A 72,089-nucleotide genomic window follows, 5' to 3' on the forward strand; every position below is an offset into this window, starting at 1 on the left:
ACAGAAAAGTAAGGAGCAAAAGTGGAAGGCAAAAAAAACAAGGGTGAAAAACAAATGGGATCAGAGTACAAAATAAAGTTAAGATGACTGACAAGGTTAAAAAGACAAGTCCAAAGGCATTGTATCTTAATGCTCGGAGCATTCGCAATAAGGTAGATGAATTAACAGCGCAAATGGGTATAAACGTTTATAATATAGTTGCAATTATGGAGACGTGGCTGCAAGGTGACCAAGGACGGGAACTGAACATCCAGGGTATTCAACATTTAGGGAGGACAGAAAAATCGGAAAGGAGGTGGGGTAGCATTGTTAGTAAAGGAGTAAATCAATGCAATAGTGAGGAAGGATATTGGCACGGAAAATCACCATGTGGAATCTGTTTGGGTGGAGACAGGAAACACTAAGGGGCAGAAAACGTTGGTGGGGGTTGTCTATAGGCCCCCAAACAGTAATGGAGATGTAAGGGAAGGCATTAAGCAGGAAATTAGAGACGCATATAATAAGGGTACAACTGTAATCATGGGTGACTTTAATCTACATATAGATTGGCCAAACCAAACTAGCTATAATACTGTGGAGGACAATTTCCTGGAGTGTGTGCAAGATGGTTTTTAGACCAATACATTGAGGAACCAATGAGCGAGCAGGCTATCCTAGATTGGGTATTGTGCAATGAGAATGGATTAATTAACAATCTTGTTGTTCGGGGTCCCTTGGGGAAGAGCGACCATAAAATGATAGAATTGTTCATTAGGATCGAGGGTGAAGAAGTTGAATCCAAAACATGGGTCCTGAATCTAAACAAAGGGAACTTCCACATATGAGGTGCGAGTTGGCAATGATGGATTGGGAAACCTTACTAAAAAGGTTGGCAGTGAATAAGCAATGGCTAATATTTAAGGAACGTATGCATGAATTAGAACAATTATTCATTCCTGTCTGGCGCAAAAATAAAAAAAGGAAAGGTGGCTCAACCATGGCTTACAAAAGAAATTATGGATTGTATTAGACCCAAAGACGAGACATATAAGATTTCCAGAATAAGCAGCAAGTCTGAGGATTGGGAGCAGTTCAGAATTCAGCAAAAGTGGACAAAAAGATTGGTTGAGAAGGGGAAAATGGAGTATGATAGTAAACTTGCAAGTAACATAAAAAACTGACTGTAAAAGCATCTATAAAAATGTGAAGAGAAAAAGATTAGCGAAGACTTATAGTCAGAAACGGGGGAAAGTATAATGGGGAACAAAGAAATGGCAGAAGAATTGAACACACATTTTTGTTCTGTCTTCACCAAAGAAAGCACAAATAATTTCCCAGAAATGTTAGGGAACCAAGAGTCTAGTGAGAGGAAGGAATTGAAGAAAATCAGTATGAGTTAAAAAACAAGGTGCAAGAGAAATTAATGGGGTTAAAGGCTGAAAATTCCCCAGGGCCCGATAATCTACATCCAAGAGCACTAAGGAAAGTGGCTCTGGAAATATTGGATGCATTGGTGGTCATATTCCAAAATTCTTTTGACTCTGGAGCAGTTCCTACAGATTGGAGGGTGGCAAATGTAACCCCACTATTTAAAAAAGAGGGAGAGAAAAAACAGAAAATTACAGACAGTTAACCTAACATTAGTGGTGGAGAAAATGCTACAGTCTTTTGTTAAAGGTGTGGTAACAGAACACTTGGAAAGCATTAACGGGATTAGACAAAGTCAGCATGGGTTTATGAAAGGGAAACCATGCTTAACTAATCTACTTGAGTTTTTTGAGGATGTAACTAGTAGAATAGATAAGGGAGAACCCAGTGGATGTGGTGTATTTGGATTTCAAAAAGGCTTTTGAGGAGATCCCACATAAGAGGCTGTTGGGCAAAATTAAAGTACATGGGATTGAGGGTAATATATTGGCATGGATTGAGAATTGGTTGACAGACCGGAAACAGAGAGTGGGAATAAATGGGTCTTTTTCCAGGTGGCAGGCAGTGATGTACCGCAGGGATCAGTGCTTGGGCCCCAGCTATTCACGATGTATATAAATGACTTGGATGAGGGAACCAAATGCAATATTTCCAAGTTTGCTGATGACACAAAACTGGGCGGGGCTGTGAAGAGGATGCAAGGAGGCTTCAGGGCGATTTAGACAAGTTGTGTGTGTGGGAAAACACATGGCAGATGCAGTGTAACGTGGATTAAGGTGAAGTTATACGCTTCGGTGTGAATAAACAGAAAGGCAGAGTATTATTTAAATGGTGATATATTAGGAAATGTGGATGTACAAAGGGATCTGGGTGTCCTTGTACACCAGTCAATGAAAGTAAATAGGCAAGGGCAGCGAGTAATTAGGAAAGCAAAGGGTATGTTAGCCTTCATTGCAAGAGAAATGTCTTGTTTCAGGGTGTGTGTGAGAGACATGTCCTTGGCAGAGATAACAGGCCTGTCCTGTGTTTGTCAGCTAGCAAGCTATGGAAGCTTTCTTCATAAGAGAGAGAGTGAGCTATTTCTGTAATGTTCCATAAATTTCTGAAGATCTGATAAGGTTATTAGACAGTGATTACTTACAGTCCGTTACTTGGATTGAACTTGTCTCCATTCCTGTGCCGAGGGGATTTCTGTATCCGGCGGGAGGGGTAACATTTGGGAACTCTCGATTCTCCACCAATTCCCATTCCCCTTCTTCCTGGTGGATAATGGAGGTGTCACTGTGAGTAATGTGCAAGTCAATAAGAATTGGCAGCAAGGATTAATCAGCACTTTCTAATTGGAGATGTTAATCAGTGGAACCTCTCAGATACTGAATTGTAGAGTTCGTACCAAAGATCAATTTAGGATCGAAGTAAAAGTTCAGAATCTTGTTGTAAAGTAATTTCTGTTGAGAGTTCCTGAATTATGGGGAAAGACCAGAGACAGCGGTTCATAAAGGGACACTGCAGCCCCGAGAACACAATCAGCTATAGATCCAGAATATTAAACTCCAGCCCAGTTTCAGGGATTATTAACATCAGCAGAAACAAACCCCAACTGTCAGAATGAACATGGTTCAGTCCTGGATGTGATTAACAGCAGCAATAACAGTAGAATCCAACCCCTGCAGTCGCTTGTGAACTCTCTTGTGTTTCAGCAGCTGGGATGACTGAGTGAATCCCTTCCCACACTCGGAGCAGGTGAACGGCCTCTCTCCAGTGTGAACTCGCTGGTGAGTCACCAGGTTGGAAAACTGAGTAAATCCCTTCCCACAATTGGAGCAGGTGAACGGCTTCTCTCCCGTGTGAAGTCGCTGGTGTCTCAACAGGTTGCAAAAAGACCCAAATCTCTTTCCACAGAAGTTACAACTGAACGGCCTCTGCTCAGTGTGAGTTTGCTGGTGCTGCCGCAGGTCAGAGGACCCAGTGAATCCCTTCCCACATACCGTGCAGGTGAACTGCCTTTCTCCAGAGTGAACCCGCTGGTGTGTCCGCAGTGCAGATGACTGAGTGAATTTCTTCCCACACTCAGGGCAACTGAATGGCCTCTCCCCAGTGTGAATTCGCTGGTGTGCATTGAGGTTGGATGAAGACCTGAATCTCTTTCCACAGGAAGTGCAGCTGAATGGCCTCTCCTCAGTGTGAACTCGCTGGTGCTTCAGCAGGTCAGAGGACCCAGTGAATCCTTTCCCACATACAGGGCAGGAGAACGGTCTCTTTCCCGTGTGAACTGGCTGGTGTCTCAGTAGGCTGGTTAACTGTGTGAATCGCTTCCCACACTCGGAACAGGTGAATGGTCTCTCTCCAGTGTGTAACCGCTGGTGTGTTAGAAGTTGGGATGATTGAGTGAATCCCTTCCCACACTCAGGGCAGGAGAACGGCCTCTCCCCAGTGTGACTGCGTCGGTGGGTTTCCAGATGGGAAGGACAATTGAATCCCTTCCCACAGTCCCCACATTTCCACGGTTTCTCCATGGTGTCGGTGTCCCTGTGTCTCTCCAAGTTGGGCGATCAATTGAAGACTCGTCCACACACAAAGAACATGTGTACAGTTTCTCCCCACTGTGAATGTGTGATTTTTTTTCAGGCTGTGTAACTGCTTAAAGCTCTTTCCACAGTCAGTTCACTGGAACACTCTCACTCGGGTGTGTGTGTGTCTCGGTGCTTTTCCAGTCACACTGATGTTTGAAATCTTTTCCCACAGACAGAATAGACAAATATTTCTCCTTCCACAGTCAAAGACGATGATTTTCAGGTCCTGAATCGAGTGACTTTATCAGATCTTGATGTGATGTTTGGTTTGAGTTTCCCGTCTGAAAATCCTCCCCTTCTAATTCTCTGCAAAAGGAGTTTACAAAAGTCGTCACTGTCAATGCAGGATAGAAATTCAGAACAGACAATTCATGGAACATTTATTCCTCTCTTGTTTCCCCAAAGCTACAAATCCCCGTCCCACACACTCTCTCTCCTCCCTGTGCTGAAATCCAAACAGAGATTTGGACAATTCTTTCTGTATCTTTTTAATAAATTCCTACAACTGGTGATAACAATAACATTCTCTTCAGCCATTACTCGTAACAAAATATTAATCTGAAACGCCCTGACCGACCATACAGAATAGCAGACGTTAACCTTGTGTCCAAAACTTACTGTGTGGAGATTTAATGAGTGATCGTGAAGGTGGTTTCTCCAAACCTCCCAGGGTTTCCTTCCTTCCTTCTCTCCCTCGCTAACTGAGTTAAACCCGGGATCAGTCTCATGGCCCATTCTGGTTCCTGCTTTTCTTCCTGATGAACAGTTAACTCCAATTAAACACTGAAATGACTGAAGACACTTTTAATTGGAAAAAATTCTGAGGGATAGGATTAATCTCCACTTGGAGAGGCAGCGATTAATCAGGGATAGTCAGCATGACTTTTGTCAGGGGGAGATCACGTCCAATAAATTTGATTGAATTTTTCGAGGTGTCTAGTTGTGTCGATGAGGCTAGTGTAGTTGATGTAGTCTACATGGACTTCAGTTAGGCTGTTGACAAGGTCCCACACGGGAAAATGGTCAAGAAGGTAAGAGCCCATGGGATCTAGGGCAATTTGGCAAATTGGATCCAAAATTGGCTCAGTGTCAGGAGGCAGAGGGTGATGGTCGAAGGTTGTTTTTGTGATTTGAAGCCTGTGATATGTGGTATGCTGCAGGGATCGGTGCTGGGACCCTTGCTGTTTGTAGTGTACATTAATGATTTAGACGTGAACATAGGAGTTTACAAATGACACGTAAATTGGTCGTGTCGTAACTAGTGAGGAGGAAAGCCTTAGATTACAGGATGATATAGATGGGCTGATAAGATGGGCAGAGAGGTGGCAAACGGAATTTAATCCTGAGAAGTGTGAGGTGATGCATTTTGGAACAGCAAGGGAATACACAATGAATGGTAGGACCCTAGGAAGTACAAAGGATCAGAGGGACCTTGGTGTACATGTCCATCAATCCCTAATTAGCAGCACAGGTAGATGAGGTGGTTAAGAAGGCAGATGGGATACTTGCCTTTATTAGCCAAGGCATAGAATATCAGAGCAGGGAGGTTATGTTGGAGCTGTATAAAACTCTAGTTAGGCCACAGCTGGAACACTGTGTGCAGTTCTGGTTGCCACACTATAGGAAGGATGTGATTGCACTGGAGAGGGTGCAGAGGAGATTCCCCAGGATGTTGCCTGAGCTGGAGTGTTTCAGCTCTGAAGAGAGACTGTATAGGCTGGGGTTGTTATTCTTAGGGTAGAGAAGGCTGAGGGGAGACCTAATTGAGGTATATAAAGTTATGAGAGGCATAGATCGGGTAGATAGGAAGAAACTTTTACCCTTAGCAGAGGTATCAATAACCAGGGGGCATAGATTTAAGGTAAGGGGCAGGAGGTTTAGAAGAGGTTTGAGGAGGGATTATTTCACCCAGAGGGTGGTTGGAATCTGGAACAAGCTGCCTGAGGGGGTGGTAGAAGCATGAAGCCTCACAACATTTAAGAAGTATTGAGATGAGCAATTGAAACGTCACAGTTTACAGGGTTACAGGCCAAGTGCTGGAAAATGGGATTAGAATAGATTGGTGCTTGGTGGCAGGCACGGACATGATGGGCCAAAGGGCCTGTTTCTGTGCTGTATAACACTATGACCATCTATGACTTTTCCGGTCCCTGCTCCAATCTCCATTTCCCTACATACCAACCCCATCCCTCTCCCTGGGAACAGTCTTGGATTAAGCCAGTCTCTTCACAACTTCGGTGTTACATTTCACCTCAAGGTAAGCTTCTGACCTCAAATCTGTGCCACCACTAAGATCACCTGTTCCAACCTCTGTAACATCACCCGACCTCACCCTGTCTGAGAGCATCTGCTGCTGAAACCCTCATCCCTGCTGTTGCCTCCACCAGACTCAAGCTACAATTCCAACACACTTTTTTTCATTCATTCATGGGAAGTGGGCTTTGCTGGCTGTGCCAGTATTTACTGCCCATCCTGTGTTGCCCTTGACAAGGTGGTGGTGAGCTGCCTTCTTGAACCGCTGCGGTCCATGTGGTGTTTGGATGGCTTCAGGTTTACGGAGGGAAGAATGTGGGAGCTGCACTGCGCGTATCTCCCACATTCTTCCCTCTGTAAACCTGAAGCCACCCAAACGTTTGCTGTCTGTGTCTTCACTCGTAGTGAGTCCCATTCCCCCAACTCCCCTCTGCTTCCTGACCTGCCTTGGCTCCCCGTCAAGAAACAACCTGTTTTTAAAATTCTCATCCTTGTTTTCAAATCCAATGAGGATAGTGCAGTTGATGTAGTCTACATGGACTACATCCCTCCCTATCAATGCAACATGCCCTCAGATATCTGCACTGCTCGAATTTTCTATTTTAATCACTTCACCATTATTGACCATGCCTTCAGTACCCTCATCCCCAAACTCTCAAAATCTCTCCCTTTGTCTACTGCACCTTCCTCCTTTAAGACACTTGAATATTGCTAAAAAAAGGAGACATTCTGTCACAGCTTTTAATCTTGTCCTCATCAGGACAAATGCAAGAACATCAAATTTCAAAGATTATCAGTCGGGCTCGTAATGTGACTCATTTACACTTGCGAGAAGCTACATATACTCACGCACAGTGAACTGTCCTCTACAGGCAGAAGGAACATGACCAGGGCCAGTGGCACAATGGATAATGCGTCTGCCTATGGATCCGAAGATTGTAGACTTGACTACTACCTGGCTTGAGGATGCTTTAAGGCGAGGGGATGGCGTTGTGGTATTTTCACTAGACATGTATTCTAGAGACCCAGGGTAATGCTCTGGAAACCCAGGTTCCAATCGCACCATGGCAGATGGCAGTGATGACCATGAAACCATTACCAATTATTATAAAAACCCATCTGGTTCACTCATGTCCTTTCAGGAAGGAAACCTGCCGTCCTTATCTGTCTGGTCTACATGTGACTCCAGACTCACAGCAATGTGGTTGACTCTTAAATGCCCTCTGCAGCTTGTCTCTCTTTTCAGTAATAATCAAGTTCTGTTGAAACAAGCGACTATTTAACACTGCTTCAAACTCCTTGGCGAAGCTTCTGCCCGAATATCTCCTTATGCCTCTGGGTGTCAAACTTTGTTTTATAATTTCCCTGTGAAGCTCACTGGGATGATGTATGATGTTAATAGAAGTTGTTGTTGTTTCTGACTGTTACCCTGATCTCCTGTTTTACAACAACCCATTGATTTCACACCAAACTCTATCTCTGATTTATTGTCCTTCCTGCGGGTCATTCATCCGGGCCTGCAGCCTCTGTAAAGATGGCGCCCACGCATGCTCCCTGTTGCACATTGCCCCCTATAAAGATGGTGACCGCACATGCGCTCTGCTGCTCCTTGCCCCCTATAAAGTTGGCGGCCGTTAACTCGGGCCTACTTCCGGAAAGTAGACCTCAGCTTCGTCCAGCTAAACGCGGGAACGATGGCTACTTATTGAGGGCTTAGGGCCGACACCGTGAGTTTATGAAGTCTCCCAACCCACCCGCCAGCCCCATCCATGTTCACGGTTTTACTTTCGGCTATAAATTCGCACTCGGTCTTTCTAAACCCACATTTTAACTCCGCTCGCGCGAGCTCTCTTACCGCCTGTTCCAATGGACTGCGCATGCTCCATCTCAGAATGACTGACGGCAGCTCCAGACTGAGGAAGAGGAGGGCGGGCCTGGAGTGCCGAGCGGGTGCCGCTGGTCCTCCAACCAATCGGAGTGAATGAGAGGGCGGAGCCGGCTGGGAGTGGAGCATGCGCGGTACCAGGCTGAAGGCGGTCAGCTTGAAAGTCCAGCGGGTGAGAAAGGGCCGAGTGCAGGAGAGGACTGGAGCCGGAGGGTGGACTGGGAGGATTCACAAACACCCGGTGTAGGACTCCAAACCCGGATTACAAACTCCCGGAGCCCAGTTTACACCGAGTGTTTGGAAACTCCTTTTACAGGGGGTTAGAAGGGGAGGATTTACACACAGCAAACTCCAACCCAGAGAAATGTTTGTCTCTTAATTTCTCTCCTGGACTGACAGGGATGGATTTTTAAATAATATTTTTACAGGATTTTCAATGGGAGGATTTGCAGACGGGAAATTCAAACCAAACGTCACATTAACATCTGACAGAGTCACTGGATTCGTCAGAACCTGAATCTTATCGGACTTTGACTGTGGAAGGAAAAAGGTTTGTCTGTTCTGTTTGTCAGAAAAGGTTTCAGGTATCGAAGTGACTGGAAAAGCACCGAGATATTCAAAATCCAGGTTAGACCGCACCTGAACCACTGTAATAAAAATAAAATGCTGGAAATACTCAGCAGGTCAGGCAGTATCGGTGGAGAGAAACAGAGTTAGCATTTCAGGTCAACATGACCATTGATCAGAACAGGAATACTGTATTCAATTCTGAGCAGCACACCTTAGGAAGGATAGACTCTATTGGACTTAGTGGGAGTGCAGCGCAGATTTACCTGAACTTGGACTCCAAAACATGGACTCCAAAATTTAAATTATGAGGAGACAGTAAACAAATGAGTCCGAGTAATTAGAGCACAGAAAGAAGCCATTCAGCTCATTGAGTCCAGCAAGCTCTCTAGAGCAATCCAGTCTGTCCCATTCCCCTCCTGTATCCCCAAGGCCCTGCAAGTTTATTTCCCTCGACATCCAATCTCCATTTTAAATCAGAGTTCATGTCTGCTTCAATCTGCCTCCTTGGTAGTGAGTTCTGGGTTATTATGACTCGGTGTGTAAAAAGTTCTTCCCTGCATTTGTCCTGTCTCTATAGTCCATAACCTTCAATCTAATCCTTGTACTATCAGCTAATGGTAGGACAGGCTCGAGGGGCAAAATGGCCAACTCCTCAAATCATAGAAACTTACAGCACACAAGGAGGCCATTCAACCCTTTGTGCTTGTGCTGTCTCTTTGAAAGAGCAGTTGTGTTTAGTCCCACACACCCACTTTCTATTGTTAACCCTGTGAGTTCCTCAATCTCAAATCCCTGTAAACTCCCTTTTAAAATTCCTGATAGAATCAGGTTCCAGCACCTTTCCAGATCGGATGTTCCAGATCCTGACAACTCTCTGTTGGTGCAGAAACTGCTGAACTCAATGTTGAGTCCGAAAGGTTGTAAAGTGCCGAATTGAAAGATGAGCTGCTGTTCCTCGAGCTCCCATTGAGCTTCATTGGAACAGTGCAAGAGGCCAAGGACAGAGAGGTCAGAGTGGGAGTGGGGCAGAGAATTAAAATGACAAGTGACCGGAAGCTCAGGGTCAAGCTCACAGACTGAACGGAGGTTGTTCCATAAAGTGATCACCCAATCTGTGTTTGGTCTTCCCAGATGTAGAGCCAATCACATCGTGAGCAGCGAATACAGTAACTAAACTGCAAGAAGTACAAATAAATCACTGTTTGGTTTCATTTTTCAAAACCTTGAGAACAGGCAGAAGAACGATACTTAATTTGAAGAATAAAGGTTACAAAGTAAAGCAAGTGAATTATCAGAACATTAAATTCTATCCCAGTTACAGGGATTATTAATATCAGCAGAAACAAACCCCAACTTTCAGAATGAACATGGTTCAGCCCTGAATGTGATTAACAGCAGCAATAACAGCAGAATCCAACCCCTGCTGTCACTTGTGAACTCGCTGGTTTCTCAGCAGTTGGATGATCAGTTAAATCCCTTCTCACACATGGAGCAGGTGAATGGCCTCTCCCCAGTGTGAACTCGCTGGTGTGTGTCCTGGAGATGATGGTTTTCCCATGCACCAGCTGCCCTTGTATTCAGGGTGCTGTGGGCTGTGAGTTGGGTTGATTCTGTCAACATTCTGGTTGTGTTGCAGATTTACATCGTCCATTTGCCATGCCCCATCTTTCTCTCCGACCACGCAGACCAGAGTCTTGTGTGGGCCCAGACCGGGTGGCAGGTTCCCTTCCCTGAAGGACATTAGTGAACCAGTTGGGTTTTTATAACAATCTGGCAGTTTTCTGTCACTTTTTACTCGTGCCGGCCCCACAAATTCCCAGATTCATTCAGCTCAATTTCACAACTTGCCTTTATGTTTTTGTGGTTCTCTTTCACTCCCTTTGGTCTGTTTTCAATCAATTTCACGGGGTATTAAAAGGGGAGGATTTGCAGTCGGGAAACTGAAGCCAAACATCACATCAGGATCTGAGAGCCGGTCAATATATCATAACCTGAATGTCATCGGATTTTGAATGTGGAAGGAAAAAGCACCGTTCACAATGTGGAGAAACCGTGTTGTGTGTGTGGACCAGGCTTCAGCCAATCATCTGGCCTGTCAAAACATAAATGCAGTAATAATTGAGAGAATCCATGGAAATGGGGGAAGGGGTCCTGTTACCAGCCTGATTTGGAAACTCCTTGGCGCAGTCACACTTTGGAGAGACCATTCACCTGCTCCGAGTGTGGAAAGCGTTTCTCTCATTTATCCAACCTGCTGAGACACCAGTGGGTTCACACAGGGGAGAGACCTTCTAAATGTCCAGACTGTTGGAAGCGCTTCAGTTCTGGTGCCTAACTGCCTTTTTTATATTATTCATTCATGGGATATGGGTGTCACTGGCTGGGCCAGCATTTATTGCCCATAATGGCAGATTTCCTTCCCTAAAGGGCATTAGTGAACCAGATGGACTTTTTTTTACAACAAGAAACAACAGTTACATCAGATATTTAATTCCAGATTTTAATTGAATTTAAATTTCACCATCTGCAATGGTGGAATTCGAATTCACTTCCCCAAAGCATCTGTTCTGCTGAAGGGTCATGAGGACTCGAAACGTCAACTGTACTCTTCTCCGCCGATGCTGCCAGACCTGCTGAGTTTTTCCAGGTAATTCTGTTTTTGTTTCCCCAAAGCGTTCCCCTGAGTTTCCGAAATACAAACCTAGTGACAATACCACTATGCTCTCGACCTCACCGAGAGTCATAGCCCTCTGTTTGAGAACCCCTGCTGTAAATTCGGGCCAAGGTTTTTGTTTGGAGTCTCCTCTCCGCAAATACTCTCCCTTCAATATCCTGCAAATGGAGTTTACAGAATTATTCACTGTCAGCACAGGATAGAAATTCAGAACAGATAATTCTCGTTGCTATGGAATATTTTTTTCCTCTATTGTTCCCCCAAAGCTGTGAATCTCCACCCAACACGCTCTCCATCTTCACTCTGCTGAAATCCAAACCCATCGCACCATCTCCACCATTTCCTTCCTCCACTCCCATTTTTCTCCCTCCCTCTACCCTGGCTGGGTTCAGTTCTCCAGCTCCTGTGATTCTTATTCAGGTCCTCAGACTGACCCCAGCTGCCGTCCGGTGGGACACAGGAGGGGACTTCCTGTTGGATCTTATTCAGACCGTAAAGCCACTCGACCAGTTCCTGACCCTGTGGTGGGCGGTCAGGGAGTGGCTTCCCCACAGTGTCTGAATCTCAGTGAGATTAACAAATTGGGCTGGAGAAAGACTCAGTTTGAGCGGTGAAACTGCTGGAGGAATGGAGAGCTGGGGATCACGATGAAAGCAACAAAGTTTTAAAAACAATAGCGCCCAAAATGGGGCTCAAAAAGATTAAAGGACACATGCTCTACCAACTAAGCAGGTCAGGTATTTAGAAATGCAATACCCATATCGCTTACCACAGTGAGATAACTGTCTGACTGCAATGGGAGGGAAAGGAATTGACCAACAGAAGCCCAAGGGCCCAATGCTTTCCACTCAATCGTCAGTAACATCATTCACAGCTTCTGCTTCTTAGCTGCAGCTCCTTCCAAGCATTTTGATCCATTTTCCTCAGGATCTTTTCCTGGGTTTAATATTTACCTGCTTTGTGACCTCATTTTGATATCGGATTCACTTCAACATCCAACACAATTTGAATTGCAAACCTGACAGACAAACAATGTAAAACAAGTAACTCGGTAACACAAATCCCATGGTGCTCATTTTCAGATTCACAACAGTCAGTTTTTCAATAAAATGGGGGAATTTTACAGTGAAAAGATTTAGAAAGTTGGTGTTTCTTCATTTGTGACTTACTCACACGGGTATCCTGTAAATGCGGCTCGGAGGTTGAGTGACTGGGATATAATCTACCTGTGTTTTCCTGAGCCTGTGCTCAGTGTATTGGGTGGTTTGGCCCGGGTTGGAGTGTCTTGTGTCCCAGGGATGGGCAGTAACCCGCTGATTGAAGCTGCAGTTGCCGCTTTCTGCTGGCAGCGGGTGATTGGAGAGTGTGGGGCCGGAATATTGCTGCTTTTCTGCTTTTCCTTGTCTCACTCACCGTGGAGCTGAGGAAGAGAGAATAATTGATGGGCTTGTTTAAATCTAATAATTTCATGGGTTTCTAATGGGTTAGATGAAGGTGCATAGTAGTTCCAAATCTATTCATATTATATTTGACAGAAAAGTTAATTTTTAAAAAGTGTTCAAGTGGGAACTCACTGGATAACTGCAGAGCTGGGGATATTTTCTTGCATCTCAAATACCCCTTGACAACAGAACTATGTGACAATGAATGCTGATGGGGGGGAAAACAGTGAAACGTACATCCCTACATGGTTTCGAACCATCAACCTTTCAGTCAATAGGCAAATGTGCTGGCCAATTGTTCCACATAAAGTGAGACAAGTTCCAACTGTAAGGTATCCCAACCAGGGTGTGAGTAAGTCAAATCTTCAAACTGACACTACCCAAATGTCAATCATTCTGTTAGATTTAATCTTCCAAAATAATCTTTGGGACATTCATTGTGGATACATGGAAACACTCTGATCTCACCCAATGCAGACACACCCATGTCACTGGGAGCCAGCTCTCCTACAACCGGTGCCATCTCCCTTCGAGCCTTTCAGCATCTTGTCTGTTTCCAAATATTCTGATTGCCCCGAAGCCAATATTAGGTTTGAATTCCTGATGTGCAGTAACGAGAATCCTTTCAATGTCTCAGATCAGTTATTATCACTGAGAACATCAGAGTCAGTGTTCCAGCGTCTTAAAGAAGGGAAAGGTGCCTTGACTGTCTCTGGTCAGTCGGACAGTTCACCCTTCATTCTCCTCGGATTCCATTCCTCAAAGGGAATTTTCTTTTTCATCTTGAGTTCCCTGACCACATCTGGCAGCATCCTTGGATTGAGAGGCATAATTAACAGTTCAGATGCAGTGCAGTTCTCATGAAAGGTTACAGACCTGAAATGAAAACTGTTCCTCTCTCCACAGAAGCTACCAGACCTGCTGAGAATTCCAGCATTTTCAGTTTTTCTTTCAAATAGCCAGCATCTGCAGTATTTTGCTTTTCTTTAACTGATTAGTGCTAAGAATGTGGAACCCATTACTAGAAGGTGTTGAGATCCATGTCTGAGCTGAAACTGTACAGGTAAACTCACACTGTTAACAGATCATTCACTAGCTGGAAATGGAAAGGGATTCCCTCTATCATCCCATTTACAGACACAGCAACACAGTCTCGCCGGTGCAAGCCCATTCAGATACTTCATGTGAGCAAAGGGGTTTATCTAGTTTTCCCACCTCTTAACAAGAGGGAAAAACATACTTGACCTCATCCTCACAAACCTGCCGGCCACAGATGCATCTGTCCACGTCAGTATCAGTGGGAGTGGCCACCGCACAGTCATTATGGAGATGAAGTCCTGCCTTCAGGACCCTCCATCGTGTTGTGTGGCACTACCACTGTACTAAACGGGATAGATTTCGAACAGATCTAGCAAATCAAGGCTGGACCTCTATGAGGCGTTGTGGGCCATCAGCAGCAGCAGAATTGTACTCGAACACAATCTGTAACCTCATGGTCCTGTATATCCCCCACTCGGCCATTAACATCAAGCCAGGGGACCAACCCTGGTACAATGAAAAGTGCCGGAGGGGATGCCAGGAGCAGAATCAGGCACACCTAAAAATGAGGTGTCAACCTGGTGAAGCTATAACACAGGATTACTTGTGCTCCAAACAGCATAAGTAGCAAGTGATAGATAGCAAAGCAATCCCACAACCAACGGATCAGATCTAAGCTCTGCAGTCCTGCCAAATCCAGTCGTAAATTGTGCTGGATAATTAAACAACTCACTGGAGGAGGAAGATCCACAAATATCCCCATCCTCAATGATGGAGGAGCCCAGCACATCAGTGCAAAAGATAAGGCTGAAGCATCTGCTACAATCTTCAGCCAGAAGTGCTGAGTGGATGATCTATCTCGGCCTCCTCCGGAGGACCCCAGCATCACAGATGCCAGTCTTCATCCAATTTGATTCACTCTACGTGATAGCAAGAAATGGCTGAAGGCACTGGTTACTGCAAAGGCTATGGGGCCTGACAATATTCCGGCAATAGTACTGAAGACTTGTGCTCCAGAAATTGCTGCACCCCTAGCCAAGCTGTTTCAGTACAGCTACAACACTGGCATCTACCCGGCTATGTGGAAAATTTCCCAGGTATGTCCTGTACACAAAAAGCAGGACAAATCCAACCTGGCTAATTACTGCCCCATCTGTCTACTCTTCATCATCAGTAATGTAATGGAAGGGGTCATCAGCAGTTCTATCAAGCGGCACTTGCTTAGCAATAGCCTGCTCACTGACGCCCAGTATGGATTCCAACAGGGCCACTCAGCTCCTGACTTCATTACAGCCTTGGATCAAACATGGACAAAAGAGCTGCACCCCCGAGATGAGGTGAGAGTGACTGCCCTTGACATCAAGGCCGCATTTGAGAGTCTGGCATTAAGGAGCCCTAGCAAAACTGGAGTCAATGGGAATCAGTGGAAAACTCTCTGCTGGTTAGAGTCATAACTAGCACGAAGGAAGGTGGTTGTGGTTGTTGGAGGTCAGTCATCTCAGCTCCAGGACATCACGAAGGGAGTCCCTCGGGGTAGTGTCCTCGGCCCAACCATCTTTAACTGCTTCATCAATGACCTTCCTTCCATCATATGGTCAGAAGTGGGGATGTTCACTGATGATGCACCATCACGACTCCTCAGATACTGCAGCAGTCCGTGGCCAAATGCAGCAAGACTTGGACAATATCCTGGCTTGGGCTGACAGGTGGCAAGTAACATACGTGCTACACAAGTGTCAGGCAATGGCCAACTCCAACAAGAGAGAATCCATCCAACGGCCCTTGATGTTCAATGGCATTACCATCACTGATCCTCCATTGTCAACATCCTGGGGTTACCTTTGACCAGAAACTGAACTGGACTAGCCATATAAATACTGTGGCTACAAGAGCAGGTCAGGGGCTAGGAATTGTGCGACGAGAAACGAATCTCCTCACTGCCCAAAGCCTGTCCACCATCTACAAGGCACAAGTCAGAAGTGTGATGGAATGATCGCCACTTGCCTGGATGAGTGCAGCTCCCACAACACTCAAGAAGCTTGACACTGTCCGGGACAAAGCAGCCCTCTTGATTGGCACCACATCCACAAACATTCACTCCCTCCACCATCGACGCATATTAGCAGCAGTGTGTACCATCTACAAGATGCACTGCAGGAATTCACCAAGGTGCCTTCAACAGCACCTTCCAAACCCACAACCACTACCATCTAGAAGGACAAGGGCAGCAGATAGATGGGAACACCAACACCTGGAAGTTCTCCTCCAAGTCATTCACCATCCTAACTTGGAAATTTATTGCTGTTCCTTCACTGTCGCTGGGTTCAAATCCTGGAACTCCCTTCCTAACAGCACTGTGGGTATACCTACACCACATGGACTGCAGCAGTTCAAGAAGGCAGCTCACCACCACCTTCTCAGGGGCAACCAGGGAAGGGCAATAAATGGTGGCCATGCCCTTGAAGCCCAAATCTCATGAATGAATAAAAAAAACTCCAACTTTAAAAGTTCAAAGGATTTAATCCACAACCAGAGCGCTGCCACTGCAAGACACGGTTTAAATGTGCCATGTATGGGAGGAAAAGAATCACAACCTCACCCCATCTGCTGAGACTCCATTGAGTTCAGATCTAACTGTAGGGGTTTGTTCTGCTGTTCATTACATCCTGGAGAAAATTATGTTGCATGCCAGAGCACTTCAGTCGCTGGATGAATTGATTCAATTGAACAATTTTAAATCATGACTGTAAGGTATCCATCGTGTTCTGATTATACGACAGAGTTGATTCCACATTTTCAACTTTCAATGGCGGAGGGCTCACCCAGCATTCTCTGCGGGACAGAATGTGCCCTATCCACACAGCAGCACCCCGCACATGCGCGTTGCGATGTGTTTCATGAGCATGCGCAGTGCTGGTCTGTGTCCGAGGCTGCTCAGAGCGGGTGAGAGAATGTCGAGCGGAGCAAACTAACAGAGTTAGTGGATGTGTGAGAAGGAATGGAGCCAGTGGAGTGGCTTCATAAAGACACAGTGCAGGCCGCAGACCCCAAATAACAAGGTACCGGTCTTGTGTTTACAGAGAAAGGGCCGAAAAAGTCTGGATTTCTCCCTTCGCCAGGCCCGGGGTAAGGGCCGCCATTTTTATAGGGGGCAATGTCCAGCAGGGCGCATGCGCGGTCATCCTGGTCCAGGTAGCAGGAGGAGAGAATGTTGTGCCTTTCTATCCTTGACTGACAGGTTGGATTTTGGAAATTCCTTTTACAGAGGGTGAGAAGAGGAGAATTTACACACAGTAGACTCAACCCAGGAGTAATGTTTGTCCGTCCCCAATTTCTATCCTGGACTGACAGTGATGGATTTTGTAAACTCCCTTCACAGGCTATCAGAAGATGAGGTTTTGCAGATGGGAAATTCAAACGAAAGATCACATCAGAGTCTGCAAGAATCACTCGATTCATCAGGACCTGGATATTATCGGTCTTTTCAGTGTAAGCATTGACACCACTCAGCGTGTAAAATTTGTTCCTCACGTTCCCCCCTGTGTATCTTGCCCAAAATCTTTAAACTTTGTCCCATCGTCCTTTTACGATCAGTTAATGGAAACAGTTTTTCTTTAACTACCTCACATAAACCTCAGCTCCCTCACATCCTTCATAATGTGTGGTGATCACTGGTTTGCACAGACCCAGATGTTCTGTGTCCGTGTCTGTGACATCATCACACATCAACAATTACACGGTGACATCATCACACATCGACAATTACACTGTGACATCATCACACATCGACAATTACACGGTGACATCACCCCGCTCCCTGGGTATTTCCTCAACTGGGAGATTTTTCTCTGACTCCAGTGCTTCTGATATCTTTCAGGCTGCAGGCTCCAGCAGGAGAGTTTAAAATTGAAAACTGTGAAATTGTTCTAGAGGTGACTTTTTTTCACCATTTAGCTACAACTTTGAACTTTTAGTTAATGTTCTGTCATCTGTGAAACGTTTCACGGCCCTGGGGCTGGTGTGACTCCTTTACTGTGGACCTGAATCCATGTCCCTCTATTGCCCTGTTTCACCTCTGCCCTCTCTGATCACCTCTCTGCCATTGTTTAACTTGTTCTGTCTCGAATAATGGATGTATTATAGCTCTGTTTAGGATTTTAATGTTACTTCTGCCAATTGTGTCTAAATGAGGTTTCCACCGCTTTCCATCCCCCGACCATGTGCTGCTGTCTTACCAGCTTTATTTTCCCACAGTATCTTTCCTGGTCAGGAATTGTTTTTCCTGCACTGTAGTCCATTTCTGCTCCACTTCTGAGCTTATATTGACCATCAGATTCGGCATCATTTTTATTCCGCGTAATTCATTCCGCACACCTTGAAACATTAACTCTGTTTCATTCTCCAAAGATACCAGCAAATATTGCCAATCCCCAGTTGCCTGTGGAGAAGATGATGTTTGACCTTCTTGAACCGCTGCAGTCCGTGTGGTGAAGGTGCTCCCACAATGCTGTTAGGTAATGAGTTACAGGTTATTCACCCAGTGATGATGAAGGAACAGTGGTATATGTTCCAAAACAACAACAACAATTTGTGTTTATATCACGCATTTAAGGTTATGCAGTTCTCCAAGACATTTCACAGAAATGTTAGAAAACCAGGTTTGACCCTGAGCCACATCAGGCTGGTGACCAAAAGATTGGTCAAAGAGGTCAGTTTTAAGGAGTATCCTAAAGGATGCTAATGAGGTGGAGAGGTTTAGGGAGGGAATTCCAGAGCTTGGGCCTTGGAAACTGACATGATGGTAATCAGTGACACAGTGATTAAAATCAGGAATTCTCAGGAAGTCGGAATTTGAGGAGCGCAGATATCTCTGGGAGAATTGTAAGGCTGGAAGAGGCTACAGAGATAGGAATGATCATTAGCTTGGAGGAAAACAAGGATGAGCATGTGAAAATCTAGGTGTTTCTTAAATCGGTGCCTTCAAATCATCTCTATAGTTTGTGGTAAAAGTAGGGAAAATCCCAAGATATTCTGTAAGTGTATCAATGGGAAGAGGGTAACCAGGGAAAGAGTAAGGCCTATTAGGGACCAAGTGGGCAATCTGTGAGTGAAGCCAGAGGATATCGGTAGAGTGTTGAATGAATACTTCGCATCCGTCTTCACCGAAAAGAATGAGGATGAAGGTATGGAAATTGGGGAGAGAGACTGCGAGGTTCTTGAGCAAGTTGATATAGGGAGTGATAAGGTGTTGGCAGGCTTAACAGTGGACAAATCTCCAGGTCTGGATGATTTGTGTCCCAGACTGTTGAGGGAGGTAAGGGAGGAGATTGCAGGGGCTCTGACCCAAATTTCTAATTCCTCTCTGGCCACGGGGGAGGTGCCAGAGGACTGGAGAACAGCTAATGTGATTCCGCTATTTAAGAAGGGTTGTAGAGATAAGCCAGGGAACTACAGACCAGTGAGTCTCAAGGCAATGGTAGGGAAACTATTGGAGAAAATTCTGAAGGGAGAGAATCTATCTCCACTTGGAGAGGCAAGGTTTGATCAGGGATAGTCAGCATGGCTTTGTCAGAGGGAGGTCATGCCAAACAAATTTGATTGAATTTTTTGAGGAGGTGACCAGGTGTGTAGATGAGGGTAATGCAGTTGATGTAGTTTGTATGGATTTAAGCAAAACCTTTGACAAGGTCGTACATGGGAGACTTATAAAGAAGGCAAATGCACACGGGATACCGGGTAATTTGATAAGGTGGATTCAAAATTGGCTTAGTTGTAGGAGACACAGGGTGATGACAGAAGGCTGCTTTAGTGACTGGAAGCCCGTGTCCAGTGGTGAACCACAGGGGTCTGTGCTGGGTCCCCTATTATTTATCATTTATATAAATGACATAGATGACTATGTGGGGGGTAGGATTAGTAAGTTTGGGAATGACACCAAGATTGGCCGGGTGGCTATCAGTGAGGTTGAGTGTCTTAGGCTACAGGAAGTTATAGATGGGATGGTTAAATGAGCAGAAAAGTGGCAGATGGAATTTAACCCTGAAAGGTGTGAGGTGATACGCTTTGGAAGGAGTAATTTGACAAGGAAGTATTCAACGAACAGCATGACACTAGGAAGTTCTGAGGAACAAAGGGACCTTGGAGCGTGTGTCCATAGATCTCTGAAGGAGGAGCAGGTTAGTGGGGTGGTGAAAAAGGCATATGGGACACGCGCCTTTATCAATTCGAGGCATAGATTACAAAAGCAGGGAGGTCATGTTGGAGTTGTATAGAACCTTGGTGAGGTCACAGCTGGAGTACTGTGTGCAGTTCTGGTCGCCACATTCTTGGAAGGATGTGATTACACTGGAGGCAGAGGGAGGAGGTTACTGAACAAGACACAGGATGTCAGTAAACAGAATTCGAGCACATGGGATTGGAGTAATATACTGCTATGGATTGAGAATTAGTGAACAGACAGAAAACAGAGAGTAGGAATAAATGGCTCATTCTCAGGATGGCAGGCTGTTACTTGTGGGGTACGGAGAAGAGATTCCCCAGGATGTTGCCTGGGAAGAAACATTTCAAATATGAAGAGAGGTTGGATAGATTTGGGTTGTTTTCGTTGGAGCAGAGAAGACTGAGGGGCGACCTGATCGAGGTGTACAAGATTATGAAGGGCATGGACAGGGTGGTTAGGGAGCAGCTGTTCCCCTTAGTTGAAGGTTCAGTCACAAGGGGGCATAAGTTCAAGATGAGGGGCAGGAGCTTTAGGGGGGATGTGAGGAAAAACTTTTTTACCCAGAGGGTGGTTACGGTCTGGAATGCGCTGCCTGGGAGGGTGGTGGAGGCAGGTTGCCTCACATCCTTTAAAAAGTACCTGAATGAGCTCTTGGCACGTCATAACATTCAAGGCTATGGGCCAAGTGCTGGTAAATGGGATTAGGTAGGTAGGTCAGGTGTTTCTCACGTGTCGGTGCAGACTCGATGGGCCGAAGGGCCTCTTCTGCACTGTGTGATTCTGTGAATGGCTGTGGGCCAAGCACTGAGCCTTGCCGTACCCCACAAGTAACAGCCTGCCATCCTGAGAATGAGCCGTTTATTCCTACTCTCTGTTTTCTGTCTGTTCACTAATTCTCAATCCATAGCAGTATATTACTCCAATCCCATGTGCTCGAATTCTGTTTACTGACACCCTGTGTCTTGTTCAGTAACCTCCTCCCTCTGCCTCTCCCACTCGTCTCTCTCTTTTTCTGGCCCTCTTGTCACATAGAATTCTCCAGCCCAGCGGGTTGTGGATGCTCCATCATTGAATATATTTCAGACTGAGATGGGGAGATTTTTGGTCTCTCAGGGAGTCGAGGGATATGGGGAGTGGGTCGGAAAGTGGAGTTGAAGCCCAAGATCAGCCACGATCGTATTGAATGGTGGAGCAGGCTCGACAGGGTGTTAGGACTTCTCTTGTTCCTATTTATTCAGTTCTTATAGAGGCCAGAGTCTTGTGTTGGCCCAGACCGGGTGGCAGGTTCCCTCCCCTGAAGGACATTAGTGAACCAGTTGGGTTTTTATGACAATCCAGCAGTTTTCACGGTCACTTTTTCCTCGTGCCGGCCCCACAAATTCCCAGATTCATTCAGCTCAATTTCACAACCTGCCTTGTGTTTTTGTGGGCTCTCTCTCACTCCCTTTTTCCTGTTTCAAATCAATTTCACAGGGTATTAGAAGGGGAGGATTTTCATTCAGGAAACTGAAACCAAACATCACATCAGGATCTGACGGAGTCGCCCAATTTATCAAAACCTGAATATCATCGGATTTTGAACATGGAGGGAAAAAGCACCGTTCACAGTGGGGAGAAACCGTACACGTGTTCTGTGTGTGGACGAGGCTTCAGCCGATCATCTGGCCTGTCGAGACACAAGCACAGTCACACTGGGGAGAGTCCATGGAAATGTGGGGAGTGTGGGAAGGGATTCAGAACCCCATCTGAGCTGGAAACTCATCGGCGCAGTCACACTGGGGAGAGGCCGTTCACCTGCTCCGTGTGTGGGAAGGGATTCACTCATTCATCCAAACTCCTGAAACACCAGCGAGTTCACACTGGGGAGAGACCTTTTAAATGCCCAGACTGTGGGAAGTGCTATAAAAGCTCCTGGGATCTGATGTCCCATCAGCGTGTTCACACTGATGAGAGGCCATTCAGCTGCTCTCAGTGTGGGATTGGATTCAGGTGGTCATCTCAACTCACTGCACACCAGCGCGCTCACACTGGGGAGAGGCCGTTCACCTGCCCTCAGTGTGGGGTAAGATTCAATGATTCCTCCACCCTGCTGACACACCAGCAAGTTCATGAGTAACGACAGTGATTGGATTTTGCTGTTAATCACATCCAGGACTGAACCGTGTGCATTGGGATCTGATTCTGCTGATGTTAATAAACTCCAGAACAGTTATAGGCTTTAATATTCTGGCTAAAAGTCAAATAAATCAGCTTTGACCGGCTTCAGCCCATCATCTGGCCTGTCGAGACACATGTGCAGTCACTCTGGGGAGAAACTGTTGAAATATAGGGAGTGTGCAAAAGGATTCAATTACCCATCCCAGCTGGAAATTCATCGACACAGACACACTGGGGTGAGACTATTCACCTGCTCTGAGTTTGGGAAGGGATTCACTCATTCATCTCTCCTGCTGAGACACCAGAGAGTTCACACTGGGGAGAGACCGTTCACCTGCATCCAGTGTGGAAAGTGCTCTAAACTTTCTGGGGAAATTATGTCCCACCAAGATTCCAACACTGAAGAGAGACCTTTTAAATGTCCAGGCTGCGGGAAGTGTTATAAATGTTCAGAGAACTGAGGAACCATCAACGCGTTCACACTAGGAGAGACCGTTCAATTGCTCTGAGTGTGAGAAGGGATTCACTCATCATCCCACCTGCTGAGACACCAGCAAGTTCACTCTGGGCAGAGACCGTTCACCTGCTCCGTGTGTGGAAAAGGATTCACTACCTCATCCCACCCACCGAGACTCCAGCGATTCACAAGTAACTACAGTGATTGGGTTTTGCTGTTAATCACATCCAGGCCTGAACCATATTCATTGGGGTCTGTTTCTGCTGATGTTAATAAACTCCAGCCCAGTTATAGGGGTTAATATGCTGGATAAAAGTTAAAAACATCAGTTTTACATGAAATATACTGTGTGTCAAATCTTTTTGATATCTCTTTGACAAGTAAGTTCCTTTTGAAGGTCTCTCCCTCAACCCTGTCTCCTCTATCCTCACCAACAACAAGTGTGAGGAACCCATGGAGTTTCTTTGTCACTAAGATTGAGACAATCCGATCAGCTGCCTCTGCTACTTCCCTCCCTTCCACTAACCCACCGGGACAAACTGTCTGTAAAGATCCCCCTTGTCTGAGCCCTGAACCCACATCTTTCTCCAGTTTCTCTCCCATCTCCCTCATGCCCTCTCAATGCTCATCTTGTTGATGAGGCCCAACTTCTGCTCCATTGACCCTATTCCCACTAAACTGCGGATCAGCCAACTTCTCCATGTAGCTGATATTGTTAATGGTTCTCTCTCTTTTGGTACTGACCCTCTCACCTTTAAATCCATCACCATCAACCATCCTGATAAAAACAATTTTGACTCCACTGTCTTTGCAAACTACCGCCCCATCTCCAACCTCCCCTTCCTCTCCAAAGTCCTTGTACTTGGTGTCCCCCAAGGATCTATCCTTGGCCCCTCCTATTTCTCATCTACATATTGTCACTTGGTGACATCATCCAAAAGCACCACATCAGTTTTCAGATATGTACTAACAACACCCAGTTGCATGTATAATCAGTGTCCTTTTATATTAATAATCAGGATCTAATGACACGAATAATCAGTGTCTGATTACATTCATAGTCAGTGTCCTATTACATTATTAATCAGTGACCTATTACATAAAGAATCAGCATCATATTACATTAATAATCAGTGTCTTATGACATTAATAATCAGAGTCCTTTTACATTAATAATCAGCATCTAATTACATTAATAACATGATTCCAACTGCATTAACAATTAGGCTGCCTATTGCAGCAATAATCAGGATGCGAATACATTAATAATCAGAATTATTTCAATGAACTATCAGATTCCTATTGAATCAATAATCAGGGTCCAATTACATTATAGTCATTTGCTAATTGTTTCAATAATCATGATCCGATAAGAATAATAATTAGGATGCTAGTATATTGATAATCAGAGTCCAAACACAATAATCTGTTAATAATCAGCCCCACCCCCCACACCCACCTCCTGCTCAACAATTCTCACACCCCTCAACAAATTTCAATCTGGGGTCACATGAAGCTGAGTCATTAAAATGGAGTCACACTGAGAAAAATTTTGGGAAGCAATGATTTAATCCAATCCCCTTCTCGACTTGAAATGCACAGGTCTCATTACTTATCTCATCATTCAATGTCATACCTCCCTGTTCTATCTCCCTGACAGAAGTTATTATTATTCGTGTTGATCAGGTCTCGTTGTGCGTTCTTGTTCTCAGTACTGGTGTCTGTTTCACTTCATTCTTCATCCTGAAACTGTCATAGATTCTGCCATGAACCTGTACAGTACACGGCCTGTTGTCTTGAAAGGAGTGGATGATATTGAGCAGCTTTGGTGGACAGTCAAGTTTTTCTAATGTCTTCTACAGTCCTGCCCTGCTGACGGAGTTGAATTCTTTAGTGAGATCCAGTAAAGTAAGGTAAAGAGGTTTATCCTGTTCCCTACACTTCTCTTGTAGCTGGCGTATGGAGAAGATCATGTCCACTGTAGATCTGCCAGCACAGAAACTGCACTGTGCTTCTGGATACACTCGGTATGCAAGTAGATGGAGTCTTTCAAGCCTGACCTGACCCTAGTGAAGGTCATCCCTGTGATGCTGAGGAGTGAGATGTCTCTGTAGCTGTGGCAATCTCCTCTGTCACCTTTCTTTTTGTACATTGTGATCATTCTTGCATTACTCATGTCCTATGGAATGGATCCTACCTCCCAACAGAGAAGGAGGAGGTCATGAAGGTGCAACAGTAATAATAGTCAGACCATCAACCTGGACATGATTAACAGCAGAATCCAACACCTGCAGTCACTTGTAAATTCGCTTTCTGAGCAAATATCATGACTGAGTGTATCCCTTCCCACACCCAGAGTATGTGATCAGACTTTTCCCAGTGTGAACGCCATGGTGTGCACTGAGGACAGAAGAAGGCTGGAACCTCTTTCCACTGGAAGTGCAGCTGAATGGCTTCCCCTCAATGTGACCTCGCTGCTGTCTCAGCAGACGGGATGACTGAGTGAATCTCTTCCCACACATGGAGCAGGTGAATGGCCTCTCCCCGGTGTGAACACGTTTGTGTGCACTGAGATTAAATGGAGATGTGAACCTCTTTCCACAGGAAGTGCAGCTGAATGGTCGGTCCTCAGAGTGAATTTGCTGGTGTAACATGAGTCTGACTGACCGAGTGAATCCCTTCCCACACACAGAGCAGGTGAATGGCCTCTCTTCAGTGTGAATTCGCTGATGTAAAATGAGGCTGCCTGACTGGGTGAATCCCTTCCCACACACCGAACAGGTGAATGGCCTCTCTTCAGTGTGAATTCGCTGGTGTGTCAGCAGATTGGATGACCGAGTGTATCTCTTCCCACACACAGAGCAGGTAAATGGTCTCTCCTCAGTGTGAATTCGCTGGTGTATCATGAGGCTGGATGACTGAGTGAATCCCTTCCCACACATGGAACAGGTGAATGGCTTCTCCCCTGTGTGAATGCGTTGATGGTTTCTCAACAGGGATGGATAATTGAATCCCTTCCAAAGTCCCCACATTTCCACAGTCTCTTCATGGCGCCAGTCTCCTTTAGTTTCTCCAGTTTGGACAATCAATTAAAGCCTTGTCCACACACAAAAAAAACCCAGGTACGGTTTCTCCCTGCTGTTAATGATGTGATGTTTCTTCAGGCTGTGTAACTGGTTAAAACGTTTTCCACAGTCAATTCAATCCAATGTGCGTATGTGTCTTGTTGCCTTTCCAGTCACACTGATGTTTGAAATATTTTCCCTCCGACAGAATAGACAAACAGTTCTCGTTACACATTCAAAGACTGATTCAGGTCCTGATGAATTGAGTGTTTCTGTCAGATGTGGATGTCATGTTTGGCTTGAGTTTCCTGTCTGTAAATCCTCCCCTTCAAATTACCCTGTAAAATGTGTTTACAAAAGTCATCACAGGCTATAAATTCTGAAAAAACAATTCTAATTTTCATCCAACATTTCTCCTCCTTTGCTCCCCCAAAGCTGTCCCTCACACTGTTGCTTCTCCTGTGCTGAAATCCAAACACATCACACCATCGCAACCATTTATTTTCTCCACTCCGAGATTGTTCCCTCCCTCTACTGTAGCTGGGTTCAGTTCTCCAGCCCCTGTGTGAAGAGTGAGAATAAAATCAAATAATCAATAATTTCTCTGATGAAGAGTCACACGGACTCAAAACAATAACTTTGTCTTTCTCTCCACAGATGCTGTCAGACCTGTTAGTTTTTCCAGCATTTTTGTTTTTGTGTCAGGTTTCCAGCATCCGCAGTATTTTGATTGAATCAATCATTTCTCCCCTGGTCACTGGGACCGTGAAGCCCCGCCCACTCTCTGTTGCGTCACCAAGACAACCGCGCATGCTCCCTGATCCCCGCTGGAACAAGATGGCGGCCGCTAACCTGGGCCTGCTCCCGGGTAAAAGCCTCGGAGCTGCAGGATTTTATTGGGGTTTGTGGGTGCGAATGAACCCTCCGCCCCCCCGCCGGTTCCTCTGGAACAAATTGCGGGCCTGGAAGGATTGACCTGAGTTGACCAATCAAGTTTCAGGTTTTTCAAGATCATTCATTGCCCTTTTTCCATGTTGCTGTTAATTAAAGATACCGAGATTGATCCCCTCACTCTGCATCCATTTGTGATATTTAGATGAAAAAACCCTCACCCTTCTGCACATTCATTGTTTAAAAGGGCAGCTGTTCTGTTAGTTGTGAAGCACACTGTGTACTGTGGGGTGATGTATGTTGGCTGAAGCCTTTAAAATTCTCATTCTTCTGTTCAATTCCCTCCATTACCTCGCCCACCCCTATCTCTGTGAACTTCTGCTAGTCTCCAACCCTCTTAAAAAGGAAAGACTGTTTCCAGTGCCAGAGGGATTGGTAAGGAGGCAGCTCAAGCTTGAGGTAATTGACAAAATAAGAAGATATGACATGAGATATATCATTCTGCACTGATTTCTTATGGTCTGCAATGCAGCACCTGAAACGGTGGTGTAAGCAAATTTCAAAACTGATAAATTCTTCAATTGGAAAATGTTGCACAACTAGGAGGAAAGGGCAGGAAAGTGGAGCCAGCACAGACATGATGGGCTGGATGGCCTCCTTAAGAACTGTATCAATCTCTGATTTTAAAAACTCATTGTTCCTCTAATTCTGGTTTCTTACTCACCAAAATCCTGCTCACTGATGTTCAGTTTGGGATCCAGCAGGGCCACACAGCTCCAGATTTCATTACACCCTGCTGCACATTCATTGTTTAAAAGGGCAGCTGTTCTGTTTGTGGTACTGTCGGGTGATGTTTGTTGGCTGAAGCCTTTTAAAATCTCATTCTTCTCTTCAATTCTCTCTGTAGGGGTTTGTTCTGTTGTTAATTACACCCAGGATAGAAGTATGGTAGAGGCCGATGCAATTTATTGTATCAATTGATTGTATAATTTTATATCTTGGCCTTAAAACTGCAATTACTATCGGATCAGAAAAATTTATTTGATATGCAATTACGTCCTCCCACCCAGCATTCAATGCGGTACAGAATGTGCCCTATCCAGAGCGCCAGAGTCTTACGCATGCGGAGTGCGGAGTCTGATTCGCACCTGCGCATTGCGGGCTATTACCTCAGCATGCGCAGTGCTGTCCTGTGACTGGAGCCGCAGAGTGGGTGAGAAAATGGCGACTGGAGCAGAATAACAGAGATAGTGGGTGTGCGGGAGGAATGGAGCCAGCGGAGTGGGCAGGGAGGTTTCATAAACACTTGGTGCAGCCCGCAGAGCCTTAATAAGAAACTACAGGCCCCGCGTTTGCAGCGAACAGGCCGGAAATGGCTGGGTCTCTCCCTCTGCTCGGCCCGGGGGAGCGGCTGTGCAGCAGGGCGCATGCGCGGTCATCCTGGTCCAGTAGCAGGAGGAGACAATGTTGTGAATTTCTGTCCTGGACTGACGGATGGATTTTGGAAACTCCTTTTCCAGGGGGTTAGAAGGGGAGGATTTACACACAGCAAACTCAAACCAAGAGAAATATTTCTCAATTTCTGTCCTGGACTGACAGTGATTGATTGTCTTGTAATCTTTTCATAGGATATCACGTGGGAAGGATTTGCAGACGGGAAACTCAAACCAAACATCAGATCAAGATCTGACAGACTCACTCGATTCATCAACCTTTGAGAGTAAGTAATGAGTTTCAGGTCATTATCACTCATTGTGTAAAATTTTTGCTCACACCCCTCCTGTAAATCTTGCTTCATAACTTAAATCTGTGTCCCATAACACTTTTATGATCAGATAATGTGAACAGCTTTTCTTTAACTACCTCATGTAAACCAATCATAAACATGTATAACTCTATCAAATTTCCCCTCAATCTACTTTGCTCCAAGGAGAACAACACCAGTTTTTCCAAACTAATCTAAAATCCTTCACCCGTTGAACCACTCTGGTAAGTCTCCTGCGCACCCTCTTAAGGACCCTCACATCCTTCATAATGTGTGGTGATCAGTGGTTTACACAAACCCAGATGTTCTGTGTCCATGTCTGTGATATCATCACACATCGATAATTACACTGTGACATCAGCACACATCGATAATTACACTGTGACATCAGCACACACCGACAATTGCGCGGTGACATCACCCCGCTCCCAGTGTATTTCCTCAACTGGGAGATTTTTCTCTGACTTCAGTGCTTCTGATATCTTTCCAGCTACAGTCTCCGGCAGGAGTTTCCAAAGCTAAAAAGAGTTAAATTGTTTCACAGCTGAGTAGTTTTGACAAGTCATCTACAATTTGGAGCTTTTAGTCCTCTGTTATCTGTGTGAGGTCAGACAGCTCTGTGGCTGGTGTGACTCCTTTATTGTGGATCTGATTCTGTGTCCATCCATTGCTCTTTTTCACCTCTGCCCTCCCTGATCACCTCTCTGCTGTTGTCTAACTTTCTCTGTCTCTAATAGTGGGTGTATTTTAGCTCTGTTTAGCATTTTAGGGTTACTTCTGCCAACTGCTGCCTTGACCATGTGCTGCTGGCTTACCAATTATAGCTTCCCACCATGTCTTTCATAGTCAGGAGTTGTTTTTCCTGTGCTATAGTCCATCTCACTTCTACCCCTGAGCTTATATTGATGATCAGATTCTGCATCATTTTTATTCCCAGTAGTTCATTCTGCACCCCTGAAATGTTAACTCTGTTTCTCTCTCCACAGATACTTCCTGACTTGCTGAGTATTTCCAGCATTTTCTCTTTTTATTTCAGATTTCTAGCAGCTGCAGTATTTTGCTATTATTTTATTGGCAGGCAAAGTTACTGAGGTGGAAATAGGCGGTCTTAGTGATATGTAGTTAGAAGCTCAGCTTAGGGTGAAATATGACACTAAGGTTGTGAACAGTCTGGCTCAGCCTCAAAGTTGTCAGAGAGATGGATGGCATTGATGGTTAGGGAGTGGAGTTTGTAGCAGGGACTGAAGACAATGGCTTCAATCTTCCCAATATTTAAATGGAGGAAATTTCTGTTCATCCAACACTGGATGTTAAACAAATCAGGATGGTGTGTGACTTGGAGGTGATGGTGTTCGCATACATCTACCCAGGTCCTTCTAGGGGATGGAGGCTGAGGGTTTGGGAGATGTTGGTAGAATTGCAGATGCATAAAATCCCTTTCCTTCACCCCCTGCCTCTCCCATCTCCCTCTCTATTTCCCCCAGTAGATGCTGGTGTTTTGTATAGTCCCTGACCAGTTGGCAGGTTCCCTTCCCTGAAGGACATTAGTGAACCAGTTGGGTTTTTATGACAATCCAGCAGTTTTCATGGTCACTTTTTCCTCGTACTGGCCCCAAAAATTACCAGATTCATTCACCTCAATTTCACAACCTGTTTTTGTGTTATTGTGGTTTCTCTCTCATTCACTTTTGTCTGTTTAAACTATTTCCCCAGGATTTTCAATTGGGAAACCCAACATTTCATCAGAATCTGACGGTGTCGCACAATCAGTCATAACCTGAATTTCATCGGATTTTGAACATGGAAGGAAAAAGCACCGTTCACCGTGGGGAGAAACCGTACACGTGTTCTGTGTGTAGACGAGGCTTCAGCCGATCATCTGACCTGTCAAAACATAAATGCAGTTACAGTGGGGAGAAACCATGGAAATGTGGAGACTGTGGGAAAGGATTCAATTATCCATCCAGGCTGGATACTCACCAGCGCACACACACTGGGGAGAGGCCTTTCACTTGTTCTGTATGTATGAAGGGATTTATTGATTCATCCACCCTCCTGAGACACCAGCTCATTCACACTGAAGAGAGGCCGTTCACCTGCTCCGAGTGTGGAAAGGGATTCACTTGGGCATCCAGCCTGCTGAGGCACCAGCGAATTCACTCTGGGGGGATGCCATTTACCTGCTCCAAGTGTGGGAAGGGATTCATTCAGTTATCCAACCTGCTGACACACCAGAGAGTTCACACTGGGGAGAGGCCATTTACCTGCTCCGAGTGTGGGAAGGCATTCACTCAGTTATCCAACCTGCTGACACACCAGCGAGTTCACACTGGTGAGAGGCCATTTACCTGCTCCGAGTGTGGGAAGGGATTCAGTCAGTCATCCACCCTGCTGAAACACCAGAGAGTTCACTCTGGGGAGAGACCGTTCACCTGCTCCGAGTGTGGGAAGAGATTCACTCAGTCATCAAACCTGCTGATACACCAGAGAGTTCACTCTGGAGAGAGGCAGTTCACCTGCTCCGAGTGCGGGAAGCGATTCACTCAGTTATCCAACCTGCTGACACACCTGCGAGTTCACACTGGGGAGAGACCATTCATCTGCTCTGAGTGTGAGAAGGGATTCGTTAATTTATCCGATCTGTTGAGACACCAGCGAATTCACACTGTGGAGAGACAGTTCACCTGCTCCCACTGTGGGAAGGGCTTCACACAGTCATCCCACTTGCTGAGACATCAGCGAATTCATACTGGAGAGAGGCCGTTCATCTGTCCTGTATGTGGGAAGGGATTCATTGTGTCCTCTGACCTCCTGAAGCACCAGCGAATTCACACTGAGGAGAGGCCGTTCAGCTGCTCCAAGTGTGGGAAGGGATTCACCTGGTCATCCCAACTGATGAGACACCAGCGAGTTCACAAATAATGAACAGGATGTTGCTGTTAATCACATCCAGGACTGAACCTTGTTCATTGTAGTCTGTTTCTGCTGATGTTAATAAACTCTAGCCCAGTTATTGGGGCTAATATTCTGGATAAGGACAAATAAAATATATTTGTGTTAAATATAGCATATTGAGTCTTGTTAATATCTCTAACACAAGTTAGTTTCTCTGGAAGGGCTCTCCCTCTCCCCTCTCTCCTCCATCCTCACCTCTAACAACAAGTGTAAGGAGCTCATGCACCTTCTTTGTCACTAAGATTGAGACAATCCGATCAGCTGCCTCTGCTGCTTCCCTCCCTTCCACTAGCCTACTGGGACAAACTGCCTCTATAATGTTCCACCTTGTCCAAGCTGTGAACCCACATCTTTCATTAGCTTCTCTCCCATCCCCCTTCCTGCCCTCTCAGTGCTCATCTTGTCCATGAGACCCACCTCCTGCTCCATCGACCGTATTCCCACTAAACTGCTGATCCCCCAACTTCCCCATGTTCACTGATATTGTTCACAGTTCTCTCTCTTCTGGTACTATCCCTCTCTCCTTCAAATCATCACACTTTCCTCAAAAAACAATTACTTAACTCTTACTGTCCTTGCAAAGTATTGACCCATCTTCAATCCCCAGTTCCTCTCTGAACTCTTGAAAATTGTTCACACCTCCCAAATCCATCTCCATCTTTCCCAGAACTCCCTGCTTGAATCCATCCAATCAGGTTTCTGCCCCTGCCACTGTACTGAAACAGCTCAGATCAAAGCCACCAATGACATCCTATGTGACAGTGGCAAAGGGAAACTATCCCTTCTCGACCTGCTTTGACAAGGTTGACCACGCCATTCTGCTCCAACACCTCTCCACTGTCGTCCATGGGTGGGGCTGCTCTCTCCTGGTTCCATTCTCTATCTAATCATAGTCAGAGAATCACTTGGATTGTCTTCCCTTCCCACTCCCACAGTTACCTCTGGTGTCCCCAGAGGATCCAGCCTTGGCCTCCATTTATTTCTCAGCAACATTCTCCCCACAGCGACATCATCTGAAAACACAGTGTCAGTTATCACATGGACACTGACAGTGCCCAGCTCTACCTCAGCAACACCTCTCTCGACTTCTCCACTTTTGTTAGATTATCAGAATGTTTGTGGATGTGCAGAAATTTTCTCCAATTAAATTTTGGGAAGATTGAAGCCATTGTTTTCATTCCTGAGCTACCAACTCCATTCTTTATCCTATTTCTATCAGGTCATCTCTCAGCCTTCTCTTTTCCAGAGAAAAGAGCTTCAGGCTATTTAGCCTTTCCTGGCGATTATAACCTATCCGTTCCTGTAACATTTGTGAATGAACTTTTATGTCTTTGGCCCTTGCGACGCCTGACAGCAGTTTCGAGTCTGTATGACCCTTCTTCAGAGGGCGTTTCTATTGGACAGAGTGGTTTCTGGGCCGCAGAGAATTGTGGGATTTTGAAAATGGGAGAAGAAAGCACCATTCACAGTGTTCTGCATGTGGATGAGATTTCAGCCGATCATCTGACCTGGTCAAAACATAAATGCAGTCACAACTGAAAGCAGTTGTGCAAATGTTGACAATGGGAAGGGATTCTTTTACCCATCGAAATTGGAAACTCATTGGAGCGTTCACACTGTGGAGAGGCCATTGACTTGCTTAAAGTGTCAGAAGGGATTCACTCCGTTATCCCACCTGCAGACACACCAGCGAGTTCACACTGGGGAGAGGCCATTCATCTGCGCTGTGTGGAAAGAGATTCATTAATTTATACAATCTGATTGCACATCAAAGAGAGCTTTTAAATTTCAAGACTGTGGGAAGTGCTTTACAAGTTCTCAGGAACTGATCCGCCAGCAATGTATTCATTCTGATGAGAGACCGTTCAGATTCCTTCTTTATGGGACTGGATTCAGGCAATCATCCCACCTCTCTACACAAGCGCTCTCATACTGGGGAGATGCTGTACACCTGCACCGAGTGTGGGAAGATATGCATTCAGTCATCCCACCTGCCGAGACATCAACGACTTCACAACGAACTACAGTGATTGGATTTTGCTGTTAATAATGTACAAGAATGAACTATACCCATTGGGGTCTGTTTCAGCTGATGTTAATAAACTCCAGCCCAGTTATAAGGTTAATATTCTGGATAAAGCTCAAATAAACCAACATTCTGTCAAATACAGAGGATGTTGAATTTTCAAAAACATCTCTAAAACAAGTTAGTTATTTGTCACTAAGATTGAGACAATCTTGAGAATCTTGAGACAATTGAGATCAGCTGCCTCTGCTGCTTCTCTCCCTCCCACGAGTACATCCTTGTCCCCGACATCCTTGCAATTCGCATCCAATCTCCGACCACTCTTCCGTCTCCAAAATCATGCTTACCTCCCAAATCCATGCACAATGGTTCTGGAATTTTGGGGTAAAATGACATTGTGAAAGGATTGTTCACCGGCTGTTCTTACGGACAAGACGGAGTTCAAATGTTCTGTGTATGGGAAGAAAAAATAATTGTTCACGCTGCCGACTGAGACTCCAGTGAGTTCACATCTAAATGTAGGTAGTTTTACTGCAGTTATTTACACCTGGGACAGTATTATGGCAGAGTACCCATGCACTTTGTTTGTCATACCAATTGACTGAATAATTTTATATTTTGGTCTTGGGCTTCGTTCGTCATCGGATCACAAAACATAATTTTCTATTCAAAAAAACGACCTCTCAATGGCAGCCTGATTACCCAGCCTTCAACAGGGGCCAGAATGTGCCCTATCCTCACAACAGTACACATGCGAACTAGAGTGTGTGCTTGGAGCATGCGCAGTGCTGGTCTGTGGCTGAAGCCGCTCAGAGCGGGTGAGAGAATGTCGAGTGGAGCTAACTAACAGAGTTAGTGGGTGTGTGAGGAGGAATGGAGCCAGCGGAGTGGGCAGGGAGGCTTCATAAAGACACAGTGCAGACCTCAGGCCCGAAATAACAAGGTACCGGTCTTGTGTTTGCAGAAAACGGACCGAGAATGTCTGGATTTCTCCCTGCGCAGGCCCGGGGTAACGGCCGCCATCTTTATAGGGGGCAATGTGCAGCAGGGCGCATGCGCGGTCATCCTGGTCCAGGTAGCAGGAGGAGAGAATCTTGTGTATTTCTATCCTGGACTGACAGGGATGGATTTTGGAAACTCCTTTTACAGGGGGTTAGAAGGGGAACATTTACAGACGGATGAGATCTGACAGAGTCACTCAATTCATCAGGACCTGGATCCTCCTTTTTTAATGCTGTGTATGAACCGTTTCCCAAACCTGCCATACTCAGTCCAGGATAGAAATTCAGGACCTGGATTCTATCAGCCTCTGAGTGTAAGCATTGAGTTCCAGGTCATTATCACTCACTGTGCAAACATTTCTTTCTCACATCCCTCCTGTACATCTTACCCAAAATTTTAAATCTGTGACCTATAATCCTTTCATGATCTGCTACTGTGAACAGCTTTTCTTTAACTACTTTATGTAAACCTTTCATAATTTTGTGCACCTTTTGTTAAAACTTCCCTCAATCTACTTTGCTCCAAGGAGAACAATCCCAGTTTCTTCAACCTAACCTTGCAACTAAAATCCCTCATCCCTCAACCCATTCTGGTAAACCTCCTCTGCCCCCTCTCAAGGACCCTCCACATCCTTCATAATGTGTGGTGGTCACTGGTTTGCACAGACCCAGATGTTCCGTTCGTGTCTGTGACATCATCACACATCGACAATTACACTGTGACATCATCACACATCGATAATTACACGGTGACATCACCCCGCTCCCCGGGTATTTCCTCAACTGGGAGATTTTTCTCTGACTCCAGTGTTTCTGATATCTTTCCAGCTGCGGGATCCAGCAGGAGATTTTAAAGTTGAAAACTGAAATTGTTTCAGAGTTGAGTGTTTTTGACCATTCATTTACATTTTGGAGCTTTTAGTTCTCTGCTCTGTTATCTTTTAGAGGTTCCATCGCTCTGGGGCTAGTGTGGCTCCTTTCCTGTGGATCTGAATCCATGTCCATCTTTTGCTCTGTTTCACCTCTGCCCTCCCTGATCATCTCTCTGTCATTGTCTAACTTCCTCTGTCTCTAATACTGGGTGCATTTTAGCTGCGTTTGGCATTTAACTGTTACTTCTGCTGATTGTGTCCAAATAAGGTTTCCTCTACTGCCCATCCCCAGACCATGTGCTGCTTTCTTACCAGCTTTATCTTCCCACAGTATCTTTCACAGTCAGGAATTGTTTTTCCTATGCTATAATCCATTTCTCTTCCACTTCTGAGCTTATATTGACCATCAAATTCTGCACCATTTTTATTCCCTGTAATCCATTCTGCACACCCTGAAATGTTAACTCTGTTTCTCTCTCCACAGATACTGCCTGATCTGCTAAGTATTTCCAGCATTTTCTCTTTTTATTTCAGATTTCCAGCAGCTGCAGTATTTTGCTATTATTTTATTGCAGGTGTTGCTCACAGAACCGAGTCTAGAAACACAGACGGACCAATTAAGAGCCGGTTTGTATCAGGGTGGCCGTTGGTTACAGAAGTTGGTCCCTGGCCTCCAGTGTAGGTCCTTTCTCATCAAGTCATAAAATCATTGAATGATTACAATACAGATGGAGGCCATTCAGCCCATTGTGCACATGCTGGCTCTTTGCAAGAGCAAGTCAGCTAGTCCCACTCCCCTGCCCTTTCACTAACACAACCAGCAAATATTGCCAATCCCCAGTTGCCTGTGGAGAAGATGATGTTTGACCTTCTTGAACCGCTGCAGTCCGTGTGGTGAAGGTGCTCCCACAATGCTGTTAGGTAAGGAGTTACAGGTTATTCACCCAGCGATATATGTCTAAATCAACAACAGCAATTTGTGTTCATATAGCACCTTTAACGTAATAAAACTTTCCAAGGCATTTCAAAGAACAGTATGCGTTTATAAAAAGCATTAGTGATTAGGAATGTACAATCAAAGCTCTCTGCTGTTGACTGAGTTCTGAATTGGCTGATTGATGGACACTGTAACCAGGTCAGGCTCAGTTTCCTCGCGGTGACTCTGCATAATTTAATTTAGGTTCTCCTTAACCCGGAGCCTTAAGCCCATAAGACATAGGAGCAGAAATTAGGCCATTTGGCCCATCGAGTCTGCTCTGTCATTCAATCATGGCTGATAAGTTTTTCAACCCCATTCTCCCTGTAACCTTTGATCCCCTTACCAATCAAGAACCTATCTATCTCCGTCTTAAATACACTCAATGACCTGGCCTCCACATCCTTCTGTGGCAATGAATTCCATAGATTCACCACTCTCTGGCCAAAGAAGTTTCTCCTCATCTCTGTTCTAAAAGGTCTTCCCTTTACTCTGAGGCTGTGCCTTCGGGTCCTAGTCTCTCCTACTAAGGGGAACATCTTCCCCACGTCCACTCTATCCAGGCCTTTCAGTATTCGGTAAGTTTCAATCAGATCCCCCCTCATCCTTCTAAACTCCATCGAGTATAGACCCAGAGTCCTCAAATGTACCTCATATGTTAAGCCTTTCATTCCTGGGATCGTTCTCGGGATCCTCCTCTGGACCCTCTCCAGGGCCAACACATCCTTCCTGAGATACGGGGCCCAAAATTGCTCACAATATTCTAAATGTGGTCTGACCAGAGCCTTATAAAGCCTCAGCAGCACATCCCTGCTTTTATATTCTAGTCCTTTCGAAATAAATGCCAACATTGCATTTGCCTTCCTAACTACCGACTCAACCTGCAAGTTAACCTTAAGAGAATCATGGACTAGGACTCCCAAGTCCCTTTGCACTCCAGATTTCTGAATTCTCTCCCCATTTAGAAAATAGTCTATGCCTCTATTCTTCCTACCAAAGTGCATGACCTCACACTTCCCCACGTTGTATTCCATCTGCCACTTCTTTGCCCATTCTCCTAACCTGTCCAAATCCTTCTGCAGCCTCCCTGCCTCCTCAATACTACCTGTCCCTCCACCTATCTTTGTATCATCTGCAAACTTAGCCAGGATGCCCTCAGTTCCTGCATCTAGATCATTAATGTATAAGGTGAAAAGTTGTGGTCCCAACACTGACCCCTGCGGAACTCCACTAGTCACCGGCCGCCATCCTGAGAAGGACCTCCTTATCCCCACTCTCTGCCTCCTGCCAGACAGCCAATCTTCTATCCATGTTAGTACCTTGCCTCTAACACCATGGGCTCTTATCTTACTGAGCAGCCTCCTGTGCGGCACCTTGTCAAAGGCCTTCTGGAAGTCAAGTAGATAACATCCATTGGCTCTCCTTTGTCTAACCTACTCGTTACCTCCTCAAAGAATTCTAACAGATTTGTCTGAGTCTGTGTAGGTCAGTGAACACAGGAGTGATGGGTGAACAAGACTTGGTGCGAGTAAGCACATGGGCAGCAGAGCTTTGGATGACCTCAAGATTACAGGGAGGTTGAATATGGGTAGCCGGCCGGGAGTGCGTTAGGAAAGTTAAGTCTAGAGGTAACAAAGGAATGGATGAGAGTTTCAGCAGCAGATGAGCTGAGACTGGGGTGGAGTCGGGCGATGTTACTGAGGTGGAAATAGGCGGTCTTGGTGATGATGTGGATATGTGGTTGGAAGCTCATCTTGGGGTGAAATATTTCACTATGTTTGTGAACAGTCTGGTTCAGTCTCAGACAGTTGTCAGCGAGAGGTGCTGAGTCAGTGTCTGGGGAGTGCAGTTTGTAGTGGGGACTGAAGACAATGGCTTCAATCTTCCCGTTATTTAAATGGAATAATTTTCTGCTCATCCAGTACTGGATGTCAGACAAGTCAGGACGGTGTGTGACTTGGAGGGGAACTTGGAGGTGATGGTGTCACATACACCTGCTACCCTGGTCCTTCTAGGTAGTGGATGTTGAGGGTTTGGGCGATTCTGTCAGGGTTCTCCTGCATCTCTCACTTCTCTCTCGCTCTTTCTCCCTCCTCCCCTAGAAGCCCGAATCTTGTGTAGGCCCAGACTGGGTGGCGGGTTCCCTTCCCTGAAGGACATTAGTGAACCAGTTGGGTTTTTATGACAATCCAGCAGTTTTCATGGTCACTTTTTCCTCGTGCCGGCCCCACAAATTCCCAGATTCATTCAGCTCAATTTCACAACCAGCCTTTGTGTTTTTGTGGGTTCTCTCTCACTCCCTTTTTTCTGTTTTAAATCAATTTCACAGGGTATTAGAAGGGGAGGATTTGCTGTCGGGAAACTCACACCAAGACCTGAGAGAGTCACTTGATTCATCAGGACCTGAATATTATCAGCCGTTGAACATGGAAGCAGAAAGTGCTGCTCACGCTGGGGAGAAACCGTGTAAGTGCGGGGACTGTGGGAAGGGATTTAATTACCCATCTGACCTGGAAACTCATCGACGCACTCACACGGGGGAGAAGCCATTCACCTGCCCTGAGTGTGGGAAGGGTTTTACTCAGTCATCCACTCTGCTGACACACCAGCGAGTTCACACTGGGGAGAGACCGTTCACCTGCTCCGACTGTGGGAAGGGATTTGTTAGTTCAACCAACCTGCTGACACACCAGAGAGTTCACACCGGGGAGAGACCGTGCACCTGCTCTGAGTGTGGGAAGGGATTCACTAGGTCATCCCACCTACTGAGACATCAGCTGGTTCATTCAGACCAGAGACAGTTTACATGCTCAGTCTGCTGGAAGTGCTATAAAAGTTACCAGGATCTGATCTTACATCAACGTGTTCACACTGACGAGAGACCACTCAGGTGCCCTCACTGCAGGACTGGGTTCAGGCAATCATCTGACCTCATTGTACATCAGCGCAGTCACACTGGGGAGAGGCCGTTCACCTGTTCCATGTGTGGGAAGGGATTTACTCAGTCATCCAACCTGCTGAGACACCAGCGAATTCATACTGGAGAAGGGGCTGCTCACTTGCCCTGACTGTAGGAAGGGATTCATTCATTGAACCTACCCACTGAAACACCACCGAGTTCACACTGGGGAGAGACCAGTCAGCTGGTCTGTGTGTGGAAAGCGATTCACTCAGTCATTTGTGCTGCTGAGACACCAGCAAGTTGACAAGTAACAGCAAAATCCAATTACTGTAGTTAATCACATCCTGGATGGAACCATGTTCATTGGGGTCTGTTTCTGCTGATGTTAATAAACTCCAGCCCTGTTATAGAGGCTAATATTGTTGATACAAATCAATTAAGTCAACTTGGTGTGAAATACAAGGTGTGTCAAATCTTTGTAATATCTCCAATACTCTGCTTCTCCCCTGTCGCCTCCAACAACAAGTGTGAGGAGCCGATGGAGCTTCTTTGTTACTAAGATTGAGACAATCCGATCAGCTGCCTCTGCTGCTTCCCTCCCTCCCACTAGCCCACTGGGACAAACTGTCTGTAAGGTTCCTTCTTGTCTGAGCTCTGAACTCGCATCTTTCTCCAGTTTCTCTCCCATCTCCCCTCATGTCCTCTCAGTGCTCCTCTTGTCCATGAGGCCCTCCTTCTGCTCCCTTGATCTTATTCTCACCAAACTGCTGATTATCCGACTTCCCCATGTTAGCTGATATTGTTAATGTTTCTCTCTCTCCTGGTAATGTCCCTCTCATCATCAAATCTATCGTCATCACCCATCCTAAAAATAAACTCTTGACCTGACCATCTTTTCAAACTACCACCCCATCTCCAATCTCACTTTCCTCTCCAAAATCCTTGTACTTGGTGTCCCCCAAGGATCTATCCTTGGCCCCTCCTATTTCTCATCTACATGCTGCCACTCGGTGACATCATCCAAAAGCACCGTGTTAGTTTTCACATGTACACTGACAACACCCAGCTCTACCTCACCACCATCCCTCTCCATTCCTCCACTGGTACTAAATTATCAAACTGCTTATCCCACATCCAGTACTGGATGAGCAGAAATTTCCTCCAATCAAAAATTGGGAAGACCAAAGCCATTGTCTTCGGTCACCAGTACAAATTCCGTTCCCTAACTACCGAGTCCATCCCTCTCCCTGGGAACTGTCTGAGGCTGAACCACACTGTTCACAATCTAGGTCTTTTATTTGACCCCAAGGTGAGTTTCTGACCACATATCCACACCATCATTAACACCAGATATTTTAATCTCTAAAACGTCGCCTGTCTCCACCTGACCCCAGCTCATCCGCTGCTCAAACCCTCATCCATGTCCGTGTTACCTTTTGACTTGACAATCCCAATACATTCCTAGCCGGCCCCTCACATTCAACCCGGCCCCACACCGAAACATGAGATCATCCAAAACTCTGCTGTCCGTGAGCTTTATCAGGCCAAGTCCTGTTCACCCTTCACCCCTGTAATCATTGACCTAAATTGGCCCCTGTTCAAGCAATGCCTCAATTTTAAAATTCGTAACCTTGTTAACAAATCCCTTCATGGCCACGTCCCTCCCTATCTCAGTAACTTCCAGTTGCACAACCCTCTGAGATATCTGTGCTATCTCATCCCGTACTCTTTAGCATCCCTGATTTTAATTACTCCACCATCGGTGGCCGTGCCTCGGTGCAAAGTTCCGGAATTTCCTCCCGAAACCTCTCCAGCTCTCTCTCCTGATTAAAGAGGCTTGTTAATATCTGCCTCTCCAATCAAGGTTCTGTCTATTTACCCTAATATCGACCCATGTGACTCGATGTCAAATGTTTCTTTATGAAAGTCCTGTGAAGAACCTTGGCACATTTTGTTCCATTAAAGGTATTATATGAATACAAGTTGTTGCTGTTTCACGACAACCAGTTTGTGCACAGTAAGATTCCACAAACAGCAATCAGACTTAACAGATTAATCCAGGCTTTTTTTGGTGGTGTTAGTTAAAGCACGAATGTTGGTCCCACTGCACCAGGAGAACTCCCCTGTGGACAGGATGTGGAGTTGTTCAGCTCTCCTGAGCTGAGAGTGGAGCTGATTGAGCTGCCGGGCCTGCAGTGTACCTTGAAGAACCGCTGTCTGGGATCTTTCCTCTTAATTCACTGGCTCCCAGCTGAAGTAGTTTCTGCAGTTAAATAGTTGACTTTGAATATCAATCCCAATTTAACCTTTGGAGCAAAATCAACAACTTTAAATCAGCTGTAAAAGAGAAAGCAAATTCATGCTAATGCATTTGGAGAGGGCAAACAAAGCTGGAGAATACACAATAAACAGGAGAATATTGGGAGGGGTAGAGGAAGTGAGAGACCTCGGAGTCCATGTCCACAGGTCCCTGAAGGTGGCAGGACAGGTGGATCAGGTGGTAAAGAAAGCATATATTTATCAGAACTCACAATACACCAGAACACTCACACTGGGGAGAGGCCATTCACCTGTACGGAGTGTGGGAAGGGATTCACTCAGTTATCCAGCCTGCTGAGACACGAACAAACTCACACTGAGGGGAGGCCATTCAGCTGCTCCGAGTGTGGGAAAATATTCACCCATTCAAACAACCTTGTGAGACACCAGCGAGTTCACACTGGAGAGAAGTTGTTCAGCTGCTCCGAGTGTGGCAAGAGATTTACTCAGTCATCCCACCTACAGACACATCAACAAATTCACACTGCTGAGTGGCCTTTTAAATGCCCAGACTGTGACAAGTGCTTTAAAATTCCAGTGAACTGATGTCCCATCAACGTGTTCACGCTGACGAGAGACCGTTCAGGTGCTCTCACTGTGGGACTGGGTTCTGATGGTCATCTCAACTCACTGTACACCAATGAATTCACACTGGAGAGAGGCCGTTCAGCTGCTCGAAGTGTGGGAAGGGATTCATTCAGTCGCTAACCTGCTGAGACACCAGCAAGTTCACAATTAACAAGTGATTGGATTTTGCTGTGAATCACATTCAGATCTGAACCATGTTCATTGGGGTCTGTTTCTGCTGATGTTAATAAACTCCAGCCCAGTTATAGGGGTTTATATTCTGTATAACAATCAGATTTGTGTTAAACACATGGTGTATTGAGTCATTTTTAATATTGCTAACACAAAATAGTTCCTTCTGAACATAGGAACATGTCGCAGGACATTGGGGCAGCAATGAACAAACTCAGGGGAATATTGGATACAGAGTCAAAACAACATTATATTCTTTCTCCGTGTGACCTGTCTCAGAATTCTCTCATCAAACAGACCACCAACATGAGAGGAATTGACATTTTAAGTCATTCCAAGAGGAAATTAGAGGCTGTAATTATCCAGGATGTTGTTCTGAAATTTACACTACCTCCCACTGTCACCAAAGCTGGCAATAGACAGCTCATTGTTCTAATTGTGTTGTAGCCTCTGTCCCAGATGTTGTTCAATATAGATTTAATGTTCAGAGAAAGGGGTGAGATTGGATGGTCAAAACCGCTCACAGGCTATGGAGGGTGATGTTGACTTGAATGTGCCAAAAACCGTGTTCTTCACAGGCACTGATACTTTATCCCCAGTATTAGTCACTTTGGTCGGTGTTGTCCACCTGATAGGACAGGATGTGTCCTCATGTGTCTGTTTGTATGGGTGCGGGTGTATCCCTGAGTGTGGAAGTGTGTGTAAATGTGTGTGGGTGTAGAGAGGATGTCTAAGTGTGTGTGAGACAGACAGAGAATGTGTGTGTGGTTGTCTGTGCTGCTTCTCATTAGCTATAACACAAACCTTCCTCTCCAAGCAGATAACATGGCTCCTGAGAATCCCATTCGGTGATGTGAATGGTACGATTCGGAGATCCTTCATCCAGGGTGAAACCACAGGCTGACTGTGTGCTGTGTAAAACCTGACATCTACACAACCAGGCCCCACTTCTCCTGGAGCAACATGAAGTGTCTGCTGCTTTCCAAATCCATTCCTTTCCCCTCACTATTATCCTCAGATAGTTCACAAATTCCTTTTGTACATCATCCTCCAATACGCCAATGGTTTCCACTATAAATATTTCCATTGGTCTTTTTCACAGACAGTAATGGGATTGCTGCTATCACAGGAATCAGTTCTGAAATACTGTCCCTCTGATCTTCAGGCTTCCTGGAGTAATACACTGATCCCGATCTTCCCACCTAACACAAATCCATATCCCCATCTGAGTTCCAGATTTTAATGTGATTGTCTAATATAGAAAACATATATCATTTAACTCACTTAAAGCTGATTCAGCACACCCCCTCCACAATACTACAAGAGGTTGTAACACATACATGTTTCAAGTTAATAATTCTGCTTAGCCTGGCTGACATAATTAATTTAGGACTAACAGAAGGATTAGGGTATGGTCGAATGGACAGATGTCCAATGGGGACATAAGGGGACTTCTTGCTAATGTCGGGATTACAAGGTTAGACATTATTTTTACATTTTTTTTTTAACAATTTGCTGATTTTTGATGGAAAGGGAGGCAGTGAGAAGGAGCTAGAAAGTCGAGAAGGTCAGAGGAAGTGCACTTGTGGTGTGGGGTGGGAGGGGAATAACAGAGGAACCAGGTATGGGTACAGACCATTTTTACATAGGCATGAACGTACAGGATGGAAATTATAAACAAGGGAACATGGTTCATTCTGTCATGATCAATGCTGTAATGTCTACAAAATACTCCAAACATACGGGAGAAACTTGTATCGATGAGGTGTCTTTGGGGCACTCCTGTATCCCCATATTTGTCGTTAATGTTGCTTTTCCATCACACAGCTGACTCATGTCGAGTGTTTTAGATTCTCCACAACACCCTTCTGTCGGTTCATTCACTGAAACCACGGACTCTCCTTGTTCTAACGGTGACATTCTCTGTCTGCCCGGTTATTTCTTGAAGTCAGTCAGCCCTTGAATTGTTTGTACATTGTTTCATCATGTCCCACCCAGCTGGCCACCAGTGCAGAGGCATTGGAGGAGGACGGTTTGGTCCACGTTGTTAGAGGCTGTGGACAGGCCGAGAAGGACAATGAGGGAGTTTTCCTTTGTCACATTCACATCGGGTGTCATTGGTGACTTTGGGAAGAGCTATTTTGATACCGTGACAGGGACAGAGATCTTATTGGAGGGATTTAAACCATGGAGTTCTGGGAAATGTGGACATGGATTTGGGAGGTGATCAGGACTTTGGAGAGCGAAAGGAGGTTGGAGCTGGAGCGGGAGTTTAACAGGATAGTGGGGTCAAGTGTTGGTTTTATTGAGGACAGGTGATGATGGCAGATTTGAAGGAGAGACGGGCAGTAGCAGGAGAGAGAGAACCATTAATATCAGTGAACATGGGGAAATTGGGTGATCAGCAGTTTAGCGGGAATAGGGTCGATGGAGCAGGAGGTGGGTCTCATGGGCAAAGTGAGCTCTGAGAGGGCAGGAAGGGGAGATGGGAGAGAAACTGGAGAAAGATGTGGGTTCAGAGCTCAGACGTGGGGGATCTTTAGAGACAGTTTGTCCCGATGGGCTAGTGGAAGGGAGGGAAGCAGCAGAGGCACCTGATCAGATTGTCTCAATCTTAGTGACAAAGAAGCTCCATGAGCTCCTCACACTTGTTACTGGAGGTGAGGATGGAGGAGACAGGGGAGAGGGAGAGCACTTTAAAAGGAACTAATGTCTTAGGGTTAGTAAAAAGATTCAACATCATCTATTTAATAGAAAGCTTAATGATTTTATTTTTATCCAGAACATTAACACCTATAACTGGGCTGGAGTTTACTAACATCAGCAGAAACAGACCCCAGTGAAACATGGTTCAGTTGCAAAACTCAATCACTGTAGTTACTCATGAACCTGCTGGTGTCTCAGCAGGTTGGATGACTGAGTGAATCCTTTCCCACACTCAAAGCAGGTGAATGGTCTCTCCCCAGTGTGAACTCGCTGGTGTTTCAGGAGGTTGGATGACTGAGTAAACCCCTTCCCACACACGGAGCAGGTAAAAGGCCTCTCCCCAGTGTGAACTCGCTGGTGTGAAATAAGATTAGCTGATCGCCTGAACCCAGTGCCACAGTGAGAGCACCTGAAAGGTCTCTCGTCAGTGTGAACACGTTGATGGGAAATCAGGTCCCCGGAACTTATATAGCACTTCCTGCAGTCTGGACATTGAAAAGGTCTCTCCTCACTGTGAACTCGCTGGTGAGTTAACAGATGGGATGAATCAGTGAATCCCTTCCCACATTCCGAACAGGTGAAATGCCTCTCTCCAGTGTGACCATGCTGGTGTCTCAGCAGGTTGGATGACTGAGTGAATCCCTTCCCACACTTGGAACAGATAAATGGCTTCTCCCCAGTGTGAATTCGTTGGTGCACAGTCAGAAGAGATGATTGCCTGAACCCACTCCAACAGTAAGAGCAGCTGAACAGTCTCTCGTCAGTGTGAACACGTTGATGGGACATCAGTTCCCAGGAACCTTTGTAGCACTTCCCACAGTCTGGGCATTTAAAAGGTCTCTCGTCAGTGTGAACTCGCTGGTGTTTCAGTAAGTAGGATGAACGAGTGAATCCCTTCCCACACTCGGAGCAGATGAACGGTCTCTCTGCTGTTTGACTGCACCGATGTATTTCCATGCAATTGAATCCCTTCCCACGGTCCCCACATTTCCACGGTTTCTCCCTGTTGGGACTGCATTTATGTCCTGCCAGATTAGATGATTGGCTGAAGCCTTGTCCACACACACAACACGTGTATAGTTTCTCCCCACTGTGAACGATGCTTTTTCCTTCCATGTTCAAAATCCAATGATATTCAGGCTATGATAAACTGTGCAACTCCTCCAGATCCTGATGTGATGTTTGGTTTCAGCTTCCTGACTGCAAATCCTCTCCTTCTAATAACCTGTGGAATTGATTTAAAACGGAAAAAGGGAGTGAGAGAGAACCCACAGAAACACAAAGGCAGGTTGTGAAATTGAGCTGAATGAATCTGGGAATTTGTGGGGCCGGCACGAGGAAAAAGTGATCACGAAAGATGCTGGATTGTCACAAAAACTCAACTGGTTCACTAAGGTCCACCAGAGAAAGGACCTTCTACACAGTCTGTGCCCATATATTCCAAAATTGTGCCTGAACACCAAGGTCTAGGCCATAGGTGCAGGAGTCCTAACACTGACTCCTGGGGAAATCCACTTTCAACCTTCCTCCATTCTGAAAAATCACTATTCTCTGTTTCCTGTCATTCAGTTAATTTTGTACCCATGTTGCTGCTGCCCATTTTGTTCTATGAGCTATAACTTTGCTCACAAGTTTGTTATGTGGCACTTTACCTAATGCCATTTGGAAGACCATGTACACCACATTAACAGCATTACCCTCATCAACCACACTGTTATCTCTTGAAAAACCTTAAGCAAGTTCGTTAATCATGATTTCCCCTTAACAAACTTGTGCTGGCTTTCCTGAATTAGCCCACATTTGCTTAAGTGACTATTAATTTTGTCCAGAATTATCACCCCCAAGGTTAAACTGACTGGTCTGATAGTTGCTGGGCTTATCATTACACCTTTTTTGAACAAAGGGGTATGATTTGCAATTCTCCTGTCCTCTGTCACCACTCATGGGTCTGAAGAAGATTGGAATAATATGGTCAGTGCCTCCACAATTTCCACTCTGAATTCCCTCAGTATCCTTGGATACATCTCATCCAATCCTGGTGCCTTGTCAACTTTATCAGACAGTCTATATAATACCTTCTCCTTATCAATATTAAACACCACAAGTGTTTGAACTACCTCCTCTTTAACCATGACCTGTGCAGCATCATCTTCTTTGGTAAAGACAGATGCCAAATATTCATTTATACCTCATCCATACCCCCTGTCCCAATGGGTAAATCACCTTTTTTAAAATCCCTAATCAGCCCCTGTCTCCTTTTACCGGCCTGTTACTAGGTATAAGCCAGAGAAAGCGTTTTGATTTCCTTCCATGTTAGCTGCCAGTTTCTTCTCATACTCTCTCTTTGCTTCTCTTACATTCTTTTTCCAATTTCTCTCTGAATATTCTTTCTTTATCCTGTCTCTCAGTTGTATTAGCCACCTGATATCTCTGTTAGCAGACTTATTCATCTCCATCTTAATCTCTTCTCTTATTTAGTGAGCTGTGGATATGTTAGCCATACCTTCCTCATTTGTAAGAATATGTCATTACTATGTCTGATCTATTTCCTCTTTAAGGCAGCCCATTCCTCAATTACAGTTTCTCCTGCCAACCTTTGATTCCACTTTACTGGGTCATATCCATTCTCACCCTATTGAAGTTGGCTTTCCCCAGTTAATTATTCTTTCTTCTACAATTAACCTTTGCCCACAGACAGACAGGCCAACTGTTTACCTTCCAGATTTAAAGGCCGACGATATTCAGGTCCTCACAAATCGAGTGACTCTGCCAGATCTGAATTGATGTTTGATTTGAGTTTCCCGTCTGTCAACCCTCCACTTCTAAGATCCAATATCAGAAATTTACAAAAAACACTAACCGTCAGTCCAAGTTAGAAATTGAGAAGAGACAAACATTTCTCTTGGTTTGAGTTTGCTGTGTGTAAATCCTCCCCTTCTAACCCCCTGTAAAAGGAGTTTCCAAAATCCATCCCTGTCAGTCCAGGATAGAAATGAACAACATTCTCTCCTCCTGCTACCTGGACCATATGGCCGCGCATGCGCCCTGCTGCACATTGCCCCCTATAAAGATGGCGGTTGTTAACTCGGGCCTGTCTCCGAGCGGAGACGCGGGTCAGAGTTGTCCCCTTTCCATTGGGTGTAACCGCAGGACCGGTAGCTTCTTATTCAAGATTTCAGACCTTTACAGGGTCTTCATGAAGCCTCCCCGCCCCCTCCATCCCTCCCCAAACACCGGCTCCTTTTACCCGCCTGTGTTCGCCATTTCTCAGCGTCTTCCACCAGCTCCAGGTACCGATGGTACTGCGCATGCTCCAGTCGGAGATTGCAATGCGCATGTATCAGTCAGTGCCAGCTACTGCGCGTGCACGAGGACCGCCTGTCGTGAGGATAGAGCACATTCTGCCCCCCACTGAATCCTGGGTAAACGTACCGCCATTGAACGGCCTTTTCTGATAAGATAATTATGTTTTATTATCCGATGATGATTGGCGCCATAGGGCCAATATATAAAATTATGAATATAAAAACTAAAAGCTACTGCGGATGCTGGAAATCCAAAACAAAAACAGAATTATCTGGAAAAACTCAGCAGGTCTGGCAGCATCGGCGGAGAAGAAATCAGTTCCTCGGGGATCGCGTAACTATTTATCATTGAGGAGTCTCGTTCGTTATCGGAATTAACCAGACAAATCGCTCCACCAACTAAGAACGGCCATGCATAAAATTATGAATATTGATATGGCAACCATAGTGCACGGCCCCTCCACCATAGTTATGACCTGGGTGTAATTAACAACAGAACAAACCCTGACAGTGAGATCTGAACTCACTGGAGTCTCAGCAGCGGCGCAGACAAGTGATTTTTCTTCCCATACTCTGACTACTGACACTCTGTCTTGTCAGTTGGAATGTAGCAATTGTGGATCTAATCCTTTGACCTTCTAAAACTGGAGTGTTAGCAGGTGGGCAGTGAGCAAAGGGTTGCATACATGAAGTATCTGAATGGTCTCCCACAGGTATGACTGTGCTGCTGTGTCAGAAAATGGAATAACGAGGTGAATCCATTTCCACATTCAGCTGGTGTGATTTCATGGTGTGATTTTGCAACATGAGTTTCAGCTCACACTGGGATCTCAAACCCTTCTGAGAATGAGCTCTACATTCTCAACCACAGTTAGAGAAAGGTGGTGCTGTAAATCTGAAATAAAAAAACAAAATATTGGAATTTTCAGCAGATCTGGCAGTGTCTGTGGAGAGTGAAAGATGTATATAAATTTCAGGGCTGTGACTGTCCATCAGAACTGCACTGCATCAGTGAGCAGACTTGAAAACTTAACTCTATTTCTCAATTCACAGATTCTCCTGGATGTGCTGAGTATTTCCATGATTTTCTGCTTTTATCTCTGATTGAAGAAGTTGCATATGAATTGTGCATTAGATTTATTGATGTCTAACGTATATTTATTCTCAACTATCTACAAGTGGAAAACTCTTCCACTTGTCTACCCTGTCAACCCCTTTCATTATCTTAAAGGCCTTAGTCAGGTCATTCCTCACTTTCTTTTCCAGAGAAAAACTTTTCAATCCGTTAAATCTCTGTGAATTTGAAATATTTTCCAATTCTGGCATCATTCCAGTAAATGTTTTTGTACCGTCCCCAGTGCTTCGCTCCTTCCTCTAATATGGAGACAGAGCTAATCTGAGCATCAAAGTCACATTGTCCCAAATTCCTGTATATTGTAAGGATCATTATGGCAGTGGGAGAGGGGACTGTGGTGTCGAGCTGTTATTCACCATCCCCTGTTTCAACCATTCTCCCATTAGCTGAAAATAAGATTAGATGAAATGAGCAGATCTAATGAGCCAGTATGTGACATAATGAATCAATTACAAAGTTGTCTCTCAGCTTTACAGTGAAGCAGAGGGTATTTTTCATTCTAAATTTGCTAATTATACCATTAAGAATACCTGTCAGAGAATGACTAGATTTCAGCATGGGGCCAGTGTAAAGCTCATTTAACATGATTACCAAGCAGTGAAAAGGTGAATTTGTAATTCACATGCACCTTGTTTGTGCATTTCCCAGATTAATAGTTGCACTGAGTCTGTTGTTCTCCATCTTGATATGTTCAAGATGGAAATCCATAAATATTTGGGCACTAAGGGATATGGTGATAGGATGGGAAAGTGGAGTTGAGCTGGAAGAACATTTAATGGTGGAGCAGGATCAAAGGGCCTTTTAGTCCAACCCTGCTCCTATTTCTTCTGTTCTTATGAACATCAGTGTGAATCATTTCCATTCAAGCACAGCAGATGCAGCAGCCCCCGTCCACCTCCTCCCTTCCCTCATTCCAGGGCCCAAAACACTTTCCAAGGGGCACCGTGATTTACTGGTACTTCTTGCTATTCAGTATTGTCTATTCACTGACCACAGTGCGGTTTTCTCTACATTGAGGAGATTAAATCCCAATTGGGTAACTGCTTTGTGGAACATCGCCTTTCAGTCTCCAAGTGTGACCCTGAGGTTCTGGTCATTTATCAGTTTAATCTCCACCCACTCCCACTCTGACCTCGGCCTCCTGCACTGTTCCAATGAAGCTCAATTGAAGCTCGAGGAACAGCAGCTCATCTTTCATTGGACACTTTACATCCTTCTGGACTCAACATTCATTTTGACAATTTCAGATCATAACCACTGCTCCCATTTTTTCCTGACAGTAGGTGCTGGTAATGGTTCTTCTTTTACCATTTATCCCTCCTCTGAGCCTGTGTTGTTTCTCCACTTGTCCCCTTAGTTTATTTCCTTGTCTCATTATCACCCAATGCTGCCTTGCACCATCATCCCCTTTGTCATTTAATCACGAGTTCAGGCTTGGACAAGGGGGGTCTTTAGAGATAGTTTGTCCCGGTGGGCTAGTGGAAGGGAGGGAAACAGCAGAGGCAGCTGATCAGATTGTCTCAATCTTAGTGACAAAGAAGCTCCATGAGCTCCTCGCACTTGTTGCTGGAGGTGAGGATGGAGGAGACAGGGGAGAGGGAGAGCCCTTCAAAAGGAACTAACTTGTGCTAGAAATATCAAAACGGCTCAACTGTTCGTCGCAAAGCTGATTTATTCCAATTTTATACAGAATCTGTAACTGGGCTGGAGTTTATTAACATCAAAAAGGAACTAACTTGTTAAAAATAGTAAAAAGGTTCAACGCATTGTGTTTAACACAATGCTGATTTATTTGACTTTTATCTAAGTGGGCTGGAGTTTATTAATGTCTACAGAAACACACTATATTGAACATACTTCAGTCCTGAATGTTATTAAGAGTAAAATCCCATCACGACAGTTACTTGTGTACTTGCTGGTGTCTTCGCCGGTTGGATGACTGACTGAATCCCTTCCCACATTCAGAGCAGGTAAATGGCCTCTCTCCAGTGTGAACTCTCTGGTGTCTTAGCCAGTTGGATGACTGACTGAATCCCTTCCCACATTCAGAGCAGGTAAATGGCCTCTCTCCAGAGTGAACTCTCTGGTGTCTTAGCCAGTCGGATGACTGACTAAATCCCTTCCCACATTCGGAGCAGGTAAATGGCCTCTCTCCAGTGTGAACTGTCTGGTGCAGCAGCAGGTGGGATGACTGAATGAATCCCTTCCCACATTCGGAGCAGGTAAATGGCCTCTCTCCAGTGTGAATTCTCTGGTGTCTTAGCCGGTGGGATGACTGACTGAATCCCTTCCCACATTCGGAGCAGGTAAATGGCCTCTCTCCAGTGTGAACTCTCTGGTGCAGCAGCAGGTTGGATGACTGAGTGAATCCCTTCCCACATGTGGAGCAGGTGAACGGTCTCTCTCCAGTGTGGACTCTCTGGTGCAGCAGCAGGTGGGATGACTGAATGAATCCCTTACCACATTCGGAGCAGGTAAATGGCCTCTCTCCAGTGTGAACTCTCTGGTGTCTTAGCCAATCGGATGACTGACTAAATCCCTTCCCACATTCGGAGCAGGTAAATGGCCTCTCTCCAGTGTGAACTCTCTGGTGCAGCAGCAGGCTGGATGACTGAGTGAATCCCTTCCCACATTTGGAGCAGGTGAACGGTCTCTCTCCAGTGTGGACTCACTGGTGTGCGATGAGATGAGATGATCGTCTGAACCCAGTCCCGCAGAGAGAGCACCTGAACGGTCTCTCATCAGTGTGAACACGTTGATGGGACTTTAGTTCCACAGAACTTTTGAAGCACGTCTCACACTGTGGGCATCTAAAAGGTCTCTCATCTGTGTTAACTCGTTGGTGTCCCATGAGGTTGGCTAATTGAGTGAATCCCTTCCCACGCTCAGAGCAAGTGAATGGTCTCTCCCCAGTGTGAGTGCACCAATGAGTTCCCAGTTCCAATGGGGATTTGAATCTCTTCCCACAGTCCCCACATTTCCACGGTTTCTCTCCACTGTGACTGCATTTATGCTCCTTCAGGTCAGATGATCGGCTGAAGCCTCGTCCACACACAGAACACGTGTACGGTTTCTCCCCACTGTGAACGGTGCTTTTTCCTTCCATGTTCAAAATCTGAAGATACTCAGTTCAAGATAAATTAGGCGACTCCATCAGATCCTGATGTGATGTTTGGTTTCAGTTTCCTGACTGCAAATCCTCCCCCTCTAATACCCTGTGAAATTGATTTAAAACAGTAAAACAGAGATAACCCACAAAAACACAGGTAGGTTGTGAAATTGAGCTGAATGAATCTGGGAATTTGTGGGGCCGGCACGAGGAAAAAGTGACCATGAAAACTGCTGGATTGTGATAAAAACCCAACTGGTTCACTAATGTCCTTCAGGGGAGGGAACCTGCCAACCGGTCTGGGCCTACACAAGACTCTGGCCTCCATAAGAACATACGAAATAGGAACAAGAGAAGTCCTAACACCCCGTCGAGCCTGCTCCACCATTCAATACGATCGTGGCTGATCTTTGGCTTCAAATCCACTTTCCCGCCCACTCACCATATCCCTTGACTCCCTGAGAGACCAAAAATCTCTCCATCTCAGCCGGAAATATATTCAATGATGGAGCATCCACAACTCGCTGGGCTGGAGAATTCAATGTGACAGAGAGAGAAAGAGAGAGAGGAGTGAGAGAGACAGAGAGAGAAGGTTACTAAACAAAGCACAGTATGTCAATAAACAGAAATCAAGTACATGGGATTGGGGTAATATCCTGTTATAGATTGAGAATTGGTGAACAGACAGAAAACAGAGAGTCGGAATAAATGTCTCATTCTCAGGATGACAGGCTGTTATTTGTGGGATACTGCAAGGATCAGTGCTTGGCCCACAGCCATTCACAAACTATACAAATGATTTGAAGGCACTCATTTAAGCAGCACCTAAATTTTCACATTCTCATCCTTGTTTTCCTCCATGGTTTTGATCATTCCTATCTCTGTAACCTCCTCCAGCCTCACTATCCTCCCGAGATATCTGCTCTTCTTGAATTCGAGAATTACTGATTTTAATAATTCCATCACTGGTTGCCATTCTGTCAGTTTCCCAGACTCTAGAATTCCCTCCCTAAACCTCTCCACCTCTCTACCTCATTTGCATCCTTTAAGATATTCCGTCAGACTGACCACTTTGACCAAATTATTGGCCACCTGCCTGAGTATCTCCTTGGTTTCTAACATTTCTGTGAAATGTCTTGGTAAACTATATAAGAATAAATGTGCGATATAAACACAAATTGTTGTTGTTGATTTGGAGATATATCAATGTCCTTTCCTCATCACTGGGTGAATAACCTGTAGCTTCTTACCTAACAGCATTGTGTGAGCACCTTCACCACACTTACTTAATTAGTAATGGGTTGAAAGGTTATGGGGAGAGGGAGGGAAATTGGCGTTGAGGCCAAAATGAGATCAGCCATGATCGTAATGAATGGCGGGGCAGGCTCGAGGGGCTGAATTGCCCACTCCTGCTCCTAGTTCTTATGTTCTTATGTTCAAGGATCTATGGACATGCACACCAAGGTTCTGTACTTCCTCGGGTCCTACCATTCATCATGTACTCCCTTGTCCAGTTAGTCCTCCAAAAATGCATCACCTCACACTTGTTGGGATTAAATTCCATTTTCCACTGTTCTGTCCATCTGACCAGCCTGTCTATATGTCTAAGGGTTTCCTCCTCACTATTTACCACACTAGTGATTTTTTTGTGTTACCTGTGAACTTACTGATCATACCTCCTACATTCATGTCTACATCATTAATGTCCACGAAGAACAACAAGGGACCCAGCACCAAACCCTGCAGTACGCCACTGGACACAGGCTTCCAGTCACAAAAACAACCTTTGACCATCACCCTCTGCCTCCTGACACTGAGCTAATTCTGGATCCAATTTGCCAAATTGCCCTGGATCACATGGGCTCTTACCTTCTGGACCTGTCTCCCATGCCAGACCTTGTCAAAAGCCTTAGAGAATTCCATGTGGACTACATCAATTGAACTACCCTCATCTACACACCTCGTCACCTCCTCGAAAAATTCAATCAAATTTGTTAGACATGATCTCTCACCGACAAAGCCATGCTGACTATCCTTGATTAATTCTTGCCACTCCTCATGGGGATTAATTCTGTCCCTCAGAACGTTTCCAAAAGTTTCCCTACCAGTGATGTTGGACTCAATGGCCTATTAGATCCCTGGTTTATCCCCACCATTCTTCTTTAATAATGATACCACGTTGGCTGTCCTCCAGTCCTCTGGTACTTCTCCTGTGGCCAGAGAGGATTTGAAAATTAATGTCAGGGCCCCTGAAAGCTCCTCCCTTGCCCCCCACAGCACCTGGGATACATCTCATCTGGGCCTGGGGATTAATAGACTTTTAAGGCCCAATAAAACCGCTAATACCTCCTCCCTCTCAATACTCATTTGTTCAAGTATATCACAGTCCCCCTCCCTGATTTCTATACCTACATCGTCCTTCTGTATAGTTAATACAGATGCAAAGTACTCATTTAAAACTTCATCTACATCTTCCAGCTCCTCACACAGATTGCCATTTTGGTCCCTGATGGCCCCTAATCTCTCCCTGGTTATCCTCTTGCCCTGAATATACTTATAAAATGCCTTTGGATTTTAACTTATTTCACCCAGCTGTGTTTTTCATGCCCCCTCTTCGCTTTCCTAATTTCTTCTTTAACCCCCTACACGTTCTGCACCCATCAAGGGCTCCTGCTGTTTTAAGCCCTCCGTATGTACCATAAGCTTACCTTTTTTTCCCCCCTTATCTAATCCTGTCAATTCCTCAACATCCCAGTTTCTCTGGACTTGTTGGTCCTTTGTGGGAAAATGTTGGCCCTGTACTCTCACTATTTCCTTTTTGAATGACTCCCACTGCTCTGATGTTGATTTTCCTACAAGTAGCTGCTCCCAGTCCACATTGGCCAGGTCCTGTCTTATCATATTGAAATTGGCCTTCCCCAATTCAAAACCCTTATTTTCTATCCATCTTCGTCCTTTTCCATAACTACTTAAATCTTACTGAGTTATGGTCATTATCACTGAACTGCTCCCCCACTGATACTTCGACAACTTGCCCAGCTTTGTTCTCTAATAGGTCCAGCACCTCTCTTGTAGGACTTTCTATGTGCTGGCTTAAAAATCTCGCCTGGATACATTTGAAGAATTCTGCCACCTCAAAGTCTTTCACACTTTGTCTATCCCAGTTAATATTGGAGAAGTTGAAATCCCCGATTATTATTACCCTATTATTTTAACACTTCTGAGATTTGCCTACATATCTGCCCTTCTATCTCTCCCTGACTGTTTGGGGGTCTATAGTATGCTCACAACAATGTGATTGCCCCCTTTCTGTTTTTAAGTTCTACCTATACGGCCTGATTTAAGGAACCTTCTAAGATACCATCCCTCCTTACTGCAGTAATTGACTCCTTGATCAATATTGTGACACCACCATCTCTTTTACAACCTCTGCCCCCTTCCTGTCTCACCTGAAGATTCTATACCTCAGAATATTGAGCTGCCAGTCCTGCCGCTCCCTCAGCCATGTCACCGTGATAGCAATGATATCATATCCCCATGTGTTAATCAGCATCTGCAACTCATCTGCCTTACTCACAACACTCCTTACATTAAAATAAATGTCATCCAGCCTTGCCATGTTGCCTTGTGCCTTAACTTGACTTTGTACACTCTGCCTTCCAGACTGACTTGTTTTTTCTTATATACTTGTCTGTACATCACCCCCTACTATACCTCCACTCAGTATCCCACCCCCATACCAAATTAGTTTAAGAGCCCACCGACAGCACTAGCAAATTTCCACGCATGGTTCCTCACACCTTTTAAAGCACTTCTCACACTTAAATTAAAAGGTCTCTTGTCAGTGTGAATGGTGTCCCAGCAGGTGGGATGATGTCCTGAACCTCTTACCACACTGTGAGCAACTGAACAGCCTCTCGCCAGTGAGAATTCAATGTGTTTCAGCAGGTCAATCCAAAGAGACAAATATTTCCCTTAGTTTGAGTTTGCTGTGTGTAAATCCTCCCCTTCTAACCCCCTGTAAAAGGAGTTTCCAAACACTCGGTATAAACTGGGCTCCGGGAGTTTGTAATCCGGGTTTGGAGTCCTACACCGGGTGTTTGTGAACCCTCCCAGTCCACCCTCCGGCTCCATTCCTCTCCTGCACTCGGCCCTTTCTCACCCGCTGGACTTTAAATTCCACCGCAACAAAAACAAAAATACCTGGAAAAACTCAGCAGGTCTGACAGCATCTGCTGAGAGGAACACAGTAAACGTCTCGAGTCCATATGACTCTTCAACAGAACCAAGTAAAAATAGAAGAGAGGTGAAATATAAGCTGGTTTAAGGGGGGGTGGGACAAGTCGATCTGGATAGAGGGCCAGTGATAGGTGGAGATAACCAAAAGATGTCACAGACAAAAGGTCAAAGAGGTGTTGAAGGTGGTGACATTATCTAAGGAATGTGCTAATTAAGGGTAGAAAGCAGGACGAGCAAGGTACAGATAGCCCTGGTGGGGGTGGGGTGAAGGGATCGAAATAGGCTAAAAGGTAGAGATAAAGCAATGGATGAAAATACATTTAAAAATAATGGAAATAGGCGGGAAAAGAAAAATCTATATCAATTATTGGCAAAAATATTCCACCGTCTTCGTCCCGGTCCCCCGCCCACACTGCGCATGCTCCAGTCCCAGCAGGCTCCGCCCCTCTCACTCCGATTGGCTGGAGGACCAGTTGCTCCCGCTCGGTCCTCCAATTCCGCCCCTTCTTCCTATTGGTCCGGAGCTGCCGCCAATCATTCGGTGTCGAAACATGCGCAGTGCGTGGAGACAGACGGGAGCTCCAGTGAGCGGATTTAAAATGCGGGTATTACAAATACCGACTGCAAATCCAGAACCGAAAATAAACGCGTAAACAGAGATAGGGCCGGCGGATGAATTTGGAAGCTTCATAAACTCACGGTACCGGCCCCAATCCTTCAATAAGAATCCACCATCCCCGGGTTTGCTCGGCGCTGCGGGAGAAATGCCCGAGTTAACGGCCGCCATCTTTATAGGGGCAATGTGGAGATTGGCGCATGCGCGGCCGCCATCTTGATGGGCCAATGTGCTACAGGGCGCATGCGCAGCCGCCATCCTCACGGGGACAATGAGCAACAGCCCGAGGGAGACATTCATAAAATGTGTGTTCACCAGGAGTTTTAGATCAGCAGCAATAGAATTATAAACCCACAGTCACTCAGCAGTACAGAATTTAAGTATTGCTGAGAAAAGGAGACATATTGCTGATATTTCATGTTGCACTCCTCTGGACAGATGCAAAAAAAACAAATTTCTCAGCGAACAACAATTTATGCTGCACGAGGAAAGGTGTTGACTGGTTTGGCCAGTCAGCTCTGATTGGTCAAAGCATCACCATGGAGAATGCACCAAAGAGCCATCATCCTCCATGCTTTTGTTTAATTCAACAAAAGGCCCCATCCCTGGACATGCACCTTCTGTCTGCAGTGGACAGTTCCCTGTGTATGAATATATGTAGCTTCTAGCAAGCATAAGTGAGCCACATTATGAGCCCGACTGATAATCTTTGAAATTTGATGTTCTTGCGTCTGTCCTGATGACTACAAGAGAAAAGGTTTTGACAGAATGTCTCTTTTTTTAGCAATACTCAAGTGTCTTAAAGGGGGAAAATGTGATCGACAGAGGGAGTGGTGCAGGTAGAGATTTCAGAGTTTGGGAATGAGGGAACTTAAGGCAAGGTCATTATTGCTGGAGCGATTAAAATGGAGAATGTACAAGATTCCAGAATTCGAGCAGTGCAGATATCTCAGAGGGTTGTAGGGCTGGAGGAGATTACAGAGATAGGGAGGGGTGAGGCCATGGAGGGATTTGAAAACAAGGATGAGAATTTTAAAATCAAGCTGTTGCTTGACCGGGATCCAAGGCAGGTCAGGAAGCAAATGGGTGACAGAGGAACAGGACTTGCTACGAGTGAAGACATGGACAGCAGACCTTTGGATGGCTTCACGTTTACGGACAGTAGAATGTGCGAGACCAGCCAGGAGTGTGTTGGGATAGTCGTTCAAGTCTGGAGGTAACAACGGCAGTGATGAGGGTTTCAGCAGCAGATGCACTGAGACAGGGTGAGGGCGGGTAATGTTCCAGAGGTGGAAACAGGCGATTTTAGTGATGGCACAGATATGAGGTCAGAATCTGATCTCGAGATCAAAGTAACACCGAGGTTGTGAACAGACTGGTTTAATCTCAGACTGTTCCCAGGGAGAAGGATGGAGTTGGTATCTAGGGAATGGAGATTGTAGCAGGGACTGAAAACAATGTCTTCAGTCTTCTCGGTGTTTAATTGGAGTTAATTAGTCATCAGGAAGAGAAGCAGTAACGAGAATAGACCATGAGACTGATCCCAGGTTTAACTTAGTTAGAGAGGGAGAGAAGGAAGGAAGGAAATCCTGGGAAGTTTGGAGAAACCACCTTCACAATCACTCATTAAATCTCCACACAGTAAGTTTTGGACACAAGGTTAACGTCTGCTATTCTGTATGGTCAGTCAGGGGGTTTCAGATTAATGTTTTGTCACGAGTCATGACTGAAGTGAATGATGAAACATATTGTTATCTTCAGTTGGACAAATTTGTTTAAAAGATACAGGAAGAATTATCCAAAACTCTGTTTGGCTTCAGCACAGGGAGGAGGGAGAATGTGTGGGACAGGGATTTGCAGCTTTTGGAGAAGAAGACAGGAAATAATGTTCCATAGAAATGAGAATTGTCTGCTCTGAATTTCTATCCTGTTCTTACAGTGATCACTTTTGTAAACTCCTTTTACAGGGTATCGGAAGGGGAGGATTTACAGAGGGGGATCTCAAACCAAGCATCACATCAAGATCTGACAGTCACTCGATTCATCAGAACCTTAATATTATCGTCTTTGAACTTGGAAGGAGAAGTGGTTGTTCTGTCTGTGGGAAAAGATTTCAAACATCAGTGTGAGTGGAAAAGCACCGAGACACACACACACCCGAGTGAGAGTGTTCCAGTGAACTGACTGTGGAAAGAGCTTTAACCAGTTTCACAGCCTGAAATAACATCACACCATTCACAGTGGGGGGAAACTGTACACGTGTTCTATGTGTGGACAAGGATTCAACTGATCATCAAACCTGGAAAGACACAGGGCACTTGAACCATGGAGAAACTGTGGAAATGTGAGGACTGTGGGAAAGGATTCAATTACCCATCCCAGCTGGAAATCCATCAACGCAGTCACACTGGGGAGAGGCTGTTCACCTGCTCCGAGTGTGGGAAGGGATTCACTCTGTCAGCCAACCTGCGAACACACCAGCGAATTCACAATGTGGAGTGACCATTCGTCTGCTCTGAGTTTGGGTGGGGATTCACTCAGTCATCTGACCTGCTGATACACCGGTGAGTTCACAGTGGGGAGAGACCATTCACCTGCTCCGAATGTGGGAAGGGATTCACTCAGTCATCTGACGTGCTGAGACACCAGCAGCTACACATTGGAGAAAGGCCGTTCACCTGCTCCGAGCATGGGAAGGGTTTCACTCAATCATCCCACCTGCAAACACACCGAATTCACACTGAAGATACAGTGTTCACTTGCTCCAAGTGTGGGAAGGGATTCACTCAGCCATCCCACTTGCAAACACACCAGTGGTTTCACAACGGGGAGAGACCATTCACCTGCTCCGAGTGTGGAAAGGAATTCACTCAGTCATCCGGGCTCCGAACACACCAGCGATTTCACACTGGAGAGAGACTGTTCACCTGCTCCGTGTGTGGGAAGGGATTCTCTCAGCCATCCAGCCTGCTGAGACACCAACGGTTTCATACTGGGGAAAGACCATTCACCTGCTCCATGTGTGGGAAGGGATTCACTCAGTCATCCCACTTACGAATACACCAGCGAATTCCCACTGGAGAGACACCATAAGAACATATGGAATAGGAACGGGAGCAGACCATTTGGCCTCTCAAGCTTGTTGTGCCATTCAATAAGATCATGGCTGATCTTCATGTCTTTGAATTTCCACATTCCCATCTAACCTCAATAACCTTTGTTTCCCTTGCCTAACAAGAATCTATCTACCTGTGTCTTAAAAATATTCAATGATCGCGCCTCCTCAGCCTTCTAAGGCAGAGAATTCCAAAGTCGTACAATCCTCTGAGTGAAAAAAATTCTCCTCATTTCTGTCCTAAAAGGGCGACCCCCTAATTTTGAAACGGCGCCCCCTAGTTCTTGACTCACCCACAAGAGGAAACATCCTTTGGATGTCCACCTTGTCAGGGCCATTCAGGATCTTGTATACTTCAATAAAATCACCCCTCACTCTTCTAAACTCCAGTGGAAACAAGCCCAGTCTGTCCAACCTCTCCTCATAAGACAGCCCACTCATTCCAGGTATCAATCTAGTGAACATCCTTTGAACCGCCTCCAATGCATTTATATCCTTCCTTAAATAAGGAGACCAAAACTGCACACAGTATTCAAGGTGTGTTCCTGTATAACTGAAGCATAACATCCTTACCTTTATGTTCAACCCCTCTCATAACAAAGGATAGCATTCCATTAGCCTTATTAATTACTTGCTGTACATGCATACAAACTTTTTGTGACTCATTTACTAGAACACCTAGGTCCCTCTGCACCTCAGAATTATGCAGCCATTCTCCATTTAAGCAATACTCTGCTTTTTTGTTCTTCCTGCCAAAGTGACCAACTTCACATTTTCCCACATTTCACCCCATTTGCCAGATCTTTGGCCACTCATTCAAACTATCTATATCCATCTGCAACCTCCTCATGTCCTCTTCATAACATACTTTCCTGCCTATCTTTGTGCCATCTGCCAATTTAGCGACCATGTCTTCACTCCCCTCATCTAAGTCATTGATGTAAATCATAAAAAGTTGAGGCCCCAGCACAGACCCCTGTGGGACTCCATTCGTCACATCCTGCCAATCAGAAAAAGACCCATTTACACATACTCTCTGCATTCTGCCAGCCAGCCAATCTCCTATCCATGCTAATAAGTTACCCCCTACACCATGCGCTTTTATTTTCCGTAATAATCTTTGATGTGGCACCTTCTCAAATGCCTTCTGGAAATCCAAGTCCAGTACGTCTACAGGCTCCCCTTTATCCATTGCGCATGTTACTCCTTCAAAAAAACTCCAATCAGTTGGTTAAACATGATTTTCCTTTCACAAAACCATGCTGACTCTTCCCGATTGCCTTGAGCTCTTCTAAGTGCCCAGCTATAACCTCCTTAATGAATGATTCTGATAACTTCCCCATGACAGACGTCAAGCTAACTGGCCTATAGTTTCCTGTTTTCTGCCTCCCTCCCTTCTTGAATAGAGGGGATATATTTGCTGCTTTCCAATCTGACGGAACCTTTCCAGAATCGAGCGAATTTTGGAAAATTAACACCAGCACACCGACTACCGCATTAGCCGCCTCTTTTAAGACCCGAGGATGTAGTTCATTGGGTCCCAGAGACTTGACATCGGCAGCTCCTTCAATTTGCTCAGTAACATTTCCCGAGTGATTTCAATTTCACCAAGTTCCTTTCTCCTGTCACCTTCTGATTTGCAGCTATTACTGGAATGTTTTTTGTATCCTCTATATTGAACACAGAAGCAAAATATTATTCATTTCTTCCACCATTTCCTCATCTACTATTAACTCCCCACTGTCACCCTCTTGAGGACCAACACTCACTTTGCTCACTCTTTTCCTTTTTAAGCACCTGTAGAAACACTTGCTATCCATTTTTACATTTCTAGCAAACTTCCTCTCACACTCTAATTTCTTTCTCCTGATTAACCTTTTAGCCATTTTCGACTGTTCTTTATATTCTGTCCAATCATCTGTCCTGCTGCTCATCCTTGCAGAGTTGTATGCTTTTTCCTTGAGCTTGATGCTTTCTTTAACTTCTTTAGTTAACCACAGATGGTGGGTCCTCCCCTTATAATTTTTCTTTATGGTCGGGATTTACTCATTCTGAATACTCTGAAATATCCCCTTAAATGTCTGCCACTGCTTCTCTATTCATTTATCCTCTAGCCTCGTTTCCCAGTTCACTTCAGCTAACTCAGCTTTCATCCCCACATAGTTGCCCTTATTTAAGTTTAAGATACTAGGCTTTGACCCACTCTCCTCCCTTTCAAACTGGATGTAAAATTCAACCATATTGTGCTCGCTGCTACCTAGTAGTGCCCTTACTCTGAGGTCATTAATTAATCCTGTTACATTACACAATACCAAGTCAAATATAACCTGCTCTCTGATTGGCTCTTGAACATGCTGCTCTAAGAAACTATCTTAAAAGCATTCTAAGAACTCCTCATCCAGGCTATTACTGCCAATCTGATTTTTGCAGTTAATGTGTAGATTAAAATCACCCATGATTATTGCCGTCCCTTTATCACAAGCACACAATATTTTCTCTTGAATACTTTGCCCTACACTATGGCTGCTGTTAGGGGCCCATCAACCACTCCCACTAATGACTATTTTTCCCCTACTATTCCTCATCTGCACCCAAACCGATTCTACATCCTGACCTCCTGATCCAAGGTCATCTCTAACCATTGCACCAATGCCCTATTTAATTAACAATGCAACCCCTCCACCTTTACCTAGCTTCCTATTCTCCTTGAATGTCATGTACTCCTCAATATTAAGGACCCAATCTTAGTTGTCCTGCAGCCACGTCTCCATAATTACTATCAGATCATATTTATTTACTTCTGTGTGGGTCATCAATTCATTTACTTTGTTTTGAATGCTATGTGCATTCAGATAGAGAGCCTTCAGTCTTGTCTTTTTGTTACCGTTGTAACATCTAGTCTTGACTGTTGATTTATTCTTAGGTTTTTTCTCTCAGTCCTTTCCTGCCATTCTCTGACCTCATTTCTCATATTACTATTTTGCTCTCCTCTCTTGACTCTACACCTTGAATTGCTACCTCTACTCAAGCTTGATCCCTCATCGCTCTTGTTTAGTTTAAAGCCCTCTCTACTTCCCGAGCTATGCGATTTGCGAGGACACTCATCCCAGCTTGGTTCAGGTGTAAACCATCCCAACGGTACAGCCCCCACTGCCCCCAGAACTGATACCAGTGCCCCACAAACCAGAACCCAGTTCTCCCACACCAATCTTCGAGCCACGCATTGGTCTCGCTAATCTTATTTGCCCGATGCCAATTTGCACGTGGCTCAGGTAATAATCCAGAGATTATTATTTTTGAGTTTCTCCTATATAATTTGGTACCTAGCTCCTTATACTGATTTTACAGAACCTCTTTCCTAGTTCTACCTATGTCATTGGTACGTACATGGACCAGGTGGATTCTCCCCCTCCCATTGCAAGTCCCTCTCCAGCCCTGAGCAGATGTCCGGAACCCTGGCACTGGGCAGGCAACACAGCCGTCTGGACTCTCACTTTTTGCTGCAGAAAACAGTGTCAATGCTCTCACTATACTATCCCTTACTACCACTACATTCGTTTTTGCTTCCCCTGCGTGAATGGCTTCCTGTACCACAGTGTCATGGCCAGCCAACTCATCCACCTTGCACATTTCACTTTCATCCGCACAGGTTGTGAGCACCTCAAACCTGTTTGACACTTGCAAAGTCTGAGACTCCTCCACTCCTGCCTGCTCGGTCCCATTACCTGCCTCACTGACAGTCACATCCTCCTGTCCCTCATTGCTGATCAAAACAGATGACCCTCTTCTAAGGTAACTGTCTTCTGGAACAAAGTATCCAGGTATTTCTCCCCATCCCTTATGTTGCACAGTGTCTGCATTTTGGTTTCCAGATCAATAATCCTGATCCGGAATTCCTCAAGCTGCTTACACTTCCTGCAGACGTGTTTGTCATGTAACACCTTGGCATCCAAAAGCTCCCACATCTCACAGCTGCAACATAACCCCTGTCCTACCATTCTAACTTATGTTATTTAGTTAATTTACTTTAATTACTTTCTTCCTATGTTTGCTACAATTTACTGTGTTTACTGAATGCTAGTTCCACTGACAACTAAAGATTATATGCTTCTTAACCACAAGAGATGTGTATTAGATGTTTATTTAAGTAATTCTATTTTATTGCTTGTTTAAAATCTTTGTTGTTTTATTTGAATTTTAAAGTTTTCAAATTTTGGTTTATTATTGTAAAGTTATTTTTATTGATAGATCTACCTGAACTTGCCTGTCCTCAGCTGGTTTCTCACACACTGTCCCTTAGACTGAACACTTACCGACCAATCAACGTACCAGCTTCCTGTGACATCACAGCTGCCTCTTTCCCCCCTACTCCTGCTGCCTCACAGCAGCTGCAACAGTGAAACAGCCCATTCCTCACTGAAATACCCCGTCTGTATTTATAGACGTTCCTCATACAAACCCCCCGTCTGTATTTATAGACGCTCCTCACTCAAATCCCCAATCTGTATTTAAAGACACTCCTCACTCAAATCCCCCGTCTGTATTTATAGGCGTTCCTCACTCAAATCCCCAGTCTGTATTTATAGACGTTCCTCACTGAAATCCCCAGTCTGTATTTATAGATGTTCCTCACTCAAATCACCCGTCTGTATTTATAGATGTTTTTCACTCAAATCCCCCGTCTGTATTTATAGACGTTCCTCGCTCAAATCCCCGGTCTGTATTTATAGACGCTCCTCACTCAAATCCTCGGTCTGTATTTATAGACGCTCCTCACTCAAATCCCCGGTCTGGATTTATAGACGCTCCTCACTCAAATCCCCGGTCTGTATTTATAGACGCTCCTCACTCAAATCCCCGGTCTGTATTTATAGAGACTCCTCACTCAAATCCCCGGTCTGTATTTATAGACACTCCTCACTCAAATCCCCGGTCTGTATTTATAGAGACTCCTCACTCAAATCCCCGGTCTGTATTTATAGACGCTCCTCACTCAAATCCCCGGTCTGTATTTATAGACGTTCCTCACTCAAATCCTCGGTCTGTATTTACAGACGCTCCTCACCCAAATCCCCAGTCTGTATTTATAGACGTTCCTCACTCAGATCCCCAGTCTGTATTTATACACATTCTTCACTCCTCACTCAAATCCCCGGTCTGTATTTATAGACACTCCTCACTCAAATCCCCGGTCTGTATTTATAGATGCTCCTCACTCACATCCCCGCTCTGTATTTATAGACGTTCCTCACTCAAATCCCCGGCCTGTATTTATAGACGCTGCTCACTCAAATCCCCGGTCTGTATTTATAGACGTTCCTCACTCAAATCCTCCGTCTGTTTTTATACACATTCCTCACTCCTCACTCAAATCCCCGGTCTGTATTTATAGACGATCCTCACTCAAATCCCCAGTCTGTATTTATAGACACTCCTCACTCAAATCCCCGGTCTGTATTTATAGGGGCTCCACTACTCCCCACTGTCTCCTGCAGGTCCGCTCCACTCTGACTCCTAGCAAGGTAGGCCTCACTCGAATCCCTGACCTTTATTTATAGGCGCTTCTCATCTCCCGAGTATTTCCCACAGGTCCGCTCCCCTCCAACTCCCAGCAAGGCAGAGGGATGGAGCCAGTGACTACGGAGTGGAGTTTGTAGCGAGGACTGAAGACAATGGCTTTCGTCTTCTCAATATTTAAATGGAGGAAATTTCTGTTAATCCAGTTCTGGATGTCAGACAAGTCAGGAGGGTGTGTGACTTGGAGGGGATCTTGGAGGTGATGGTGTTCACCTGCACCTGCTACCCTGGTCCTTCTAGGGATTGAGATTTAGAGTTTATCCCTCTGCTTTATCCAGTGCCTCTCCAACCTCTCTCTCTATTTGCTCTGATGGAGTCCAGAGTCTTGTGTAGGCCCAGACCGAGTGGCAGGTTTCCTTCCCTGAAGGACATCAGTGAACCAATTGGGTTTTTATGATAATCCAGCAGTTTTCATGGTCACTTTTTCCTCGTGCCGGCCCCACAAATTCCCAGATTCATTCAGCTCAATTTCACAACCTGCCTTTGTGTTTTTGTGGGTTCTCTCTCAGTCCCCTTTTTCTGTTTTATATCAATTTCACAGAGTATTAGAAGGGGAGGATTTTAATTTGGGGAAGTGAAATAAAACATCACATCAGGGTCTGAAAGACTCACCAAATTTGTGGTAACCTGAATATCATCGGATTTTGAACATGGAAGGAAAAAGCACCGTTCACAATGGGGAGAAACTGTACACGTGTTCTGTGTATGGACGAGACTTCAGCCGATCATCTGGCCTGTCAGAACATAAATACAGTCACAGTGGGGAGAAGCTGTGGAAACGTGCAGATTATAGGAAGGGATTCACTTATGCAGTTCAGCTGGAAACTCATCAAGACAGTCACACTGGTTTGAGGCTATTCACCTGCCCAGAGTGTGGGAAGGGATTCATTAAATCATCCAACCTGCTGAGGCACCAGAGAGTTCACACGGGGGAGAGACCGTTCACTTGCTCCATTTGTGGGAAAGGATTCACTCAGTCATCCAGCCTGGTGATACAACAATGTGTCCACACTGGGGAAAAGCCATTCTCCTGCTCCGAGTGTGAGAGGGGATTCAATGACTCATCCAACCTGTTGGCGCACCAGCGTCTTCACACTGACGAGAGAACGTTCAGGTACTCTCACTGTGGGACTGGGTTCAGGCGTTTATCTGAACTCACCATACAGCAGCGAGTCCACACTGGGGAGAGGCCATTCACCTGTATGTGGGAAGGGATTCACTCAGTTATCCACCCTGCTGAGGCACCAGTAAATTCACACTGGGGAGAGACTATTCACCTGTATGGAGTGTGGGAAGGGATTCACTCAGTTATCCACCCTGTTGAGACATGAACAAACTCACACTGAGGGGAGGTTATTCAGCTGTGCGGAGTGTGGGAAAAGATTCGCCCATTCAAACAACCTGGTGAGACACCAGCGAGTTCACACTGGGGAGAAGTTGTTCAGCTGCTCCGAGTGTGGGAAGAGATTTACTCAATCATCCCACCTAAAGGCACATCAATAAATTCACACTGATGAGAGACCTTTTAAATGTCCAGACTGCAAGAAGTGCTTTAAAAGTTCTGGGGAACTGGTGTCCCATCAATTGGTTTACACTGATGAGAGACCGCTTAGGTTCTAAACTGGGTTTAGGTGATCCTCTCAACTCGCTGTACACCAGTGAGATCACACTGGGGTGTGGCCATTCAGATACTCCAAGTGTGGGAAAGGATTCACTCAGTCATCCCACCTGCTGACGCACCAGCGAGTTCACACTGTGGAGAGACTGTTCACCTGCTCTGAGTGAATCCCTTCCAACACTCGATCAGCTAACCGGGTGAAACACCAGTGTTTTCATAAGCAACTGCAGTGATTGGATTTTGCTGTTAATCACATCCAGGACATGTTCATTGGGGTCTGTTTCTGCTGATGTTAATAAATCCCAGCCCTGTCATTCTGGTTAATATTCTGTATAAAAATCAAATAAATCAATTTTGTGTTAAACACACAGTGTGTTGAGTCTTTTTAATATCTCGAACAGAAGTTAGTTCCTTTGAAGCACTTTCCCTCTCCTTCAAATCTGCCATCATCACTCCCTCCTCAACAAAACCAACCCTTGACCCCAATGCCGTTGCAAACTATCTCCCCATTTCTCTCCACCCTTTTCTCTCCAAAGTCCTGGTCACCTCCAAAATCCATGCCAATCTTTTATGAAACTCCATGGTTCAATCCCTCCAATAAGAAAACGGCCCCTGCCACAATATTGAAACAGCTCTCATCAAAGTCAAAAATTACATCCTCTGTGAATGTGACAAAGGTAAATTCCCCCTCATTCTCCCTTTTGGCCTGTCTGTGGTCTTTGACACCATTGACTGAACCATCCTCTTCCAATTCCTCTCCACTGGCGTCCAGGTGGGTGGGACTACATGCTCCTGATTCCTTTCTTATCTATGTCATTGTAGCCAGAGAATCACCTACAGGAGCTGAGATAATTTGAGTTACATTTTCATAGACTCACACTCGGTAAGTGATCAGGTGTCACTGAACTTTGACACACAGATGTTTCATTATCACTTTCACAGTGACCGCGTCTGACAGACCAAGTCCTTCTTTCTGCAGCAGCCCTTCTTGATCAGATCAACAGAGAAGAGTGAAGACATAGCCACTACCCAAGCTCATAGCAATAAAAATGTCTGCTAATGCCCATTAAAATATAAAGCACAGCAGAACAACAGGTTGTTAGTTTGTGACAGACTTATTGAAACAGATTCATTACCAAGAATTTGCCAACAGGTCCATTATTGCAGGATGCAAATGGTAGGAGATGGACCTTGTCATTCTTAATTTGCAATGCCTGTGTTAGCAGAATCTCACCCTCATACAGACTCACTCATTAATTAATCAGATCTCACTGAACTATGACACAATCATATTCTAATGACTCACACAGATTGTATTTTGCAGACCATATCACTCTCGATGTATCAGACCCTTTCCACAAGATTGATGTGTGATCTTGTGGTGTGGACAATGTTATTGTCTCTGCCACAAGATCCCAGCGCTACAAACACCTGGAGCTTCCTGTTAGAATGTAAAGCTGGGAGAACAATGGGATGTTGCTCTGTTACAAACATATTGATAGAAATTGACTGTCAGAATAAACCAATAATTTCTACCACATTATAGATTTGGTTTGGGGCTGAAGGAGGCCATTTGGCCCATCGTATATGCACTGGCTCTCTGAATGAGCAACTCAACCAGTCCTATCCTTCTGCCTTTTCCCCATAAACCTATATATTCTTCCCTTTCAGATAACAGCCTAATTCCTGCCTGAATGCTTCAATTGGACCTGCCTCCACCACACTCCCACACAAAGCATTCCAGACCCTAACCAGATACTGCGTGAAAAGATTTTTCTCATATCATTATTGATTCTTTTACTGATCACTTTAAAACTATGCCCTCCTGTTCTCAATCCTTTGATGAGTGGGAACAGTTTCTCCTTATCTACTCGGTGCAGCCCCCACCTGATTTTGAATAACTCTGCCAAATATCCTCTCAGCCTTCTTTTCTCTAATGAAAACAGTCCTAATTTCTCCAACGTATCTTCTTAAGAGCTGTCCATCCTCCCTGGAATCAAGCTTGTGAATCTTTTCTGCACCCTCTCCAATGCCTTCACATCCTTCCTGAAGTGTGGTGCCCAGAAATGGATGCAATAAACCACCTGAGGCCAAGCGAGTGACTTATACATGACCTCCTTGCTCTTCTACTCTATGTCCCTATTAATAAAACCCAGGGTACTGTATATTTTATTAATCACTCTCTCAATCACTCTCCTGCCACATTCAATGACTTATGGACATATACATCCAGGTCCCTTTCTCCTTCAACCCCTTTTGTATCTTCTGCAAACTTTGAAATCTTTCCCTTTACATCAAGACCTAGGTCATTAATATATATCAGGAAAAGCCCGAGTCCCAACACTGACCCTTGGCGAACACCATTACAAACCTTCCACCAGCCTGAAAAACATCCATTAACTACTTTCTGTTTCTTTCCACTGAGCCAATTCTGTATCCATGTGGCTTCTGTCCCATTTATTCTATGAGCTATAACTTTGCTTAAAAGTCTGTTGTACAGCCCTGTACCAAATGCCTTTTGAAAGTCCATGTACACTATATCAACAGCATTGCCCTCATCAACCCTCTCTGTTACCTCTTCAAAAATCTTCAGGAAGCTAATAAAACATGATTTTCTCTTAAGAAGTCCATGTTGTTTTTCCTTTATTAACCTGCATTTTTCCAGTGGCTGTTAACTTCGTCCAAATTATAGTTTCTAGAAGTTTCTCACCACTGAAGTTAAACTAATTGGCCTGCAGTTGCTGGGCTTATCGTTACACCTATTCTGGAACAAGGGTGTAACTTTTGCAATTTTTGAGCCCTTTGGCACCTGAGTCTGAGGCAGAATTAAATATTATGGCCAGCGCCTCTGTGACTTTCACTCTTATTTCTCCCAGGATCCTTGGGTGCATCTCATTTGGCTCAGGTGATTTCAGAACTTTAAAGTAAAAGGAAAATACTGTGGATGCTGGAATTCTGAAACAAAAGCAGAAAATGCTGGAAAAACTCAGTAGGTCTAACAGCATCTGTGGAGGGAAAACAAAACAGTAAGTCATACGGACTCGAAACATTATTTTTTTTTTCATCCCACAGATGCTGTAAGACCTGCTGAGTTTTTCCAGAATGTTCTGTTTTTGTTTCACAACTTTAAATATAGATAACCTATCTAATATCTCCTCTAATTCAATTTTAAACCTTTCTGAATCTGAATCACCTCCTCTTTCACCATGTTCTGGGTAGCATTTTCTTCCTTGCTGAAGGCAGTTGCAAAGTATTCATTTCTCGGCTATGCCCTTTGCCCCCATGTGTAAATCCTCCTTTTCGTCCCTTATCATCTCTAGTCTGAATGGCAGGAGTTGGAACTTGATCTTTCTTATTTTCCAACCCGATGCGAACAGAACCTTCCCCTTGCTTTCCCAGATTCAGACAAAGATTAACTGAGACGCGGTGTCTAATGGCGGCCTGATTACCCACAACTTCCAATCGCCTCGGAAACCGCTCTATCTGCCGCGGGTTGTCCGGGTGGATGGCGCATGCTCGGAGTCTCCTGCTCTCTTTGCATGAGGTTGGTGCCGGAGGGAAGCCGGAAGCGGCGGATTGTGAGAGTGGAGAATGTTCATTGGTTCCCATCAACATGTTCACACTGACGAGAGACCGTTCAACTGCTCCAACTGTGGAAAGGGATTCACTCAGTTGTCCCATCTGCAGACACACAAGTGAGTTCACACTGATGAGGTCTTTTAAAAGCCCGGACTGCGGGAAGTGCTAGAAATGTTCCAGGCAACTGATGCCTTATTAACATGTTCAGACTGACGAAAGACCTTTGAGGTGCTCTCATAATGGGCCTGGGTTCCTGCAATCCTCTGCCCTCACTGTACACCAGTGAATTTACACTGGGGAGAGGCTGTTCTCACGCTCCGAGTCTGGCAAGTCATTTGGTTGTTCATTCACACTGCAGAGATACCAACCAGTTCACAAGTATAAAGACAAAATACTGCAGATGCTGGAAATCTGAAATAAAACAAAGTGTAGAAAGACTCAGCAGGTCTGGCAGCATCTGTGAACAGAAAAACAAAGTTTACGTTTTGAGTCCACATAGACTCTTCTTCAGAAGAGTCACATGGACTCGAAACATTAACTCAAGTTGACAAGTAACTACAGTGATTGGATTTTGCTGTTAATCACATTTGGGACTGAACCATGTTCTATGGGGTCTGTTTCTGCTGATGTTAATAAACTCCAACCCAGTAATAGGGGTTAAAATTCTGGATAAAAGTCAAATAAACTAGCTTTGTGTCAAACACACAGTGTGTCGAGTCTTTTTCATTTCTCTACAGAAGTTAGTTCATTTTGAAGTGCTCTCTCTCTCTCCTGCCTGTTGTGTTCTCACGTCCAACAGCAAGTGTGAGGAGCTCATGGAGCTTCTTTGTTACTAAGATTGAGTCAATCAGATCAGTTGCCCCTGCTGCTTCCCTCCCTTCCA

The 72,089-nt window shown here is 45.1% G+C and overlaps 1 protein-coding gene across 1 annotated transcript; it reads right to left on the bottom strand.

The window, feature by feature from the left end:
• Positions 1 to 2,536: 2,536 nt before the first annotated feature.
• Positions 2,537 to 52,204, bottom strand: LOC144698087 (uncharacterized). The gene is given in 4 exon segments (XM_078570009.1): positions 2,537 to 3,861; positions 25,329 to 25,690; positions 45,133 to 45,360; positions 51,266 to 52,204. Coding segments are annotated over 4 exon segments (2,364 nt in total). The 3' UTR covers positions 2,537 to 3,026.
• Between the last annotated feature and the right edge of the window lie 19,885 nt (positions 52,205 to 72,089).

Source organism: Cetorhinus maximus, chromosome 23, assembly GCF_964194155.1.
Source record: "Cetorhinus maximus chromosome 23, sCetMax3.hap1.1, whole genome shotgun sequence".
Lineage (NCBI taxonomy): Eukaryota > Metazoa > Chordata > Chondrichthyes > Lamniformes > Cetorhinidae > Cetorhinus > Cetorhinus maximus.